The sequence below is a fragment of the Halichoerus grypus genome, chromosome 9 (assembly GCF_964656455.1).
Source record: "Halichoerus grypus chromosome 9, mHalGry1.hap1.1, whole genome shotgun sequence".
Taxonomy (NCBI): Eukaryota; Metazoa; Chordata; class Mammalia; order Carnivora; family Phocidae; genus Halichoerus; species Halichoerus grypus.
The window spans coordinates 88,363,642-88,435,730 of record NC_135720.1 but is presented as its reverse complement, the minus strand read 5'-3'; the positions used below and the strand labels follow the sequence as shown (position 1 = coordinate 88,435,730).

At 35.4% G+C, this 72,089-nt stretch overlaps 2 pseudogenes; both read left to right on the top strand.

The window, feature by feature from the left end:
- LOC118530230 (epithelial splicing regulatory protein 1 pseudogene) overlaps positions 1-879 on the top strand; it is a 2,941-nt pseudogene extending 2,062 nt beyond the window's left edge.
- Positions 880-51,032: 50,153 nt separating this feature from the next.
- Positions 51,033-51,677, top strand: LOC118534941 (small ribosomal subunit protein eS8-like; annotated as a pseudogene).
- Positions 51,678-72,089: the final 20,412 nt, after the last annotated feature.

The following is a 72,089-nucleotide window of genomic DNA, read 5'->3' as shown; positions in this document are numbered from 1 at the left end:
ACAGGTTTTCAGATCCAGAGATAGTAAGTTCCAAATTTCAAAGTGGCACTTGCAGCAAAATGGAACTTATTGATAACACTGTAGTCAGAACTCAAGGTTTACTATGGCAGTCCAGATCAAGATGTTGCATGATTCCTCAAATGACCTGATATTGCTGTGGGAAGTACAGCACTTTGAATGCCCAGGGGGAAGGAATAGAGAAGCCCCAGTTAGGTTTGTAAGTGAGGAGCACAGAGACCTAGCACTGCAGAGGCTCAAATATCACATGGAGACCCAGTACATTGAGCTTTACAAAGCAACAGGTGATGATTTTCTTTTAAACTTACTTGTGGTACATGCAAAGAAGTAGCCCAGTTCCTCTCTAACGTCATCATCTGCATGTGAGTTCTCACAACTGATGAAGTGGTGGTCTTTCATTACTGGAAGGAAGACATCTTCTTTGTTACTTCCCTGGACAGTAGGCCAACAGGAAATGCTTTTGTCTTCTTTGTTCATGAGGAATATGTACAGAATACATTGAGGAAGCATAAGGACTTGTTGGGTAAAAGATACATTGAACTCTTCAAGAGCAGAGCAGCTGAAGTTTAGCAGGTAATGAATCAATTCTCAGTCCCTCTCATTTCTCTTCTAACCATTATTCCAGTGCTGCCTTAGCAGTTTGTACTCTTATAAATGTTAAAGACCATATACACCTTTGAGATCTTTCCTATGCAGCCTCAATTGAGGGCATCCTGGACTTTCTTGGGGGAGTTTTCTACAGATACTCAAACTCACAGGATTCACATGGTATAGAATCATCAGGGCTACCCATAAGGAGATGCCATTATCCAGATGTAGTCTACAGACAAAGTATTTATGGCAGCACAGAAGTGTCCTTAAAAACAAAACAAAACAAACAACAACAACAACAACAACAACAACACACACACACAAACTGTGAAGGAAGAGATCAGAAGTCTTTTAGTATTCAGATGAGGAATTGAACTTTGTGTTCATGGGATGGGGTACATTTTGTTTTTTTGTTTTTTGTTTTTACATTTACCAGTTTATTATATAATAAAACCTATGATAAAGGATACAGATGAACAGCCAGGTGAAAATGTACATAGAGTGAGGTCCCAAGCACAGGAACTTCTGTCTCTGTGGAGTTGGGGTGTGCCACCCTCCTGGCGTGTGAATGTGCTCACCAACCCATAAGCTCTCTGAACCGCATTCTAATTGAGATTTTTTTTTTTTTTTTTTTTTATGGAGGCTTCATCACATAGGCATGGTTGATAATTAACTCCATTTATAGTCCCTCTCCTCTCTAGGGCGAATGAGAGGTAGGGCTGAAAGTCCCAAGATTCTAGTCATGGCTTGGTCTTTCTGTGACCAGCCCCCATTGAAGAACCCACCAAAAGTCACTTCATTAGAACAAAAGACACTTCAGGATATTCCAAAGGATTTAGAAATCCAACATTGGATGTTGCTATTACTCAGGAAATTGCAAAGGACTTAGGAGCTCTGTGTCAGCAATTGGGATCAAAGATGAAATGTTAGGAAAAAAGATTCACCTAACACCTCTATTACAAGAGGTTTTAGGAGCTCTGCATCAGGAATCAGGAGCAGATAGATATATACACACACACATTATTTCACACCAGGTAATCTGAGTTTCTTTTTTTCCTCCCACACCTCACCTTCACTCCCCCCACCAACTATACAATTAATCTGGTTAAGCCAAAATCCTGCTATTGAGATTTTCTTAGATTAAGCCACAGCCCTAGTGCCAAGAGGCAGTGATAGGATGTCTGTATTAGTTTTCAATTGTTGCCTAACGAATTTAACCCAACTTAGTGACTTAAAGAACACCCATTTATTCACAGTTCTGTAGGTCAGAAGTTAGTCATGCTTGACTGTGTAGGGTCTCACAAGGTCAAAAAGTATGGGCCAGGCTGAGCTCTTACCTAAAGGTCATTGTTTTTTGCCCTAGCCGAATAGCCAGAGGTGGGCCAGTGAGCCCCAGATAGACCACCTTACCATGATTGCTCCTCACCCTTGTTGGGAGAGATACATGCTGACTCTGCTCTGAAAGCTCCCAACTGCAAAGTTTTCTCCTTCAGCTGTTGTGGTTGAAGGAAGCTTGGGGACCCCACCTGCACAGGGGCTTTTTCTTTCTGAAATCCACCTGTGCTTTGCCAGGTGAGGGCCTGTGGTTGTAGAACTTTTTAATCTTCCCTAGCACAGAAGCTAGCTAGATGCTTGGACCAAAAGACAACAAGTAAACTAAGAAGATGTGGGTGGAGCCATTTCTGTTCTTCGTCTCAGAAAGCACATCACTCTGGATTCTGGTAGAAGGAGTTAGCATGGTCTGGCCAGAAGGTCATATTATGATTTCAGGTATGGAAGATGGCATGGTGACCCCAGGTGCCTATGAAAAGCCCTATGAGTCTGGAGCCTTGATAGCTCTGGTGCGAACAATTACAGAGAGTATGACATTCACATAGAGGGTCTGCCAACTCCAGAAAGCACATTCATGCCTAAGAAGAAAGAGTACTACAACCCTGCATGTGGCAACTATTTACTCCATGGAGAAAGAGGATGGAGGGACACAGACAACAATTGAGAAAGATGGCTTGGTGACAGTGATCTTGGTTGGAATCAGAGTTGAGGGTCTTATTAGCCATTGCATTCATTAGTGGGATCATCTTTGCAGTTGAGTAAAAAATGTTGGAAGGACACCCTGAAGAGCTAAAGAATTGTGCCATTCTACCCATATGTTTAAAAAAGAGAGTTTACTGGGGCACCTGGGTGGCTCAGTCATTAAGTGTCTGCCTTCGGTTCAGGTCATGATCCCAGGGTCCTGGGATGGAGCCCCGCATCGGGCTCCCTGCTTGGCGGGAAGCCTGCTTCTCCCTCTCCCACTCCCCCTGCTTGTGTTCCCTCTCTCGCCTGCATTGGGCTCCCTGCTCAGCGGGAAGCCGGCTTCTCCCTCTCCCACTCCCCCTGCTTGTGTTCCTGCTCTTGCTGTGTCTCTCTCTGTCAAATAAATAAATAAAATCTTTAAAAAAGAGCTAAGGAGGCAGACTTCTTTCTTGTCTATGGCACAGGTCCTTCAGATTGGCTACTTTGTTCAGGAATATGGGGATCTCTGTCCTGTATTCAGAGGAAGCTGCTAGACGCTCAATGTTGATGCAGGCTCAAGTGTTCTAGAAAGTAAGAACCACGATGGTTCCCAAACTGAAAGAAACCCTGTGTGTGCCCCTAGCATGAGAAATAGAACCTGTCCATTTTCTAACGCTTACTTCTGCTTCAGAGGACAAATGTGGGAAGCAAAAAATAATCTTGCAAATACTAATTTTAAATATGTAGCTTAAAAATAAAAGATACTCCCAGTCAGGGCACCTGGGTGGCTCAGTCGATTAAGCATCCGACTCTTGATTTCGGCTCAGGTTGTGATCTCAGGGTTGTGAGAGCAAGTCCCGCCCTGGGCTCTGTGCTAGGTGTGGAGTCTGTTTAACATTCTCTCTCTCCCTCTGCCCCTACCCTCCCTGCTCACACACACATACTCTTTCTCTCTCAATAAATAAATAAATACAGACATACATACATACAGAAAACAGATGAGTACATATTTTTTAAATGTAGATACCTTGCTTGAGCCAAGAAAATTGCTAACTAAAAGTAATTGTTAATGATTTAAATGCAAAGCCAAGAGTAGGTTAACCTTTAATTGGGAATATTGGTAAGTATAGGTTCTTGTTATTTTTTTCTAAGTATTTTTTAGCTATACTAAAAATTATTGTACCCAAAAATAGTGTTAATGTTAAAAACAAAAACATAACCCAGGTTACTCACTGTCAGAGAATGAAATTGCAAATAAGCAAAGGAAAAACACTAAAAGAAACCCTGTGGTATTGGAACAAGGTGGGAAGGATTAATGTGCACTTGTGGATTAAAAAATAAAACGAAACAAAACAAAAATGATAGATGAATAGAGATAGGAAAGGAGGGAACAAGTTATACATGGAAATAAAATATAGATGAATATGTGTACATGGGTTAGTATACATATATATATTTGTATATATACACACATATTTCTTGCCACTGTCTACTAAGTAGGAGGACTAGAAGTGTGGCATTCGGGTAGCAAGGAGCATACTTGATACCCAATCTTGGTTTCTAACTACCATCATTCAATAAAAGTTGCCAACACTCCTTGGAGAGCTCTATGACTCCAGCCCTGGTGTAGGAAAAAAATGCAAAATAAATCTTCCCTAGATTTCATGGTGTTATCATAGAAACCTTAGCCTCCTGAGCTATGGAAAATATTATGCTATAAAGACAGAATGTTTGCCTTCACTTCCTTTAAAATAGTTTTTATATTTCACATGCAATGAGGAACAGATGAATGGCCATTTGTTTTTTCATTTTGTTTGTTATTTTTTTGTTTTTTGGGGTTTTTTAGTGATGAAACTAATTGATTCCACCCATAACCCTTCTCTCTCATCTCCCAAAGACCCAGGTACTTGCATTCTATGATGGACATTTGGATTAGAGTATTATCTTCCTACATATTTATATTTCAAAAGGGATGGGATCCTGGACAGTGGTGACATCTTTAGATTGTGAAAAAGCTTATCTTCCCTTAGAAAGATAAATTTATATGCCAAAGTGTTAACCTAAAGATTCTTTCCTATCTGTTTCTAAGGCAACTCAGAAAAAAAGAGGTAGGAGTGAATAAGAGCAATGAATGGTCTTTTTCTCCTTTTTAAGTAGAGTAAATTCCTCTTTATCCCTTGCTTAGAGAGTGAGACTGCCACTTGCATAGGATAGTTTTCTACCTAGCTCTTCTTGGGTTGCTTTTGAGGAGACTGATGCTGCAATATTATTTTGGCTGTTGATTTTGCTATAAGGAAAATGAAGTTTTTTTTTTTCTTTTGTTGGATGTTCATGCCTCTTCATATTAAGAAAAATATATACATCTCAACAACTATATATGTTGGGGTGTGTGTGTGTATGTGTGTGTGTATATATAGCCCTTATATATATATATATATTGCCCTTAACATATGAATTCTGGAACATCTGTGGTACCAGAAACTGATAAGGTTCATAATAGAAAAAAAGGGTAAGTCTAAAGGTCAAAGCTATAACCATTTGTGGAGGAAGAGAAGGAAGAATGATGATGGTGATGATGAGTTATTATTGGATTATAACCTTATCCAAGTGATTAAGCTCTCCAGCAGTAAGAGTCATGATAGAGGATGATCCAAGATGGTGGCATAGGAAAATCCTGAACACACCTCTTCCCACAGCACACCAAATCTACAGCTGCACATGGAACAATTCCTTCTGAAAAAGACCTGAAAACTAGGTGAAAAGCTTCTTTATAACAAATGATAAAAGGCCCACATCAGGATGGGTAGAAGAGGCTGGAATCTGGTTTCACCAAAAACTCCATTCCTGGCAGAGTAACCCACAGTCGGGAAAGGTGTCACAAATGAGAATCTTCTCCCTGAGGAGTGAGAGGTTTGTGCCCCACATCAGGCACCCCAACCCTTGGGACTTAGACCAGAGACAAACCCCCCAAACATCTGGCTTTGTAGGGGACTGAGATACTGCTCTTAAAAGGCGTGCACACAGACTCACTCCAGGGGCCCAGTGCAAAAGCAGCAGTTTGAAAATTCCTAAACTGTATGTGAAGAGGATCATTTTGCCAATTTAAAATGTTTGCCAGAAGGGCAGTTGCTTGTTGGTACTCTCTCCAGGGACAAAGGTGCTGGTGGGCACCATTTTCATTTTCCTTCTACCTTGTGTCATTGGGTCCATGCAGTCCCTGCTCTTTCCCACTGCCCTACTAAAACCTGGTCCTGTACTCTTCCACTGCCCTGCTAAAGCTGGAGGATGTGCCCTGACTCTGTACTCTCCCTCTGCCTCACTAAATCCAGCAGGCATGCATGGTCTGCAGAGGGGGCCCTCCTTGATCACCTGGCTCTGATGGCCAGGGAGACTTAGGTTCCTAGATCCCATGGGACTGTAATGATTGGCGAGACAATTCTTGTCAGGCTACCACTCCCAGGGCACTGCACAGGCAGCAGACTGAAACACATCTTGACTCCTTCTGTGGAAAAGGGCTATTTACTTGTCTTAAGAGCTTCATCTTGAAGAGCAGGTTTCAGGCTTTCTATATATTTAGAGGCTATAGAGTTGGTCTCAGGGAAGGTAGGCCCAGTAATACCATCTTTGCACTCCACCTTTGCCTCACTAGCTCACTGGTACTTGCTGGAAAGGAGCTTATGTACTTGTCCAGAGTCCTGATTTTTGTAACTGCCACCCAGTGAACACCTTCAGATCACCTGGTGTGGAGGTCAGCAGGGTTTACAATTGAGGCCCCACAGGACTGTATATATTTATATACTTTAAAAACTCCTGCCTGAGGGTCTGGCTTTAAGTCACCCTGAAAATATGTGCTGACTGTGATCCCTCCCTTTGGAAGACTGACACACCCTAACAACTGAGACCTATCAAGGACAAGTCAGGCTGCTTAGACAAACACAAAGGTTTGAGAGACAACCAAGAGCTAGGTCAATGTTAAACAATAATGTTTATCTCCTCCACAAGGCCATTCTTAAAAGGCTGGAAGAGATAGCTGTTTCACCTAATAGATGAAAAGAAATAAAGAGTCAAGCAGAAAAAGGAAACAGAACAATATATCCCAAATGAAAGAACAAGATAAAATCTCAGGAAAAAAATAAATCATAATGAAACAGAGAAAACTGATTGACCTAATAAAGAGTTCATAGTAATGGTCATAAGGAGGCTCACCGAACTTGGGAGAATGGATAAACACAGAGAGAACTTCCACAGAGATAGAAAATATAAGAAAGTACCAAACAGAAGTCATAGAGCCAAATTCAATAACTGAACTGAAAAATACACTAGGATGTACAACTGCAGACTACATGAAGTAAAGAAAGGATCAGTCATCTCAAAAAAATGGGGCAGTGGAACTCATGCAAACAGAACAAAAAGGAAAAAAAATTAAGACGTGAAGACAGCTTAAGGGACTTATAGATCGACATCAAATAGAATAAATAACATTCACATTATAGGGGTCCCATAAGGACAACAGCTTGTGAAAGGGACAGAAAACTTTATTTGAAGGACAACAGCTGATAATTTACTTAACTTGTTGCAGGAAAGAGACACTCAGATTCAGAAAACATGGTAAGTTCTAAGTAAAATGAACCTTGAGCAAGTCACTTCCCTTCAGTTGCTTTTGCCATAAAATAATGGACATTAACTAGATGTTCTCTGGGTCCGTTTGACAGTCACAATGTTATAAATTTATTTCTGCATTTTGTCTCAGTGGATGCACACACTGGTTCAAGCCACGTGGCTGGTGGCCTGCAAGAAGGGTGTACTTTTGTTCTGCTTCTAGTCACTGTTGTTTTTGCTCTACTGTGCCCCATCAGCAGATTTTTCAGAAGAAACTGCAAGTCAGAAGGAATTGGCATGATATATTCAAAGTACTGAAAGGAAGAAACTTCCAACCAAGAATACCTAGCAAGTTTACTATTCAGAATTGAAGGAGAGATAAAGAGTTTTCCAAACAAGCAAAAGCTAAAGGAATTCATTGCTGGTTCTTGTTCCTGATCTTAGAAGAAAAGCTTCCAGGAACAAAATCGGGAACAAGACAAGAATAACCACTCTCCTCACATTATTCAACACAGTTTTGGAAGTCCTAGCAAGGGCAATTAGGCAAGAAAATGAAGTAAAAGACATCAAAATTGGGAAGGATGAAGTAGGACTGGTCACTCTTTGCAGATAACATGATTTTATATATAGAAAATCCTAAAGATGCCACCAAAAAAATGTTAGAACTAATAAAGAAATTCAGTAAAGTTTCAGGGTACAAAATCAATATACAAAAATCAGTTGGGTTTCTGTACACTAACAACAAATTATCAGAAAGAGAAATTAAGGAAATAATATTATTTACTATTACATGAAAATAATAAAATACCTAGGAATAAATTTAAGGAATGAGGTGAAAGACCTCTACACTGAACACTATAAGACATTGATGAAAGAAAATGAAGAATACACAAATAAATGTAAAGATACCATTGCTCATGGATTGAAAGAATTATTTTTTTTAAATGTTCATCTTACCCAAAACAATCTATAGATTCAATGCACTCCCTATGAAAATTGCAAAGACATTTTTCACAGAACAATTCTAAAATTTTATGGAAACACAAAAGACCCCAGGTAGCCAAAACAATCTTGAGAAAGAAGAACAGAGCTGGAGGCATCACACTTCCTTATTTCAAACTATAATACAAAGCTATAGTAATCTAAACAATATGATATTGGCATGAAAATAGACACGTGGATCAATGGAACAGAATAGACAGCCCAGAAATAAACCAACACATATACAATTAGTTTATGACAAAGGAGGCAAGAATATGGGGAAAAGACAGTCTCTTCAATAAATGGTGTTGGGAAAACTGGGCAGCTACATGCAAAAAACAAAACAAAGCACCTATCTTATATAATATATAAAAATTAACATAATGGATGAAAGATTCTAGTATAAGTCCTTAAATTATAGAATTCTTAGAAGAAAACATAGGCCATAAGGTCCTTGACATCAATTTTGTTGGTGATTTTTTTAGATCTGACTCCAAAAGCAAAGGCAACAAAAGCAAAAATGAACATGTGGTACTACATCAAACTAAAAAGCTTCTGCACAACAAAGAAATCATTAACATAATGAAAATGCAAACTACTGAATGGGAGAAAATATTTGTAAATTGTATATCTGATAAGGTGTTAACATTCAAAATATATAAAGAACTCATATAACTCAATAGCAAAGAAAAAAATCCCATTAAAAAATGGGTAGGGGCGCCTGGGTGGCTCAGTTGGTTGAGCAGCTGCCTTCGGCTCAGGCTCAGGTCATGATCCCAGGGTCCTGGGATCGAGCCCCGCATCGGGCTCCCTGCTCGCTGGGGAGCCTGCTTCTCCCTCTCCCTCCGCCTGCCTCTCTGCCTACTTGTTCTCTCTCTCTATCTCTCTGTCAAATAAATAAATAAAATATTTAAAAAAAAAATTTAAAAAATAAATAAAAAAATAAAAAATGGGTAGAAGAGGGGCGCCTAGGTGGCTCAGTTGGTTGAGGTCTGCCTTCAGCTCGGGTCATGATCCCGGGGTCCTGGGATCGAGCCCCACATCGGGCTCCCTGCTTGACAGGGAGTCAGCTTCTCCCTCTCCTCCTTGCTCATGCTCTCTCTCACTATCTCTGTCTCTTTTGAATAAATAATATCTTAAAAAAAAAATGGGTAGAAGATCTGAATAGATAATTTTCCAAAGACACACAGATGGCTAACAGGCACATGAAAATATGCTCAACATCAGTAATGATCAGGGAAATGAAAATCAAAACCACTGTGAGATATTACTTCACACCTGTGAAAATATTATCAAAAAGATAAGAAATAACAAGTGTTGGTGAGGATATGGAGAAAAGGGAATGCTTGTGCACTATTGGTGGGAATGTAAATTAGTGTAGCCACTATGGAAAACAGAAGGGAGGTCCCTCAAAAATAAAAAATAAGAACTACCATACAATCCACCAATTCTACTTCTGTGTATTTATCCCCAAAAAATGAAAAAAAAAATCCTAATTGAAAGAAACATATACACACACCTATGTTCATTGAGACATTATTTACAATAGCAAAGTATGGAAATGACCTAAGTTTGCATTGATGGGTGCATGCATAAAGATGATGTGGTATATATACAAAGGAATACTACTCAGACATAAATTACAACATGGATGGACCATATGGGTATTGTGCTAAGTGAAATAAGTCAGACAGAGAAAGACAAATGCTGTATTATTTTACTTATATGTGGAATCTAAAAACAGACAAAACCCCAAAAGGAAATGAGCAAACATATCTCATAGAGAACGGAATGGCAGTAGGCAGAAGGGAGAGGGCTTAGAGGTGGGTGAAAGGGGTAAAGGAGGTCAAGAGGTACAATTTTCCAGCTATAAAATATATAAGCCATGGGAATGTGATGTACAGCATGGTGACTGTAGTCAATAATATTGTAGTTCATATTTGAAAGTTTCCAAGAGAGTAAATTTTCCATGTTCTCATCACAAGAAGAGGAAGGAGAAAAGAAGAAGAAAGACTCATTGATATCTTGAACCCCCATTCAGTCACATCATCTCTGTGGTGTTTATGCCCCCAATTTAAAACTTCAATCTAATTTTATGGAAACGTTAAACAAGCACAAATTGAGGAACATCCTACAGAATCAATATATGACTAAATTTTTGCAAAAATATTAAGGTCTTGGAAGACATTGACTGACTGTCAAATATATTGGAGGAATCCAAGAGACATAGCAATTAATGCAATGTTGTATCCTTAATAGATCCAGAAATAGAGAAAAAGGACATTTGTGGAAAAACTGGTGAAATTAGAATAAAGTAATAATTTAATTAACATTATCATATGAATGTTAATTGCACTGTGGTTATATAAGATGTTAACATCAGGAGAATCTGGGCAAGGATGTATGAGAACACTATTTTTGCAAATCGTCTGTAATTCTAAAATTATTTAAAAATGAAAATTAAAAAAAATATGGCTAGGAAACACATTATGAGAAAATAAACTAAAAATGTGTTGTTCGAACCTGGTAGTATAACTAATATTTTACACTGCATTTTATATTTATTTACATTTCCATATCTCAAGAAGACATTTAAGATATAGAAATGTACATATAGTATTTATGACCACAAAACTATTTAAAATATAAGCAGGGAAAAAGCTGGAATGAGCACACAAAAGTATCAGCAGTTGTCATTTGTTCAACTATATGTTCAAAAGCCATTTAGTGAGAATCTATTATGCAATAGGTACTATGGTGGACTCTAGAGGAGCATGAATGAACAAGATAGAAATAATCTTTGCCTTCAGGGAACTTACATTCAATTTTGGGAATAGATTAAAATAATCCTATAACATAAGTATTTAGTAACTAAAATAAATGCTATAAAAGCAACAAAAAAGTGGGCAAGATGGAGGTTAACGGGTATTGACAGACCCACTGTAGAAAGAATGGTCAGGATGGTTCTGGGAACAAGTCAGGTAGGGCAAGTGCTGGACAATGAGGAAAAACTGGCCCAGCAGAGAAAGAGAGAGAAAAAATTCCAGGAGAAAAGAGGAAAAAAAAAAAAAAAAGAATAAAAAAGGTATGTATAGCAGTCTTCAAACAGCTAAGGCTGTGATGTCCTGGATGAATTAAATAATTGAACTTAGTATGTGATGAATGTAGAGAGACAAAAAGTATTCAGATATGCAGGACCTAAAAGACAGTGAAAATGTGTTCGGGTTGTTATTTTTTGAACAAAATGGGAAGTTACTGAATTGTTGTAAGTAGGGAAGTGGAAGTCGAATTGGAGGGGATAGGAAGGTGTGGTCTTTCAGGAAGTATTTCTTTTCAAAATTCAGATAATATAGAACGGTTCTTGGGCTGAGGGCTTACACTGGAATGTAGAAAAATAGCTTGAAAAAGCTTTGCAGATAGAATGTTATGGTGACCTGGATATGGAGTGAGGAAAAGGAAGAAATTGAGACTGACTTGGATTGTTGTATTGAGTAATACTGTGAGAAGAAGTAGAAGGAAAAGAAAAAGAAAAGAGGGTTTGTTTGCTTTCTTAGCAAGGGCATGCTAACCCTCCCAGAATTATTTTGTTGTTAGCCATGATGGGAAGGTTAGAGTCAAGAGTGAACAGGAGCTAGGAGAAGGTAGGGATTACCATACATTTATTTTTAAGAATGCTATTTGAAAGGTATGCTAGTAGCACAGAGGTAACAGTGTTTATCCAGTAGAATATTAGAGATGTACTGTTTTTTTTTTTTAAACTTTAACCTTCTAATTGCTGAAATACAATATTATTCCATTATAACAATGTTGATATCCCCTTAAGTAATTGTGTACATGTGGTAATATTTCTGACATGGATAAGAGGTAAAGGAAGAAAAGATTATTCCTGGGTAGCTCTGAAATGTATTTTTTACATCTTCTACTTTAAAATATTTCACAGAGTGAATATATATTACTTTACAACTTAAAGCAATGGTAGTTATAATGTATTAACTAAAGAAAGTGTTCCAAAATATGCTGGCTTGGTGGAAAAGTAAACTACCACCAAATAATTGTTATAGATGGATATCAATTGATTTCAGAATCAAATAGTGATATTTCACTTTGCAAGTGAATTAATATATTAAATATAAAAGCAAATGGATATTGGTACTCGCAAGTCTTGTAGACTGAAATTTTATTTTTATTAATGCACATGTGAGTCTTAGAAGTTTCCTAAATTTTACTTATTAAATCAGAATGTAGTTAGTATAAAGAGAAGTTGACCAATATGATTTTTCTTCCTACTCTAAGTGTAATGCACATAATTCACATGAGTGGTTGACCTTGACTTGGCTTAAGTAAGTTAAATGAAGCTTTCATGCTTAAAAATCTGTTAAGAAGAATTATATTATCCCATCCCATGCTCTTAAAGTGCTTTGAAGTAAGATAACTGATATCTAGATTTTAAAATCACATGATTTATTTTTTCAGTCACATCTTCCCCAAGTGTGAAAAACTAATATGTCCTACTGAATATATATATTTTACATTTCAGTGGCAAAGAAATTTCATACCTCTATTGAAACATAAGTACCTTTTACTTTTATATGGGTTTAGTTCATTTCAATAAATATAAAATTTTGTCTTTTTCATAGCATGTTTGGTAGCAAGGAAAAGGAAACCTACTCAAATTAGTTGATAGAAAAAATGATTTTAACAATGAATAAAACACCCATATGCAAGAAATGGCACCCACAAATAAGAAATGGAGTATAATATGTATAGTCAAGTCATAGAATGACTGGAACTGGTGGCTTGTCACTCACATTTGCATTTTTTTTTTAATATTTCCGCTTCCCTATAGAGACTTGTTTCTGCTCACAATACACTTAGTATCTCTTGCCTGTAACTGTTTTGCACATGATCCTGGATTTTCAAAGTCCTGACCCTGTTCTTAATTTTCTGTAAATCTGGACCTTCAGTGTCCAACACTGCCTATTCACAGACTCAGAGACTTGTTTTCAATTAAGAGTAAAGAGAATTTAGTTGATAACTGACTAGGGCTGTTTTAATTAGCTAAGGCTCAACATTTAGGCTAGGGGTAAATGTTCTTTTATTACCAAGAAAGAAAACACAAATTAGACCTTTACCCATTTTCTTCAGTTTGGAGACTATTAAGGAGTTTCAGACTTGCATCCTTGACCAAGTGTATGTAAGTACAGTAGTAATTCTATTAAACCAAAGTCTATCAATATTTATTGAAAATTAGCATCAAGTTGACAGGTGTCATGCCAGTTGATAAGTCTTGCTGAGTATAGAGTTGAGAAGGATCCTAAGGCTTAATCTGGGTTCAGTAGTCAAGGGCACCTTGTTAATAATTAGGGATATAGTCAACTGGCATGGGAGAGTGAGAAAGAGACTAAAATGCAACACATTTGCCATCATAAAAAGCAATGAACAAGAAATAGAAGAATGTCAGTCCTCAATACCAACATTTTTCAGTTGTTTGTGTACAAAGAATTGTCTTGTGAACTCATAAAAAGTTTCAGGTGTCCACTCTGGAGATTATTATTTAGTAGGTTTGAGATAGGGTTCCTTAATCAGCATTTCTTTCAAACACCCACGTAAGTTTGATTACACTGGAATGATATTCATACTTTGAAAGCAGTGTTCTCTTTAACAAACTTTCTGTTCTCCCTACAGCCCTCCAAATGCCAATCAACTAGATAGTTCATCGAAATGATAAAATATCTGAACTAGTGAAAATGTGAGAGGCTAGCCCAAATATCTAATCTTTCACATGAATTCTTGCTATAAACAAATAAGCAAACAAATAAATACAATATATTTTATTCAGATTGTTTATGCAGCCCCAGGATGGAGTATCCTTGATGTCCTAGAGTATCTATGATGATTTTATGGGTCAAGTCAATTTATTTGTAGATTCCAGCAACTAGACCTTGTTCTGACTTTTGGAATGTGCTCAAGTGATTCTAATCACTTTTTCCACAAGTAGTCCTCCTATATACTCTTTTCCAAGAAACCTCCTGCTTTTAATATTTCCCTGTATTTGTGGCTTAAGTCCCTTTTCCATCTGAGTTGCCTAGCAGTTTGCTAATGACAGTCATAGTGATTTTTGCCCAGGTTTAAATGTAGTTTCCCATGTGCTTTCATGCATGAATAAGTGCAGTTTGATCCCTGTTCATCATCCAGGCACTTTATATCCATTAAAATTGCAGTTCAGCAAAGTCCTAGAGAAATTACAGTATAGTGGTTAAATACTTGAAAGTTGGCCTGAGACAGAAGTAGGTTTGAATTCTGACTCTGTTTACTTAGATGTCTGAAATCATGCAAGATTGTTACATATGGATGGATGGTAAATAATTTTTGAGGAAATGTGTTTAATTCATTTTCTTCTCATAATGCTGAAAAAAATAATAGAAAATTTGTTAATTTGACTCTTGGATGAAAAACTCATTTTTAAAGTAATTTTCACTGGAGGAAAAATTTAAATGAAAAAAAAGTTAGATATATAATTGTGACTGGTAAGATCCTAGCTGTACAGAGAATTTGATTATATGACCAGATTCTTATCATTCGAAATTGAACTAAACCCAATTAGCACTGCAGACATGATCTTTTCTAGAGCCAATATTTCCATTGCCAAGATGTCTTGTTTGCTTGGATCATAACAACAAACTGGCAGACCTGCCCAGTCATGGCAATTGCCCGCCTGCATTCCTCCTGGCATTCAGAGACCTGAGCTCCATGCCAGGTGACCCATCTCCCTTACCCGATTCCACAGTTCCTTTTTTTTTTTTAAAACTCATCTACTCAGAACTATCTAATCACTGTCCTTAATCCTTGTGACAGAAACTGCTGTTTGCCTATTCTTTATCAATTCTCATCTTTTTCACCAACAGAAAGTTGATTTTGCTGGGAGTGGAATGTGCCTGGCAAAGAATGTACAAATAGGCTGTACAAATGGTGTGTACAAATAGGGCTAGCTTGTAACTAAGACCTGGTCGATGAGCTTTAACAGTAGTTTTTATTCATGAAAATCAGGAATTTAAAAAGCGGAGAGAGTTTAAGTCAAACTGACATATGTCATTTTATCTTTCTTCTTTCTTACTGCCTGAAAAGCAAATGCGATGGTGAGAATCCTAGGGATCATCTTGTAAGCATGAGGTTACTTTGAGTATGGAAACCCAAGGATGGCAAAGCACATATATGGAAGCAAGTAGGAAATCAATAACATCATTGAGGTGGCCTGAAAAAGCCAACTGTGCATTTCATTATTTGAGAGTAACTTCCTCTCTTATTTTAAGCATTATTTTCTAATTTCTGTTACTCACAGCCTAACACATTTATACATCACTCTGAGAGAGGTAACACAGGTAAAAATGATGCCAACAATGGTTGCATAGAATGCTGCAATTTTCCAATGGGACCTTTAAAGGTTTGTACACATATTTCTTTCTTTCAAGTACAGAGGAGTTATTAGGAAAGAAGGGATTGCCAATTCTTTGAGTTGTCAGAAGTTTAGAGGAAATTAAATTCTAAGCTAAATATTTCCTACTTGCTTGTGAAAAGTATTAGTGAATAATGCAGAACTATAAAGATTTTGAAGAACATAATAATTAAGCATGTATGGTAAAATACTTTCTATAAAATTCCTAATCCACAAAATATTCACATTCCTTAAATCTGTTAGAAAAAAAAAATGATCAATTTTGAAGAATTATTGGAACTTCGGGTGAGGCAATAATTTGTAGTTAAGAGTTGCCCTATTTATTGCAGAAAGCTTAACATTTCTGGATTCTACCCACTAAAACGATATTCTGCCCTCATTCAATATAAGGGTCAAAAAATGAGTCCTGAGGAGATATTAATTCTTTGTCCCTCCTTCCCTCAACTCTTCTTCCCTCACCTCCCTTGTTGAAAACTACTGCATCAGCTGGAATCTGAGACAATTTTGTTTTGAGAACCTATTTCATTTATTCCTTTATTTACTTCACTTGTTCCACAATTAAGTCTCCATCTCCATTAATTTAAAATATTGAAGTCAGGTAACCTTTATTTTTCTCTAATTAAATTTTGTCTATCCATGCCTCCCTCCTCTCTTGATTCCCATGCAAAATGTTGGAAGACTGTAATCAACATAATTTTAGGAAGTACATATTAATGAAATAGTTAAGGGTCTATAATGGAAACAATAGAGAATTTTAGTCTAGATCCACTCCTAATTTGCTACAACCTTTTAGAGTTTTTATTCATCAGTGAAATATGGTTAACAATATTTTCAATTTCAACCACCTGTTTGTGTTATTAAAATCATATGGAATAATGTGTAATCATTTTACATGAAACACTGGGATAGTGATATTTCTTTGAAATGTAGAAAAGTTAAAGTGACTATATATTTATATATTTATGAATTTATATTTTGAGGCTCAGAGAGTCAGATTATTAGATATATCAGTTTTAGGTTAGTTGTATCAGACATACAACTATATATATAAAAAATTGTGAATGTGCCATTGTCTCTTATTTATATTTAAATTTATGTTTATAGTGATAGTGGAAGAATCACAGATAATTATAACCATTCCCCATAACTCACATGTCCTTTATACTGATAGTACCGAAGTATGCTTGGTATGATATCTATTTTCCAAAAAAAAATTATACATATATATATTTAATAAACACTCATATAGCATATGCTTTGTGCCAAACTCTGTTTACAAGTATTATGTCATTTAATCCACCTTAAAAACTTAAAAACTACTCTATTTTAAAGATGACAAAACTAGGTCACAGAGAGCCTAAAGAACTTTTGAAAGGTCATATGGTTATTACTATTGGGATGCAGACTGCAATTCAGGTAGTCTGACTGAGGGGTTCACATTCTTAACCATTGACAATACAAAGAATTTATATATTTTATGTACAGATTATTTTGATACAATAGTCATTCCATTTTGAATTCTTTTTTTTTAAGATTTTATTTATTTGAGAGAGAGAGAGAGAGTGAGCACAAGAGCAGGGTGAGGGGCAGGGGGGAAGCAGACTCCCCACTGAGCAGGGAGCCCGATTTGGGGATCAATCCCAGGGCTCCATCCCAGGGCTTGATCCTAGGGCTCTATCTCAGGGTTCCAGGATCATGACCTGAGCTGAAGGCAGATGCTTAACCCTTGAACAATGCAGGGGGGTAGGGGTACTGACCCCTGCATAGTCAAAAATCCCCATATAACTTTTGACTCTCCAAAAACTACTTAATAGCTTACTGTTGACTGGAAACCTTATTGATAACATAAACAGTTGTTTAGCACACATTTTGTATATGTATTATCTACTGCAATATTACAATAAAATAAACTAGAGAAAAAATGTTAAAATCATAAGATAAAGTACATTTATAGTACTGTATTGTATTTATTGAAAAAAATCTGCATATAAGTGGAACCACATACTTCAAATTTGTGTTGTTCAAGGGTCAACTATATTTGTTTTCCTCTTGCTGTTTTTGGCAATAATGGAATTGAGCTTTTTGTGTATACTTGGCAGCATTGTGACAGGAGAGGGTATGGCAGAAAGAAAAGATGGGAAATATTAATCAACTATAAGGTATCAGTATACTTTTAAATAGAAACTATATAAAATGCTATAGATATTCTTAATCTTTCCTTAATGACTCATGACACAAAAATAGGGAGGGAAAAGATAATATTAAATTGTGAAAATATTCTGCTAACATTTTAAGTAACACATTATTCCATATTTTTATATATCACATATTTAAATGAAATTTTATATAAAAAACCATCTCATAAAGTAGAATCATTAATAAATTTGATAAACTCTCAAAAATGACTTAAAATCCCTCCCTCATGCACAGAGTGGAAATAAAATATTATATCATAATATTTCAAACTATTTCCTAGTAAAAAGAACTGTAAGAATCCTAAAAGATATTTAATTTATTTATTTTTCATGATGTTAAATATATTTCATGATTATGAATTATTAATGAATATAATGAAATATAGATGATGTCAGAAAAGGAAATTTTCAGGCTTTTTTGTTGCATTTTAAAGATAATGAAATTGTTCTTATAGTCATCTTGGTTTACTTCCTGAGAAAATTCTATTATCAATAGGAATATATTTTCTTTTCAAACTGTCATATTTGGCAAACATTTTAAAAAATGAAGCCTATAAATAATTACTATTTTATGTCTGTGAATTAGGTGATATATAAATGGAAATAAGTATGAAATATAGAATTTGTTACTGAATTTATAATTTCCAGATTTACAAACTCATGACCTACAGTTCCATGTTTTCCATTTGGTAGTAGGTTTTGGTAATGTCTGACGATTTAATAACTTGTATGGCACAGGCACAGAACAGACACTAAGAGCTTTAAGAAAAGACAACCATATTGCACAAACGAAATGTCAGCCCTCGTATGTCACACTGCAGTTCAACAATTAACAGATTTATTTGTACATGTTCTTTGCCCTCTGGGCCATTTTTTTGGATATCCAGGTGACTTACTCTCTTACCTTTTTAAAATTTGCTCAAATATTACCTTCAAAGTGAAGATCATTTGACTACCTTATTTATTCATTTTTATTTAATTAATTAATTTATTTATTTGAGAGAGAGACAGAGAGAGCACAAGCAGGGGCAGAGGCAGAGGGAGAAGCAGACTTCCTGCTAAGCAAGGTGCCAGATGTGGGACTTGATCCCAGGACCCTGGGATCATGACCTGAGCCGAAGGCAGACACTTAACTGACTGAGCCACTCAGGTGCCCCTTGACTACCTTATTTAAAACTGCACACACACTCACTATCACCCTTATCCTACTTAGTTTTTCTCCATAGCACTTTTTTGTAAATAAGATTTTATTGGCATGCAACTATGCCTACTAATCTGTGTATTGTCTATGGTTGCTTTGCCCCTACAGTGACAGATTAGTGTAGTTATGAGAAAGACAATATGGACAAAAAAAGCTAAAGCATTTACTATTTGGCTCTTTACAGAAAAAAAAAAAAAAAGTTTGCCTGTCTGTACCCTAAATAATTGGCTTATTTATTATGTTTGTCATCTGTGTCACTTCACAAGATTATAAATTCCTTGGAAGCAGAGATTTTTCTATGTTCTTTTTTTCTTTTTTTTTTTCTCTTTATCACTTTGGTATCCCCAATGCCTATAATAGCAGCTAACACATAGTAGGAAGTTAACAAATATTGATGTATAAAGGGTAAATAAAAAATAAAGGAATGAAATGTTGATCACTTTTTCTATAAATTTGCTCTGTTCATTCAATAATCCATTAATATATTTTAAGACAGTTTTGCATTTCTTAAAAAATAGCAGTCATATATAAACTTAAAAGAAATGAAGCAGTATATAAGATTGTTTACAGCAAACATTATAATTGTGGCAAACTGACCACAATAAAAATAAAATAATAAATTATTAAATGATTTATAACATGGCTTTTTTAATATTATAAATATGTCATGTATTCTGATTTTTATATCGAATAGATATAAACCACTGGCAGAGAGAAATGTCAAGGTGCTTTCATCTCTTTGAAAGTAGAATTGACAATAGATATTGCTACTTTGCTTTTAATGTGACCAGAAATAAAAAATGAATTTATGATGTGGAAAGAACCTAAAAAGAAGAGGCTGCTTCATTTTAGTGTTCATAATAGGCAAGGAAAGTAATGTGAAGAATTGTCAGACTTGAACAAAAGATATTAGGAAAGTAGATTTCAAAAAGGTCATGGAAAATATAACATACAATTCCAACAGCCTTTAGGTGTGACCATAGCTTAAAATGAATGGAAAATATGTTAAGGAAATTCTGATAAAACAGTATGAGGCACTATCAGTGAGGAAGAAAAGAATAAAAACCTAAGAAATCTGAGTAATTGCTCAAGGTACTGGTTATGCTAAAAGCTTATATACATGAAAATGTTGAACATTTTCAGTCAGGAAAACCTGAGACAAACTGAGACTTGAAAAGTGATGAAGGCCAAAAAATGCATGCTCCCCCTTCTAAGAACCAAAGATGAAATGGAAAGTACTTGTGCCTACCGATGGGAGAAGATGGTGTACAGATCTACACTGAAAATGAGAAAAAAGAATCGCTCACCTTACTATAGCAGGTTGGGTTCCCAGGTGCTAGGAAACAGATTCTGAGACAGAGATTACCCTGCAGGATGTTTATTGGGGGGTTCTCTTGAGATTAACACATGTGGAAGGGAGCAAAATAAAGAACTGGGCAAAGGGAGAAGATGAGTCCCACTCCCCAAAAATAGGGCACACTTGGGGTGCTCTGGAGCGCTGATGGCCCATCAGAATTGCTCCCAGTTGGGAAGAGATAACCAGGGCATTTTATGCCCATGTTGATCAGTCATTGAGTGAGGCTGCCACTGGAAGAAATACTAATATTTGTCAACATAGTTTTCTTTAACAAAGCAATCGCAAATAGGGCTTAAAACTGAAAATGTCTTTTGGCAGCACTCAGAATTGTGTCAGTGAAGGGCCAGGTGCAGGGGAGTTCATTCTTGAAAGGAGATCTGGGCAGTGCATTATAATGTAAACTACAGTCCACTTATTTGGATAGGATCTGGGAGTAGTTCCTTATGGATCCCAAAGGAATCTCCTTAGCTAAGATACTTAGAAGATGAAGGTTAGTGGATTAAGTATGAGCCATTGCAACTGTAGCTAATGTCAGGACCATAATAAGACAACTCCATCTAATGCTATACATTCTTAATTCTTGTGACTTGATGCTTTATTTTGTGTCGTGGAACCTAATCCCTGAGGGTTCTAAAACATTGGTTACCATGCCCTTCTTAGCCTGAGGTTGCTTCATTCTTCCATTTATTCTTATTTACCATGTCTTCTATATCTTTGCTGATTTTTGGTCCAGTAAATTTATACATCATTGAGAGTGAGGTATTAAAGTTTCCAACTCTTACTGGTCATTTGCCTGTTTCTCCCTTCAGTTCTCTCACTGTTTGCTTCTTATATTCCTATATTGTTTTTATGTGTGTATATTTTTACAAAATTGTATCTTCATAACAATGAACACTTCTATCATTATGAAATATTTGTCTCTAGTAGCATAATTTGTTTTAAAACTCATTTGATAGTCTTTTCAGCTCTTCCATGTTTTATTCTTATGCATTGTATTTTATTTTACCTTCATTATCAGCCTATTTTTGTCTTGATCGGGGATAGAATTTCGAGTTGTGATTGACAGCCCTCTCTCCATCAGTTTATTGATATCATTCTATTGTCTTCTAACTTTCATAATTTTACACTAGGAGTTTTCTGTATGTCTTTTTTTTTTTTCCCCCTCTAAGTATAATGTCTCTTTTCTCTGGTTTCTTTCAAGATTTTTTCTTTATCTTTTCCTTGAAGGATTTGAATGTGATCTATCTTATCGGTGATTTTGCTGGGGAAGCATTTATCCCGCTTAGTTTTCTCTGAGATTCTTGGATCTGTGGCTTGTTCTTTGTTATTAATTTTGGAAAATTTTCATCCATTATGTCTTGACATATTTTTTTTTTCTCTTTTTGGGATTCAATTGCATGTATATTACAGTATTTGATGTTGATTTATAGCTCTTGGTGATCTTTTTCTAGTTTTGCTTCTTCTTTTTCCTCATGGTGTTTCAGTATGGATAATTTTTAATGAATGCTCTGTAAATTCATTAATCCTTTCCTTGAATGTGTTGAATATACTGAAGTACCTTCTTTCATAGCTTTTTCATAGCTTTAAAGACATTTTTCATAGCTTTAAAAGTATTTTATATCATTTCCATTTAACTTTCCTTTTAGTTTTCATCTCCTCTCTGAAATTTCCCATCTGATTTTACACCTTTTCCACTATAATCATTAACATATTAACTATAGGTATTTAAATTCTGTCAGTTTAATGTCAGTGTCACATAATGCCTGTGTGTGGTTCTGATGATTGCTTTGTTATCGTCTGAGTGACCTTTTTCTTGCCTTTTATTATCTCTTTTTGTTGTTGTTATTAAAAGCCAGACATCTGTGTAGGTATAGACTGAGATAGTTTTATGTCTGGAAATATGCACTCCTTTCCTTCTATTAAGTTAGTATAATTAGAGTATGAATAGGTTTGATTTTTTTTTTTTTTTTTGGTTGCTATGACTACTCTCAGGGAGTCACTGATTTCAAATTTCTGTAGATGTATCTTATGTTTAGTGTATAGGTTGATTTTTCAGAGTAATCCTGTTGAAGTGTGAAATTTAAGTTTTTCTTTGTGCTATGCCCCACGGAAAGTTGTTTGCATTCTCAGGTTCCATTCCTGTGCTTCATCCAGGAGTAATCTGCTATTGCTTATTATTCAAAGTTAGTTGGCTTAACAGTTAGAAGGATAGTTGGAGGAGTTAATTCTCTGTTGTTCTAATTAAACCTCACCCTTAGGGATGTACTATATTCCTGAGTCTCAAGACTGTGCCCTTATTTTTTCTCACACTTTAATGATTGTAGTTGTGGGCAAATGTGTATTCTTGTCCTTTCCTTAGGAAAAGTTTTCTTTGTACTTTTTTCCTTCCCCCAGATGCACTGAGTCTTCACTGATGACTTAAAGGCAGCAATACTTTGTGTCCTTAAACCCATATACTAAGGCTTTGTTTCATAGTGGAGGTAGGAAAGAAAGATCCTGGTGAAATTTCTTGTACTTTCTGCACAGCTACTATTTCCCTACCCCAGTTTTGTACCTCAATGAATACTTCTTAGAGCTTTTTCTGATCTTTTCTGTGAGTGCTCAGTGAAGTTTGTGATTGTGGTTATTTCTTCAAGAGGATGTAGATTTCCTCAATTTTTATAGTCCCAGGTCTCAGATTTATACTGCCTGTAAATATTTAAAGGTCATTTTCGGGTGCCTGGGTGCCTCAGTCATTAAGTGTCTGCCTCCAGTTCAGGTCATGATCCCAGGGTGCTGGGATCGAGCCCTGCATTGGGCTCCCTGCTCAGTGGGAAGCCTGCTTCTCCCTCTCCCACTCCCCCTGCTTGTGTTCCCTCTCTCTCTGTGTCTCTCTCTGTCAAATACATAAATCTATTAAAAAAAAATTAAAGATCATTTTCAACCTTTACTAATTTGTCAACTATCCTATTGGAACTCTTTTTACTCATGCCCACTTGTATCTACCCAGTTGAGCAAGTACTCACATCGACTGTCTTTCAGCAGAAATCATCTATCCTTGTATTTGCCCAATTTGTTGTCCTACAACCTCAGCTATGCAGTGAGTTTGAAAAAAAAAAATGCTCTTTTCAGTTATTTATATCCAGGTATAAAATTATACTTAATTTTTAATTGGTAAGTAATTATTCTCAGCTTTTTCTTTTCCAGATTATATTAGCAATACAAGCCTAGGGGGCGGGCGCCTAGGTGGCTCAGTTGATTAAGCGTCTGCTCTGGCTCAGGGCATGATCCAGGCGTCCTGGGATTGAGCCCTACATTGGACTCCCGGCTCAGGGGAGCCTTCTCCCTCTCCGGCTCCCCCTGCCTGTGCTCTTTCTCTGTCAAATAAATAAATAAAATCTTAAAAAAAAAAAAAAATACAAGAATAGAAAAAAACATCCAATTCCATTTTTTTTTTTTAAGATTTTATTTATTTTTTTGACAGAGAGAGACACAGCGAGAGAGGTAACACAAGCAGGGGGAGTGGGGGAGGGAGAAGCAGACTCCCCACTGAGCAAGGAGCCGAATGTGGGGCTCAATCCCAGGATGCTGGGATCATGACCTGAGTCAAAGGCAGAAGCTTAATGACTGAGCCACCCAGGCACCCCCAATTCCATGTCTTAATAGCTACTATTTCTCCTTCATTATATTTCTCATCTAAACATTGCATAATTTGTGTCAGTGAATGTATGCATTTCATAATATACTATATTGATTGACCACCAATGAAAATTTTATAAATTACATACCTACATTTTAGGTAATATCTATGCTTTATCCACCTCCAAAGGATTCTTGTTGTTTTCAAGGTAGAAAGTGTTACAACTCCAAAATTTCATCTTAAATTTGTTTTTTGACTATTCCTGTCCCCCACACATTCAAATTTGGTTCTATAAGAAACAGAATACAATCCACAGCTAACCATGAAGAACATTTATGGAAGAGTGCTCTTAGAATGAACATTTTTGGGAGACAAGGAAAGGAAGGAAGATTGGACATATGGAGAATTTTAGCCAATGCAGTCCCAATAAAGACTTCAGCTGACCTCCACAGGGACATCTGGAATTAGGATGGTATGTGAGAGAGCCCTGAGTTGGGATAAGGGGTTTTATACTCCTGTATGATAGATCACTGGAGGAAGCTTTTCACAGAAGGAACATGACATTGAGAAAAGTAGTTTTCTTGGGCTGGGGCTTATAACTAAGACTTGCCAATTGGCAACACTGTCAGTAGGTAGGGGGATAACATCTTTATTCTAGAGGAGAGATTTGGGTGGCATATTACAGTAGCCACCATGGTTACTTTTACTTACCTTTTTTTTCCTATCAAATAAAAATACCTTAAAAGTAATAGCCATAATTATTACAGATCTGGAAATTAAAATATTCACATTTTCAGTTCCACAGAATCCACTGACTAGTTGGGGATAGAGAAGTAAGCAGGCAATAATTACTATAGGGTGAGCATCTAGATCATTTGGTCGGCACTTTTTCTGTTCTGAAAAGTATTCCTGTATCCTTCTACCTTACGAATAGGAGCATCTGTGTCAATATAACTTAAATATTTGTTCCAAGAAATCCTCACCCAGGAAGTTAAGACTGGAAACCAATAAATAACTTTACTGTTTGCTTCAGGAGATTGTTGTAACAAAAGTATCTGAGAAAACAGTTTGCTCATCTGAGCAAAGAGCTGTCAGACAGTATTTTTCATACCTGGAGAAACGGCTCATTTATCATGACAATAGTTCCATCAAAACTTACCTTAAAATCCTCACCCTACTTTGTCTACTGACCCTATACTATTATGTAAACTAATGAACAAAAAAACACTTTTAATTCTAAAAGGTTGCCCACCTCAAAAGACCCAATTTAAAAGCACTTGAAGTGAGACTTATAATCCTATAAATATTCTTCACTAAATTATTCTGAGACTTTACTAAGACTGTATCAAGGTACTGTTCTCTGTTGTTGCAGCATATTTAATCAATTCAGATTGATTTAGTCAACAGGTTTTTTTGTTTTGTTTTGTTTTTGGTCTTTGTGGGAGACTATAACTGTCAGTTCTGAAGATCACACTAAGGGCCTTCCACTATCTTCTTTCTGGCACAGTTTACTATATTCTACTTAGAAGCAGTGCCTTCCTCTAAGGCCTTATATCCCATCTAAGGATCTCTCTGACCACAGTAGTAAATTAAGCCCCACATTTAGTCTGAATTCTGATTTGTGTTTGTCTTGATCAAGGATTATCAAAGTATGGCCTCCAGGCTATATTTTTTCATTTATGTCTATGGCTTCTTCCCTGCTGCAATAGCAGAATTGTATAGCTGGGACTGAGACAATATGGTTTCCATAGCTGAAAATATTTGCTATCTACTTTTTTAAAGAACAAGATTATTGATTTATTGTCTAGATCCTAAATGCTAAGTTTATCTCCTGAGAATGAGGATCTCTCTTTTTAAGTCATTTAATTATATGCTCATGAATTGATACCATATATACATATATATATAGTATACAGTTATATATACATTGTGTGTGTGTGTATATATATATATATATATACACACACTTTTTTTTCTCTAGCTGTTCTTTTCATCTTTGTTTTGAATCTGTAAAAAGAGTGCGTAAGACAGAGTGGGCATCGGTCCAAGAAATCTGTTCTTCAAGGTAGTTCCAAGGGCTGCAAAGATCAGAAAGTCTTATCATATCTATATTGTTATAGGATAAACTTTCCCATGGTCAACTTTTCAAAACATTGTAAGAAGCTCCCTATGTCTTGTCTTTGTCTGTCTGTTTTCTGTTTGTCTAGATCCATTATCACTAAATGATGTTCTGTTGGCCACACTCTATTTTTGTGAATAGCTAGGAATTGCTTTATTTGGTTGCTTCTATCTAACACTGGATGTTTTTTGCACTACAATTGGCAGTAGTCTTCGGCCAGATTATGGAGACATTTGGTTTTATAAACACCACTCTTACCAAACCATTGACATTCTTTTAAGGCCTTATCATTTCCATTGGACCTCTGAGTCAAATACAACTTTATTTATGTTTTAATTCATATGTGTATCTGACTGGCATAATTTCACCAAGAACAATTTGAAAATTCACTAGCATTTTTAGGAATCTTTTGACCTGAAGACAGTTGTTCAATTTAGAACACAAAGGAGAGAACCTCCTTGAGGAAATTCTCTTTCTTGTCTGTCTAAAGGGAGATTCCGGGACGCCTGGGTGGCTCAGTCAGTTAAGCGGCTGCCTTCAGCTCAGGTCATGATCCCAGTGCTCTGGGATCGAGTCCCGCATCGGGCTCCTTGCTCAGCAGGGAGCCTGCTTCTCCCTCTGCCTGCAGCTACCCCTGCTTGTACTCTCGCTCACTCTCTCTCGCCCACGCTCTCTCTCTCTAACAAATAAATAAAATCTTTAAAAAAAAAAAAAAAAAAAAAAAATAAAGGGAGATTCCTTGGAGTAACATAGGAAACACCCTTCTTTGTTTCCATGCTTCAGAGATTAATAATCTCTCACAGTTTAATCTGTATGTCTTTATTTATTATTTTTCCATCTATTTTATTTCCTCTTTGTTGGATTAAGTTTCTAGTCTGTGGACAGATATCTATTAACTATGATACCCATAAGGTCCCTATCATTAATACTTTGCATCCATAGTCACTTCTTGGTAACAATATAATACTTGACTAAATTAACTTTTGATTTTGCTAAAATATGGAATGAAAATGACTGTTAGGTTTGTTCTCACTTTGTTCTGGGTGAATCCAGCTCCCTCTGATACCACTTCAATGGATCATTTGATTTGTGGGGTAATTGCCTTCAATCACTAAACAACTTCTATAATGTAAAATCCATTACAGGCCAGAAATCTCTAATCCACTATAATGTTCTATCTACAATGAGATATTTCTGTCCCCATCTTCCCCCCCCAAAAAAAAATACCCAGGAAATCTTACATAGGAACTAGGCTTGTAATTAAGAGTTTATAGAATTAGATCATGAAAAAGATCATGGAAGACATGTTAAATATATAGAAGAAGTATCTTTTATAGAGCTTATAGGAAAGAGTCATTATAAGTTAACATTCTATTCACTTATATTCCTATCTCTAATAATCTCTTTCCTATATAAATATAACTATTTAGTATTTGATTATTCTCAATAAATAGCACTGAAACAGAAAATATTGTTCGACAAACCAAAAGGATATTTGGGCCCCAAAAGACCCCTGGATGGTCCATAATGACTGCATTGATGAGTGGATTATATGGGAGAGAGCCAGTATTTGGAAAATTAGTTTGAAAACTTTTAATTGAAACAGAAAGTTATGAAGTTTTGAACTAAATATTAAAAGAGTAGGGATATAAGAAGATGGATGAATCACCAGGACTTAGAAATTTATTGATTTTTAGATTCCTAACTAAAAATATGGAAAATACCTAAGTAATTTATCTGTGATGATATTTTCAAACTAATTTGTTCATGAACCAACACTGGATGATTGAAAATATTGTCAGAATGGTTATCCTTCACATCATAATTCAGGGCCATGGGCTTACAGAGATTCTTCCATCTTCAAAACCATGTTTCTAAAGTAACTCACTGAAAAGAGGAGAGTGGCAATTATCATTCTAGTGGTGACAAGACATGGGGAAATAGGTATAGGAAGATTTTATGGGTTAACTTTATATATGTCACATATCATTTTTATTAACTTTGCATTGGCTATAAGTCAGTCCCAGAAAAGGAAAATATATTTTGGTGAGTAGATAGTAGCCACTTCCAAAGTTATTAACAAAATTTAATCTTAGAAATCTTTGGAATCATAGAGAATAGACAAGCACTATATATAGTATTATAAATCTAAATCTAGATATAGAAAATATTACACTGATCACTAAAATGAGGAAATATTAATATCAAAAAAAAAGAGTTTGAACCTGAAGCTAATTTCTAAATATATTGTAGGATAGATTCTTAAAAAGGTAGTTTGTGAATTTTATAAAGAAATTAATGACCACTAAGTGCGATTTGCATTCTTCAACAAAAAATCAGGCCAAACTAAAATAATAATATTATAAAATGTTGATACTTTTTTTTTTTTTTTTTACCATGGCATTACCTTCAGCACTATGTACCTAGAATTCAGCTTACATTTAACATGAGAAAAAAATTTGGATAAACAATGGACTAAGACATATGCCAGAGAACTTGAAACTAGACACACACTATGAAAGGGCAGATCTCAGCAACAGACACAATGAAGTTCCCTCAGAGATAAATAACTGTAAATAAAAATGGGGTACATCTTAAAAGGTATATAATATGATGTATAAGGCTGAGGTCCAGGCAAACAGAAGTCAGTGAAGAGTCTGGAATCAGGCTGTAAGTACCTAAGAATGGGGGCTGGGTTAGAATGTACCAAATCTCTGGATTTCAATATTCCTGGTAAGAGTTGGAGAGAATAATAATCCTGTTGTATCTGAGGTATTGGAAATGTCTTTCTCATGGCAAGCCAAAGGTTACTTCTCAGGCTAAGAATGGCACGCTCTCTCTCTCTCTTTTTCCCCCCTTGCTGCAGGTTCTTTACTCATTGGATAGGTGGCATTATTCACATGATTTCTTGAAGTTCTGCTACCATGAAGATGGGATGCAGATCAAGAGACAAACCCCCAATTTATCTTGTATTTAGTGGCTGCTATAGTTTACCACTTAGACCCCTCATCATGACTGAGGGCACTCATTCCACACATGCTAAGATCATTGGCAGCTGATGGCTCAAAGCTGGGCCTGTTTTTGGGAATTGTTCTCAGCCAAGGAGAGATGCTACACCCAAACTCATAAGCTTCCCCTAAGGTCAGGCCATATCCAATAAAGTCTAAAAACTTGGGTTTCTTGCATCAAAGACAGAACATCTCTAAAGGGTCATTCAAAGCTTAGCATTCCAGTGAGATTAACTGAGTCATTTGTTGCCACTGAACATTCTGAAAATAATTTAGAAAAATAATTTAACAATTGAAAAATTTATGAATTACACTATCACAGTGCTAAGTCTGGGTCTCTTTAAGAGAAAAGGACTGTGTGTCTTAAATGCCTCCTGTTTAGCTACGTTCCTAAATTTACTTAGACAATAGTCTTTACAGAATTCATTGACAGGACAGCCTGATTATCAGGTCTGTTTTGTATTCTACTAATTTCAAAAGATATATAGCTCAAGTGCAAACATTCTATTGCAGATGAAAGTGTCCAGTTAAGTACAGAGATATTTAATAAGCTCAATAAACTTACATTACAATTTATTAATAACTGTAAAAATGGAAAAGAATATTCTGTTTGTCTACCGTTTTCATTCTGCAATTTTCCAACCATCTAAAACTATTAAAAATGAAGAAATTTCTCTGAAAGAAATTTCTAAAGTTTTGCATTTTATTGAGCATCTTACTTTAGTGCTTCATTAAATTGTGAGGAGGCCATTTTAGCTGATATTTTGGCATAGTTGGAAGATGAATTTGTGATACTCCACTTTTCCTATTTCACTTACTGGCCATATTGTCATGTATAGATCAGTTAATCTCTCCTCGAAAATAAAAGTTTTAAGTAATTTTTAATGCAGCAAGTTGATGCATTTTGCTTCATTGTCTTAAAAAGAACACTACATTATTTCAAGAGTGGTGGTAGATAACTTTATTTTTTTTAGGATTTATTTATTTTAGGATTTTTAAATATTTTTAAATTATTTACTAAGATAAAATGAAAATTCAGCCTGGTTATGCAAAAATCATATGAATTTTATCATGCTTTACTTCCACAAAAAGTTATATATATATATTTTAAATAAATGATATGTGGAGATGCTACACAACTCTTTCTCCATAAATTCTAGTGAAATGTGCCTTTTTGAAAACAATTTACAAATATTTAAAAACTGGTCTTTTGTGTTGTTGGAATATAAATAAAACATGGGAAGACAGGGGCTTCAGTAATGTGGTGATTGAGTTAAATCTTTATCTTCAAAATCAAATTCAAGGCTGCTAAAGAGTATGGGAAGCTATGAATAAGTTATAAATAAATAAGAGAAATTAAGAGATACAGTATCTGCCCTCAGGAACAAAGTACATTGGCCTTTGAACAACATGGGTTTGAACTATGTGGGTCCACTTATATGTGGGTTTTTTCAATACATACAATAATGTAATGTATTTTCCTTATGATTTTTTAGCATTTTATTTCTTCTAGCTTACTTTATTGTAAGAATATAGTATATAATTCATAGAACATGAAAAATATGTGACAATTGACTATTTATGTTATCAGTATGGTTTCTGGTCAGCAGTCGCCAATTAGTAGTTAAGTTTTGGGGGAGTCAAAAATTATACACAGATTTTCAATTGCATGGAATTTGGCATACCTAACCTACCACTTTATTCAAATGTCAGCTATATAATGACATAGTCAAGAATATGTAAAATATAACAAAAATTAAAAGACTATCTGAGCCATTATGCAATTAGTTAACAAATAAAAATTTCAAGTAATAGTTCCCGGAGTTCAGTGGATATAGATGGCTCAAGTCACTGAACAGTTTTGGGATGACTTCATGGAAAGTGGCAGGACTTGAATTAAGCCTTGAAAAGATGTATAGGATTTGAAGGATGAAAATGAATGGTGGCAATATGACATGCAAAAGTGATTAAAAGAGCAGAAGTGAAAAGTCAAAAGGGTGGGAAATACTTTGGGGGTTCAAAAAAAAAGACATCGATTAAATCAGGTGTTTTATGGGGGAGTAGTAGAGGATATAGCTTAAAAATAAGTTGGGGCAAAATTCCAGTGTTTTTTTTTTTTTTTTAAGATTTTATTTGACAGTTTGAGAGAGAGAGCATAAGCAGGGGGAGCAGCAGAGGGAGAGGGAGGGGCAGGCTCCCCACTGAGCAAAGGAGCCCGATGCATGGCTCAATTCCAGAACCCCAGGGTCATGACCTGAGCTGAAGGCAGATACTTAACTGACTGAGCCACCCAGGTACCCCAATTCCAGTGTTTTGAATAATTAACTCATTTGGGCATGCCATTAGATGTAAATAGTAATTTAAAATATTTGAGTAGGTGAATGGCATGATAAAGAAACATACTTCTTTAGGAGAATTGGAAAACAATCAGTTGCATAGGAAGAACTGAGTGTTGCAATCATCATATATTGTTTTTCTGTGCTGTGAATCCTATCTCATTGATTGTTATTCTCTAGAGACATGGCAAAACTATTTTATTTTTGAACATCTACCATTTAGAAGTTGGTATTTTTATATTCTGGAAGTCTAGCCTAAGAATATTCAACTGTTGGCCAAAACCCAGCACAAGTATGGCATAATTAATTAACTTCATAATTTTTATCCCACCTTATTCTAGATATTTTTAAACAGCTATAAAAAATGAAATTTTATTTTATTTTATTTTTTTACTCTCCAACTTTTGTTTTTATAAAAAATGAATTTTAAATAAGATTCTCAGTCCATTGGTTGGGTGGGGAGCAAAGTAATATTGGTTAGAAGACTGTGGAGGCAACTCCAAAGAGATAGGCAAGATCAGTGAGAGTGTTCATTAAATCAGTGGTACACTAGGATGGGGAGCAAAGAACTAAAATTGTGGAGACAAAGAGGGCAGGATTTTGTATTCAATGTATGCAAGAAAGGAAGAAGGATAAGTTAAAGGTGAACTGAAGTATTTCAGCTTGAGTAGCAGACTGAATGACCTGACACCAAATGAGAGGTCAATCACTAAAAGAAGTTTAGTTTTAGGAAAAATGATGATACTTCCTGCATATTCCATGCTTGGAAAGAATTATGGTGAGGAGAAAATTATGGGGGCCCTGAGTAAAGAAGTGGCTAAGGAAAAAGCCATGAGGAAGACTGAGGAGGAAAGTTTAGAAAGTTTTGAGGAGAAAAAGAAGAGCAAAGATGTCATGAAAGCCAAAAGGAGGAGTGTTTCAAAATGCAGTGAGTGATCAATGATGTCAAATGTGGCAGAGATGTCCCATAACATAAAGTCTGCCAAGATAATGAAGCATTCTAGTAAAGTATTAATCTAATGAGGCCCTAGGTACAGTTTATAAAGAATTGGTGAGTGTTTTTCTTTGTGGAAAAAAAAAAATCCTTGATTTATATTCATTACAATGCACTGCAAGGATAAGATGCTCTATTTATTGTAATAAATTGTCTCTAGAGCACATTGAACTTCCCAGTTAATTAAATAAGGCCATAATTTATTTCTATTTATGTTTTATTATTTTTCCCTGGTGGAATCTAAAGCATTCTTAACATCTTGGGTCAGAATGTACAGTGCATTTTTGGAGCTACATTAACTCTTTCCTCTTCATTCAATGCATTGAAGACAATAATATATCGGTATACCCATACAAATGTAGGCAAATTGGCTTCATTCATCTGTGTGATCAGGGACAGTTTCACATTAATCCTAGAAATGATCTCTTAATGTAGGCAGTCCTCTTAATGTATAAATTACTTTCTGTGAGAAGTGAATCATTTTTGAGTCAACACTAATGTTTGCAGATCATGATTAGTTACTGACATAGTAAGTTTACATAACAGTTTATATAACAGCTACAAAAGCAATGTTGAGAAGGAGATTGTGGACCTTTAATTTATACGGACACATAAGTATGTATAAATGCACATACACACAGACAGACAGATATAATCAGAATATAAGATAACAGCCTTCTAATTTATCCTGGTTTTTTTTCTGAACAAGTTCCTTGCTCATTTGCTGATTGAATGGTAGATAAATTGATTTAACAAATATTCACTGATTGTGTACTAGGAGCCAACACTGATATCTAGGGACATAGCAGGGAACATAGCATATATTTTCCTTCTTGTCATGAGGCTTACAATTATTTATTTTATGATAAATAAAATAAGTAAGTGAATAAAAGTATTAGTAAGTGGTATGAAGAACCTAAAATGAAGGAATTCAATAGAAAGTGATAGGTTAGGAATGTCCAACATAAATTGAATGATGTCATTTTTGGTTTTCCATGGAACATCCATTCTTCTCTTACTCCATTTCACCATAACCACAGTCATTATGTATCCAACCTCCTAACACCATGCAAAAAACTGGTCTTAAGATAAGATGATTCCATTCAGAGCTCCAGTATGAGTCTTAATTAACCATACTCAGTCAGAGCATGCATACCTTGCTAACTGCAGGTGTCCCATGGTGGCCACATGACCTAAATTTCTCCAATCAGGTGGAAAGAAAGGACTTTATTTCATGGATGACTGAAAGGTTGAAAGATTCTTTGTCTTACAGGTAATGATGTGACGGGAAAACATTTCCCTTAAAGCCATTCTATAACCACAAGGGTTAAAGCTAGTTTGTTGATGGTGGAGTGGAAAGACTGAATATAGATTTCTGCTAATATCATTAAGCCACTCAACCAACCAATTCTGAAACCTATCTGTATCTGAAGATTTGCTTTTATGTAAAATACATTTCTTTGTTAGTTAGGCCAGTCTGATTTTAAGTGAATGTTACTTGCATCTCATACATGTTAGTACTAACTAATACATCTAGCATACTAACTAATACAGAGATATCTTCTCTGAGAAACACATTTATTTATTTATTTTTAAAGATTTTATTTATGTATTTATTTATTTGACAGAGAGAGAGATAGCAAGAGCAGGAACACAAGCAGGGGGAGTGGGAGAGGGAGAAGCAGGCCTCCTGCGGAGCGGGGAGCCCGATGTGGGGCTCAATCCCAGGACCCTGGGACCATGACCTGAGCCAAAGGCAGACGCTTAACGACTGAGCCACCCAGGTGCCCCTGAGAAACACCTTCAATTTGAACAGTAAATTCAGGAAGGAGACAACTATGCAAACATCAGCAGAAGAAACATTCCATATAGTAGGAGCAGTGCAAAAACATATGGAATAAATAAATCCAAAGTATTAGAGCACAATAGAAAGAATCCTAATATGGATGCAGTTTATTGAATGAGGGGAACAGATCTTTGAAGATGTTGTAAAAGTAAGTGGGGCAGATCATTTATAGCCTTGTAATGATAGTTCATCATATATAGAAGTCATGGATATATACACAGTGTGTGTTAAGTATTCTATATCTTATATACAACTCAAGGAAGAAGGATAATGCATCAAACATTCTGTGAGACTTGCTGTATTTCCTTTTTAAATAGGGAAGCATTACATAAGGAATTGATGCCATTTTTTGCCATTTTTTTAAAAAATTGAATCATTAATGAAACATCAAACTACTTGCATAGCTAAAATGATATAAGGTCCTTGAAAGAGAGAAAGAATCCAGAGTATGTCAGTTTGACTATTCACTGCAGATATAGTTTCATAAATAGGTGGTAGGAAATTATAAGAACTTAACCAGTTTATTGCATATCTCTCTGAGAATAAGCTCTATAAGACCTTATTTCTACAAGAAATAAATGAACTTTCTTTTGTCCTTTCTTCCTTTATTCACAGTCTCAAAATCAAAATCTTCATATTATTGGTAATAATGATGCTATTAATTTTGACTATCATTTAATTCTTATAATTCATCAAGTACCTTGTGTTAGGCCTTCATTAATATTTTAAGAATATTCTTTCTACATTTTTTACACATTTTATTGAGAAAATATGTATTGGCTATCTACTATTTGTCATTCATAGAAATAATGAGGTCACAGTTGATTAAAATTCATTCTACTGTATTGTCAGAGCTTCCATCCAGTAAGAAAGGCTAAAACTAACAATGATTGAGAGATGACACTTTATTTCCCCATTTTTGTGAGAAGGCAGCTTTCCATCTGTTCTATTTTGTTCGTGTGTGTTTTTCTGCAAGCCCTGTAGTGGAGTGTTTATACTACTCCTTTTTTTAGTGAGAAAGGTAATTTCCACTTGTTAGCTGGATAGATATATTAACCTTATGGCACTTTCTGGGGAATATTTTCCAATATTCTCTCTGACTGCAGTGAGTTGTGAATTTGCTATTTATTCATTTCTAATACCACAGAGAATACTAAGCTCTAGAATAAAGTACAGGTAACTTGAGAATGAGGCAGCTATGAACCGCTGTACACATCAACAGAGAAAGTGCCGGTCTTTACAGATTTCATATAAATGCTTTTAAATCTGTCTGTAAAACTAACAGAGGTGTGTGTGTGTGTGTGTGTGTGTGTGTGTGTGTGTGTGTGTTAGTGTGTGTGTGTGTGTGTATGCATGTTTGTGTGTATGTGTGTCTTTATATCTGTGATTTGGCATGTGGTCCTGGCAGTATTAACTCTACAAGCTCTCCTTGATTCTGTCTTGTTAGTAGATTCTACTCCCAAGACCACAGGGGTGAGCATGAATCTCAGTGAAGACATTTATTGTTCCCTTCCGTAGATGGCTTTACTGGCTTCAATGTTTTTAGTCCTTTCTGATCTGTACTCTTTGCCTTGTGATCTGTCTTACAGAGGGGACTTGAAGAAGTATGTGATTTTTACATCTTTGTTTCTTAACTTTGGGCTTGGCCATGTGAACTGCTTTGATCAATAAAAATAAGACAGAAGGCATAGTGTACTATATCTAAACTTAGGCCCAAAGAAGGCTTGCAGGTGTCTTCTTGCCATCTTGTGCTTCTGCCGTCCCCATAAAAAGAACACGTTTAGGCTAAGAGGATGAGAGACATGGAGCAGAGTTGATCTGACCAGACCTGATGAGCTGGCCTTCAGAATTGCAAGCTAAATAAAAGGTTATTGTTTATTGGGATCTTATGGGGCTTTTGTTTTATGCAGCATTAGTTGGGCTACTGTTAAATTATATATGTCTCCAATATACCAGGTCTCAATGATAAATAAAGGTGTAAGCAACAGACCTGAACTAAGTAAATCTGAGTCCTTCCCAGACATTTGATATTCTAACACATGGGAAAATAATCCTTTATCATCTAGGATCACCACGATGTATGGATAAATTCCAAAACTGCACATTTTCTTGTTTTTTGGCAAAAAGAGAGAGACCCACAGTAAAAGAAAATGAGGTTGACACAAAGGGATAAGCAGACATTAGAGATCGGAAAAAAGAGAGCACTAACAGTGCTTTAGTCCCTGGAGTCTGTTATTCTTAACATCATCATCTCCACTCTTTGATTTCAGTTGTGTTAAAGCTTGAGTAATATTACAAGAGGCAGACTTTAAAATGTGAGACTGGTTGGGTTGAGGCCCTGAGAGGGGCAAGATCCTGCGGTAGGAAGATGGACTCCTTGCTATAGGCACTGGCAAGTGTTCTGTTTTTTTTGTTTTTGTTTTTTTTGTTTTTTATTTCCCCTAAGGGGATCCAAGCAGGGACTACACAGGCTTAAACTCTGCCCCCTTCCTTTATATATTTTAATAATATATTATTTCTAGCTCTTTAGAGCAACTAGAATTATATCTAGGTTTTATTTATATTCATATTATATTTTCATATATAAGATAAAATTTTACTTTTATTAGTAGATAGACAATTGTCCTAACATCATTTGTTAGTCTGTCCTGTCTTTGAAATGTCAACTTTGTTATGTATATATATATATTTTTTTTTTAAAGATTTTTTATTTATTTATTTGAGAGAGAGAATGAGAGACAGAGAGCACGAGAGGGAAGAGGGTCAGAGGGAGAAGCAGACCCCCCGCTGAGTGGGGAGCCCGATGCGGGACTCGATCCGGGACTCCAGGATCATGACCTGAGCCGAAGGCAGTTGCTTAACCAACTGAGCCACCCAGGCGCCCGACTTTGTTATATATTATGTATCACATATGCTTGGATCTGTTTTGATTTTCAGTCTTCTGGTTTATTTATCCCTTTACCTTTCCTTCAATTGATACCAATTGTTTTAATTACTGTGTACTTTAAATTGATATTATATAAATATTTATACCCAGTATGATTATTCCACCACCATTCTTCTTTTCCATGATTTTTTTTTAAAGATTTCATTTATTTGACAGAGAGAGATACAGCAAGAGAGAGAACACAAGCAGGGGAAGTGGGAGAGGGAGAAGCAGACTTCCCAGCAAGCAGGGGGCCCAATGCAGGACTCGATCCCAGGACCTTGGGATCATGACCTGAGCCGAAGGCAGATGCTTAATGACTGAGGCACCCAGGCGCTCCTCCATGATTTTTTAAATATTCTTAAAACATTTTTTTCAGCGAAATTTTAGAGTCAGCTTGAAAATTTATTTAAAATGCATTTTGGGTTGAATTTATAAATTAATATGGGGAAAACAGATGCCTTATAACATTCAATCTTCTCATCCAGGAATATGGTTTTTCTCTCCATTTCTTCAGTTCCTCTTTATTTACTTTGGTAGAGCTTTACAGATTTATTTTTGTCATTATTACACATCTTTTTTTAAAAGAATGTATGTTTACAAGATTTAGTAGAAAAGTGTCTGGTTATCGAATCTTGTTTGCTATTCTTTGTGAACTGCAGTAATGTACTATAGAAATGTAACAGACTTCAACTTAAGGAGGCCATCTGAAAGCAAAAAATAAGAGAGTTACATAGTTTTTTCTAATAAAGATTCTTTATGCCTCTGGTTAATGCTTCTAGACAGCTGACAAGTGGGCAGACCAGAAATGGTGATATTTGAGAAAGCCAGAGGGACGGATGGAAACTATTCTTACAGACTTATTTTTAAACCTTCCTCTTGTGAATTTCTCTCCCAATAAAGAAAATCAACTTTGATGGGTTTTGGGGATCAGAAAGCCAATTAGCCCTGCTGCTCAAAGGAGTATGTCTTTTCATGTTGTCTAAGGTAGAGAGACCAAGGCAGAAAGAAGTCTTTGATCTGAGGGCTGGATGGTTGACTGGAAAGAAGGAGACCACAAGTTCAGTGTGCAGACTCCAATATCACTGCCTTAACAAGTCTAATACTGACTATGTGGCAGTGAAGTTGTTGGAGGAGGTAGAGAGTACATGACAGTTGTTTGACCCCTGAGCTGGACCCAGGCAATCAGAGGCTACTCACCCCCCACTTTCTTTAGAATGTGCATTCCTCTTCCCTTCCCTGATTCCAGAAGGTGCCCCAAGGATACAGCCTTAAGATAGAAAGGTGGTGTTAAGACTGTTTGGACAGTATATGTGGCTGAACCCAGTTAAAGCCTTTATATAAACTTTTAAGATTTGGTGGGCAAGGGGCGCCTGGGTGGCTCAGTCGGTTAAGATTTGGTGGGCAGGTATGGAAATCTACTCATCTTGTGGCAGCCCAAAACAAGCCACTGCCTTCAGTGTATGGGAAAGGTGTGTGTGTGTTTGTTTGTGTGTGTGTGTTTGCGGGGGGGAAGGGGGACTGCTTTCAGGTTAAACAGAAGCTCCTAAGGAGGTTGTAAACCAGTAAGAGTCCTTCAAATTGAAAATGATAGATGGCCACCGAGAGTGTTAAGAAACTGGTATTGAGAAACCCTAATTTTGGCAAAAAGGAGCCCAATATTTCTCAACATTTACAGTATCCCCTAGGTGCTTATAACTAGTCCAATAGGAAACATGCATCTAAATGGAACCACCTTCAAAATAAAAATCTGCTGTTATATTTACTGTCATTTGGACAGTGCATAAAAGAACACCATAGCTAGTAGGGAAAACTGGAATCATCAGCATAGGTGTTTTCTCCACTTCCAGGAACATAACAGATGCAACATAATTGATTAAAAAATTGATGCACTTCGTCATATCTCTGTCAGTGTATGAAATATGCTTCTTGCTGGTGACCACTATGCATTGCTTCCTATTTTTTCATCTTATATATAGAATTTTTATTGTCTTTATGATTGCATTTGTCATTTATGGATAGTTTGTCATGTCTAAAGAAATTGTGGGTCCAAAAATAGAATGCTGAGAAAAAGTTTTACTATTAAGGGGAAAATCCGGGTTAGACCCTGTATCAAAGAATGAAGGATGGAAAAGTAAATATTTGGTTTTTAAGCAGAAAATAACAATCTTTGTTTCATATTTAGAAATAAAGTCTCTGAGTGATGCTAATTGGTGGATAATATCTAGACCAAATGGTGAGCATTAGATAAGTTTTTACTTGATTGTGATTTTCCAGAAAATGAGCTTTGCTGCTTACATGAAGTAACCAATCCAAGTTTATGTAACTCTCCTTGCCATTTTAGTAGAAGTCAGGTTTGTACTCTTTACCAGTAGATTAGGCAGCCATGTGAAGATTTGTTGGATATATAACAAGGTAACACATCTAAATCTTATTGAATAGAAGGTTCTTCATCTAGAGGTTCTCTACTCTGAGCTATACACATTAGTTAGGCATGGGTATATCCTTTAGGGAGAATAAGGCATTATTTGCAGTTTTATGTGGGGCTGTTATTTTATGTGAGATGTTGGGATTTTTTTGGGGAAATGTATAAGAATTCTATCATGAAATTCAATTCCAAAGAGACAACTAGAGAGCTAATTTTTTTGGGGGGGGGGCTGCTATTTTTTGTTTGTTGCTTCTTGCTTGCTTGTATATATATATATATATATATATATTTATTTATTTATTATTTATTTATTATTATGTTATGTTAATCACCATACATTACATCATTAGTTTTTGATACAGTGTTCCATGATTCATTGTTTGCATATAACCCCCAGTGCTCCATGAAGAACGTGCCCTCCTTAACACCCATCACAGGCTAACACATCCCCCCAACCCCCTCCCCTCTAGAACCCTCTTGGGACTTCATCAAGATAAAAAACTTTTGCACAGCAAAAGAAACAGTCAACAAAACCAAAAGACAACCGACAGAATGGGAGAAGATATTTGAAAATGACATATCAGATAAAGGGCTAGTATCCAAAATCTATAAAGAACTTATCAAACTCAACACCCAAAGAACAAATGATCCAATCAAGAAATGGGCAGAAGTCATGAACAGACATTTTTCCAAAGAAGACATCCAAATGGCCAACAGACACATGAAAACGTGCTCAACATCGCTCGGCATCAGGGAAATCCAGATCAAAACCTCAATGAGATATCACCTCACACTGATCAGAATGGCTAAAATTAATAAGTCAGGAAACGATAGATGTTGGCGGGGATGCGGAGAAAGGAGAACCCTCCTACACTGTTGGTGGGAATGGAAGCTGGCACAGCCACTCTGGAAAACAGTATGGAGGTTCGTCAAAAAGTCGAAAATAGAGCTACCATATGATCCAGCAATTGCACTAGTGGGTATTTACCCCAAAGATACAAATGTAGGAATCTGAAGGGGTACGTGCACCCCGATGTTTATAGCAGCAATGTCCACAATAGCCAAACTGTGGAAAGAGCCAAGATGTCCATCGACAGATGAATGGATAAAGAAGATGTGGTATATATACACAATGGAATATTATGCAGCCATCAAAAGGAATGAAATCGTGCCATTTGCAATGACGTGGATAGAACTGGAGAGTGTTATGCTGAGCGAAATAAGTCAATCGGACAAGGACATGTATCATATGACCTCACTGATATGAGGAATTCTTAATCTCAGGAAACAAACTGAGGGTTGCTGGAATGGTGGGAGGTGGGAGGGATGGGGTGGCTGGGTGATAGACATTGGGGAGGGTATGTGCTATGGTGAGCACTGTGAATTGTGCAAGACTGTTGAATCACAGATCTTTACCTCTGAAACAAATAATACATTATATGTTAAAAAAAAAAAAAAAGAAGAAGATAGCAGGAGGGGAAGAATGAAGGGGGGAAACGGAGGGGGAGATGAACCATGAGAGACGATGGACTCTGAAAAACAAACTGAGGGTTCTAGAGGGGAGGGAGGTGGGAGGATGGGTTAGCCTGGTGATGGGTATTAAAGAGGGCACGTTCTGCATGGAGCACTGGGTGTTATATGCAAACAATGAATTGTGGAACACTACATCAAAAACTAATGATGTAATGTATGGTGATTAACATAACATAATTAAAAAAATAATAAAAAATAAATAAAATGAGTCTCTTGCAGACAGCATATTGATGGGTCTTGTTTTTTTATCCAATCTGATAGCCTGTGTCTTTTGATTGGGGCATTTAGCCCATTTACATTTAGGGTAACTATTGAAAGATACGAATTTAGTGCCATTGTATTGCCTGTAAGGTGACTGTTACTGTATATTGTCTGTGTTCCTTTCTGGTCTATGTTGCTTTTAGGCTCTCTCTTTGCTTAGAGGACCTCTTTCAATATTTCTTGTAGGGCTGGTTTCGTGTTTGCAAATTCCTTTAGGTTTTGTTTGTCCTGGAAGCTTTTTATCTCTCCTATTTTCAATGATAGGCTAGCTGGATATAGTATTCCCTGGCTGCATATTTTTCTCATTTAGTGCTCTGAATATATCATGCCAGTCCTTTCTGGCCTGCCAGGTCTCTGTGGATAGGTCTGTTGCCAATCTAATGTTTCTACCATTGTAGGTTACATATCTCTTCTCCCGAGCTGCTTTCAGGATTTTCTCTTTGTCTCTGAGACTTGTAAGTTTTACTATTAGATGTCAGGGTGTTCACCTATTTTTATTGATTTTGAGGAGGGGTTCTCTGTGCCTCCTGGATTTTGATGCCTGTTCCCTTCCCCCAATTAGGGAAGTTTTCTGCTATAATTTGCTCCAATATACCTTCTGCCCTTCTCTCTCTTTCTTCTTCTGGGATCCCAATTCTAATGTTGTTTTGTCTTATGGTATCACTTATCTCTCGAATTCTGCCCTCATGATACAGTAGTTGTTTATCTCTCTTTTTCTCAGCTCCTTTATTTTCCATCATTTGGTCTTCTATATCGCTAATTCTCTCTTCTGCCTCATTTATCCTAGCAGTTAGAGCCTCCATTTTTGATTGCACCTCATTAATAGCCTTTTTGATTTCGATTTGATTAGGTTTTTGTTCTTTTATTTCTCCAGAAAGGGATTCTCTAATATCTTCCATGCTTTTTACAAGCCCAGGTAGTATCTTTAAAATTGTCATTCTGAACTCTAGTTCTGACATCTTACTAATGTCCGTATTGATTAGGTCCCTGGCAGTTGGTACTGCCTCTTGTTCTTTTTTTTGAGGTGATTTTTTCCATCTTGTCATTTTGTCCAGAGGAGAATAGATGAATGAGAGAACAAAATGCTAACAGGGTAACAACGACCCCAGAAAAATATACACTAAACAAATTAGAAGAGACCTGAAACCGGAGGAAAAGAAAGGGAAAGAAAGAAAAAGAAAAGAAAAAGATAAAAACAAACAAACAAAGAAAAAACAGAATATGATCATATATGATCAGGCTGGTGCATAGATCAGTGCGACACACTAGATTTTGGGCATATTTTGGTCTGTTAGAAGAAAGTGCCTCCCAAAATTTTAAAGAAAGAAAAACTTATATATGTACAAAATTAAGGGTAAATACGATGAAGGGATGGAATATGACTGTAAAGATGAAGATTATAAAAGATTTTATAAGAGGAATTGATAAGTTGGTTGAAAAACGAAAGAAAAGAAAATAAAAAAGAAAAGGGAAGGAATGTGATCAGGCAGTAGACTAGAACAAAGCCATACACTAGAGATTTAGGGTATATTTTGGTCTGTTAGAAGAAACTGTATCCCAAAATTTTAAAGAGAGAACAACTTATATATACATATATATACCAAAAATAAGGTTAACTACTATGAAGGGATAGAATATGACTCTAAAAATGAAAAATAAAGATTTTTAAAAAAGGGATTTATAAGATGTTGGTTGAAAAAGGGAAAAAGAAAAATTCAAAAAAAAAAAAAAGAAAGTTAAAAAAAATTAACTTTGAAAGACTAAAGAATCATGGGAAAAAAGCCATGAATTCTATGTGCAGTATTCCCTGAGCGCTGGGGTTCTGCCATTCTCATTGATCGGTAAACTTGGTCTTGGGGGGGCTGTTCTTGCTGACCTTCTGGGGGAGTGGCCTGTTGCCGTGGTTCTCAAATGTCTTTGCCAGAGGCGGAATTGCCCCACCCTTGCCCTGTCCAGGCTACGTAATCTGCCCAGGTTTGCTCTCGGGAGGTTTTGTTCCCTGCAAGCTTTCCATACAGCTTTGGAGGATGAGAGTGAAAATGGCGGCCTCCCAATCTCTGCCCCGGAGGAGCTGAGAACTCGGGGCCCCACTCCTCAGTGTGCCCCCAGAGAGAAGCAGTCAATTACTCCTGTCTCCTCGGTCTCGGCTGCACTCCGTGCTCCCCCGGCCTGTGACTGAGCGTTTCTATCTCTGGCACACGACCCCGTTTGGAGTCTCCAAACTCAGCAGATGCCTGTGTTGTGCTCCTGTGCTGCTCCTCCTGGGGGAGGAAGGAGAGTCTCCCTGGATCTGCCACTTGTTGGGTCCCTGCTGGAAGAGCAGTGGCCCAACTATGCCGTGGATCACAGTTTATGGCAACCCCATGCTGAGATCCCTCTCGTCGGCTCCGTCTCTGCAGCCGGCTTCCCCGCTCCAATACCTGGGAGCTCTGCCACACTCAGGCACCCCCAGTCTTTCTGTGACCCCAAGGTTCCTGAGACCACACTGTCCCAGCGAGGGTTCCACCCCCCGCTTACCCACTGGAGCGACGTCCCTGAGCAGAGCAGACTTCTAAAAGTTCTGATTTTGTGCTCCGCTGCTCTATCACTTGCCAGTAGCGGCTGACAGAGGCTCCCTCCCCCCACTGTCTATCTTCCTGAATATCTCCTCGGATTCACTTCTCCGCACATCCTACCTTCCAGAAAGTGGTCGCTTTTCTGTTCAGAGAGTTGCTGCTATTCTTTTCTTAGATCTCCTGTTGAGTTCGTAGGTATTCGGAATGGTTTGATCCCTATCTAGCTGAATTCCTGGGACCAGAAGAAATTTAGGTCTCCTACACCTCTGCCATCTTGCTCCTCCTCAATAAATGTTTTTGAGTTTCAACTCTATTAGTGTTTTTGATACACTAGGAACACTATATGTCTTATGAAAAATTAATCAGGAAATAGGGATAGGGATTTTGAAGAGGAATAGAAAGTTACAAATTTAAAGGGAGTGTCTGCCATATTGAGAAGGTGAAATATGAGCAAAACTTTGAAGAGAAAGAAGGGCAAGAAACTTTTTGGATATTTGAATCTGGGTGAAGTAAATCAATCTTCTTTAGTATTCAATGCCAAGAAATGTGACAGGTCTGCGATTTTACCCTATTTGTAAGCTAATGCAGTAGCCTCCCATGACTTTATGAACACTGGTTCAAGATACAGGATTTCTGAGTCAGAGATGAAGGACAATTTGTTACTCCTAGCACTAGCAATAGGCAGAGAATCATCATTTTTGCACCCTTTCTTAAAGCCCCAGCCCCCATATGGTGACAGAAGAGGGCCAGATTACATGTGTATACAAGTAGGCTGTGTTACATGAGTGGAACTCTGACTTAAGGGAAACCAATCATTTTATGATATTGGGAAGCATGCTTGACCCTTGTTATGGAGGAAGATATTATTTCCATCTCCCAAGGCTGTCAACTATGAAAATATCCTTGAAAAGATTGTCCAAAACAAAGAGTAGTTAGTACTTCACTTTGCAAGACATACAGAAACAAAAGGCCAGATTCATACCTGACTTTACATGATTTTAAGATATGAAAGAATAAAGTCTCCTCCTTTACTCAAACTAGCTGAAGCAATTTGCCTTACACTTTCAAACAAATTAGCCTTGACTAATATATACGTGCATATATATTTACATATGTGTCTTGAGTAGATGTGTTGAGAGGCTCTTTTTTAGTGTAAACTTGTGATATTCCCTCATTTCCTATGGCGTATCACTGGACATCTTTCTATCATCCTAAAAATATCCAATTGGATTATTATGTGAATTGTTTTAGTGTTTATTAAAACTTCCCTGATTCATATTTTGTATCATACATCCTAACATTAGGCTTTTTAGAAAAATATTAGTAACTGTGAAATGTAAGCTTTAGTTATTGCTTTTATCACATTTTAAGTGACTCAAATCCTATAAAGCTAGTAACTTCACATTATAGTCAACTTTTTTTAGATACATGAAGTTGAGATTGATCATAAAATTTTAATAAATTGCGTTTCTCTTGTATTTTCCAAATAACAACATTGAGAAATACCTTTTATTTGTTTTGCATACTTTAAGATATTAATGAATACTTAAAATGTCAAATTGGTGGAAAGTGGTTATATAGGTTTTTCAAGGTTATTTATGTACTGGTCTTCATATAGAAAGTTCATAGGCATCATTATTAGGGAATATGCTAAATACATATTTTGCACTATCTTAGCCAAACTGCCTGGGTTAAAATCCCAGTTGTGCAACTTACTAACCATGTGGCCTAAGACAGTTTATTTAACTTCTCTGTTTCTCTGGGTTTTTTTAAAGATTTATTTATTTATTTATTTATTTGAGAGAGAGAGAGAGAGAGAGAGAGAGGAGGGTCAGAAGGAGAGGGAGAGGAGAGAGAAAATCTCAAGTAGACTCCCCACAGAGTGCAGAGCCCACAGCAGGGCTCAGTACCACAGCCTTGAGGTCATGACCTGAGCTGAAATCAAGAGTGGGTCGCTCAACTGACTGAGCCACCCAGGCGCCCCTCTCTCCATTTCTGTATATATATAAAAGGGATAATTATATTACCTGCCTCCAATGGCTTCAGTAAGGACTACATGAGCTTTTTTGTGTGTGTGTGTGTGTGTAAATCAGAACAGAGCTTGGCACATAGCAGTAATGTGGTGTTTCAGTTGCAATTCTCGTATTTTATCTCATTTCCTTGCGACCATATGCATGTATCTATAAGATGGTTGGCTGCTGTTATAGTACAACTTACGGGTGTGGAAGGCTTTCTCTGGGCATAGCTAAGTAGCCCACATGGAAATCAAACCTGCCATTCACTTTATTTGAACCAAGCTAAAACCAGATGAGCAAATTAGCCTGGATACAGAGTTGGCTGCAGTGGGTAAGTCATAAAATAAGAGAATTGATTTGGAACAACAGTCTCATCTGTTCCTGAACTCAAAGTAAACACATGCATACTACTCTGTGTCACTGTTTTACATCAGATATTTCTATGTGGAATTATTGGTATTCTAGGGAGTCCTTTTCTGTGAAAGAACAGATTTATTTATGTTGCAAAGATAATAGGCCTATAATGGGAAGGGTAATGGAGATCTGTACTGAGGGCATAATGCTGTGATTCTTGTGGCTTGTTAAGATCAGTGGGTGCACACAGAGACAATAGCACTAAGGAAATGATGAGATGAGCATTATGTGTTTTAAACCACAGTTAATTACACAAATTACACATATTAAGTGAAAGAGAATTAACCACTCACTTTGTACGTGCCTATTTGTAACAATAGGTGGCCTTATGAATATAAGAAAACAAGAAGTTAAAAGAATACCCATTCTCTCAAAAACCATCACAAGAACCAGAACAATATTGTTTGGTTCCTGCTAGTGTTAGGTTATACTCAATGTCTAAGTTCACTGTAAAAAAAAAAAAAAAAAAAAATGGGAAAACTAGTGGGTGTCTATAAAATACAGCAACACACACCTTTAAGTCTTCAAAGTCCCAGAATTTAATACTGATTGGATCATTCTCCCACATTTATAAATGCTGCTAAAACATCTCTAGAATTAAGTTCTGGACTCTACAGCCTATGTAATAACATGGATTAAAGAGAAGTATTGCAAAAATAATCAAAAATTTCAAAGTTTGAGTAAGAATTTATAGGGAGAAGGGTATGGAGAATTTTTGCTTCTTAGGGGAAGAAAAAGGAGGATTAAATAACAGATTTCAACTATGCAAACTATTACTTTCTACACATATTTCCTATACTTTATGGACTGTGAGAATTTTGAGATATTAGGTTAACTACCATTTTGAGTAATTTTTTTTTTTTTTGTAACCTGGAACCAGAATGTAGAAATCTTCAGATACCATATATATGTGCAAAATAGGCAATCTTACCACAAATATTGTGCCACTATTCTTAAAATTTCAACTTTTCTGTATTTTGGGAGTCAGCAAACTTTATGGATTCCATAAGTAAAAGATGCTGAACTCAAGAAAGCTGGAAATTTTAGACAAATGAGTGCTATGGAAGAATAATCACAGGATTTTAAAGAGGGTAAACCTACATTAACTAATTTCCTCATATTTTAAGTCTAATTTTATCTGTGTCTTGGGTGTGATAGCATATAATATTTTCCCTGAGTGGCTTGAGGCTTTTTTCCCTTTTGGTTACTCAAGGCTTTATGCCTTCCCCATAGCTGTGCCACTCCTCTTTTCCAAGTGCACCATTAAAGAAAGAGTTATCCTTTCAAAGCATAAATTAAGTCTCATTTCTACTGTACTCAGAATTTTCTCACTTAAATCAGTGAAAAGTTTGGGGCACCTGGTGGCTCAGTCGGTTGAGCCTCAGGCTCTTGGTTTTGGCTCAGATCATGATATCATGGGCCCTGGGATTGAGCCCTCAGTTCAGGTTCTGTGTTCTGTGTTCAGTCGGGAGTCTGCTTGAAGATTCTCTTCCTCTGCCCCTCCCCTGACTCGGGCATGCTCTCTCACTCTCTCTCTCAAATAAATAAATAAATCTTTGAAAAAATCAGTGAAAAAGTCAAATTTTTATGTGTCTATTACTGTCTGTATATTCAGTCAGGCCCCATTACCTTTCTGAAGTTTTCTATTAGTCACCCCAACTCCTGTTCTCTAGCCAGAGGTCTTCTTGATACTAAACAAGCCAAATGTGTTCTCACCTTTGCACATGCTTTCTCAATACCTACAATGTTCTTCCTTCTCAAATCCAAAAATTTCATTCCCTTTATTCTCTAAGCTCCTGATCAATGTTCCCCATCAATTAAGACTTTTGCATATCAGCCTACGTGAAATAGGAAAATATCAACTCTGTGTGTTCGATACCTTGACCTTCTATACATATATCTATAGAGCTTGTCATCATTTGAGTTGTGTATTTATTTATGTTCTGTTTCTTTCTGCTATACATTATATGAATGCTGGCATTTTGTATGTTTTTTTTTTAATTCTATGTATCTATCTATCTAATCTATCTATCTGCCTCTGTATCCCTAGCACTTAAAACAATGATGGGCACAGTATGTCTTCAATATTTATCTGTTAAATGAATGAAAAGGTGGAAGCATGAATGAATGGCATTGTCACTATTGATGTACTTGCCCCATTTTCCTTACTAAAATTTAACTCTGAGGGCAGTTCCTTCTGTAGTTATTTAAAAGATAATCACTGAATTAGCAGTGACTGATTAATATGTGTTTGTTGACATTTAAATAGCTAACAGAAAATGGTGGTAATTCATTAAGGAACAGCATGAAAGAAGAAATGGTTTGATTGCCTTTTAAGATGTTTCAGATGAGAATAACTCTGGTCCTAATAAATAGAATGAAGAGCACATTAAAATTGTTGTGGGTCAATGTTTGCATCATAGTATAATCATTCAACAATTAACAAATGGTTATTGAGTGCCTTTGTTATGCTAGATATTGTGCCAGGACTTAAGGATATAACAGGAAGAATGCTCTCCAAGGATATAACAGGAAGAATGCTCTCCAAGGACTTGCATTCAACTGGGGAAACAGAAAAGTAAGCAGATGGTGAATAGAGTCTGATAAAATATTATGTACGATGACACCTAACTCAGTCATGGGATAAAAGGAATATTACTGAAGCACGTTATACAACTTACCACACAATTTAAGAATGAATAGCATGGCTTTAGTTAAGCATAACCTTAGTTAAGCATGGAAGATTAATATATATATATATCACTTTACTAAGATGAAGTTTAAAATAAACCAATGTGGTGGGAGAATACAGTGAAAAAAATATTGAAAAACCATAAAACTAGAAAAGGGGTAATAGACGAAGGAGACCAGATAAAGCTAAAAATTAAGCCAGGAGTTGGGAGAAATTCTCAAGCAGTCTAACTTGAACAATAGAAGTCCAGAAAGACAGGAATTAGAAGTAATAGGAATTAGAAGTACAGTTAAAATGGAAAATAGGAGACTTGGCTAAAATTCTCTATATAAAAAAATTAGACTTCCTTATTCTCTCCCTAGCCTGAAAGGTTGGGAAACTTCCCCTCTTCCAACCCAAAAGGACAAGATAGAATTGAAACTCAGGAAAACTAGGCTTAGCTGAAGAAAGTATGGGTACTCTACTATAAAGAAAAGATGGATTGAATTAAAGTCTATTTAGAAAGTGGTGAAACTATTAGTCCTTTCCCCTAGTTGACTCTGAGAACATTAGCAACTAGACCTATACATTTTATGAGGGATTTGATGGCTTTCTCTTTGGGAAACTGTCTATGACAAAATTAAAACAAACAAACAAACAAAAAACCTTAGATATAATAAATTGGCCCAGTCATAATAACCAAGAGTAAAGCATTGACTCAGAAAGGCTTTCTCAACAGCAATCAGAAGACAACCATGAAAATGTCTTCAAAATTCAAAATAGGGGTGCCTGGGTGGCTCAGATGGTTAAGTGTCTGCCTTCGGCTCAGGTCATGATCCCAGGGTCCTGGGATCGAGCCCCACATTGGGCTCCTGGCTCAGCAGGGAGCCTGCTTCTCCTTCTCCCTCTGCCTCTCTCCCTGCTCATACTCTCTCTCTCTCTCTCTGTATCTGTGTCTCAAATGAATAAATAAAATCTTTAAAAGAAAATTCAAAATAAAAGCTATTTCTACATAAAATTATACCAAGACAAACTATTATTCATGGGTGAGATTAGAAGGACATTCTCAGGCATGCAGGTTGTGAGAAACTAACATTCCATTGTATGACTGGCACCTGTGGGATGTGTTCCACCAAACTGAGGAAGACATCTAATAAAGAAGAAGATCTGGGATCCATGAAATAGTGGATTCAACTCAGAAAATAGATAAAGTCCTCAGGAGTATTGAGAATAAAGAAAAGTCTGAGAATAAGATCTTTGTAGCAGGCTGGTGGAGAACATAGCGAAGACTGGAGCAGGAAGACAGAACTTCAGAAGGGGCATTTTTGAAGAAGATAAGACTGAGATTATCTTATAGGCTTGGGTGTATTTCAAGGAGATGCATGTTTCTGGGGGAGAATTAGTTCATAGGGACAATGAAAATACGCAAATGAATAAATATAACATCTATGTTAACATAATCTTTATCAGTTTACTTTCCTTCCTTTCTTTGTTCTACAATCCCCTACATTTGTTTTTTTGTTTTGTTTTGTTTTGGTAAAACCTCCCCAGTAAGCTACTTGCATGTAAATTCTTATTTTAGGTTCTGTTTTGGGAGAATCCGAAGTAAGCAAAAATATATATACATAGTGAAATATTACATTAAGACAGAGTGGCAATTTGATATTGTATAAAAATCACTCCTTAATTCGGCAAAAGTTTTGAAAGAGATGCATGGAGAAGACCAAGTACAAAACTGTTGTAGTAATCCAGATTAGAAAGGAAGATGTATTAAAACAAAATAATGAGATTGTAGAAGGAGACAAGTAGATGAATATGAAAGCTAAGTCAAAGGTAGAATCAAAAGGAATTAGCATTTGAGACAAACCGGACCGCGAGGCTTCGCGTTTTCTCTTTTGCAGCCAGCGTCGGAGAGCGATGGGCATCTCTCGGGACAACTGGCACAAGCACCGCCAAGACCGGGGGCAAGAGAAAGCCCTACCACAAGCAGGGGAAGTATGAGCTGGGACCCCCCTGCCGCATACACACAGTCTGAGTCCTGGGAGGCAATAAGAAGTACCATGCCTTGAGGCTAGACGTGGGGAACTTCTCCTCGGGCCCTGAGTGTTGTACGCGAAAAACAAGGATTATTGGTGTTGTCTACAAAGCATCCAACAACGAACTGGTCTGCACCAAGACCCTGGTGAAGAACTGTATTGTGCTCATTGACAGCACACCGTACCAGCAGTGGTATGAGTCCCACTATGCACTACCCCTGGGCCGCAAGAAGGGGGCCAAGCTGATGCCCGAGGAGGAAGAGATTTTAAACAAACAAACCAAAAAAACAAAAAAAAAAACAAAAAAAAAAAACAAAAACGATCAAAGAAAATTCAGAAGAAATATGATGAAAGGAAAAAGAATGCCCAAATCAGCAGTCTTCTGGAGGAGCAATTCCAGCAGGGCAAGCTTCTTGCGTGCATCGCTTCAAGACCAGGCCATTGTGGCCAAGCAGATGGCTACGTGCTAGAGGGCAAGGAGCTAGAGTTCTGTCTGAGGAAAATCAAAGCCTGGAAAGGCAAATAATCTTCCTCCCATCTTTGGTCATGCAATAAAGGTGTTTATTGTCCTGGAAAAAAAAAGGAATTAGCATTTGTTTTGGATATTGGTGGTAAGTGAAAGTAAAAAGTCAAGGGAATCATCCTTCCTTAGGCAACTGAATAAATGGGTAGGGAATACAGGAGGAAAGTCAGATTTAGTGAGTAGTTTCATAAATTGAATTTTTTCAAATTTGAATATATTCAGTTGAACTACCTGTGTGATGCCCAGGTAGGCGCTTGTACATATGTGATTAAAATTTAGGATTGGGGTTGCAGAGTGTGATACACTGGAAATAATCAATTAGAGATTATGATAATTTAAATGATAATTGGGTACTGATTTAGTATAAAATATCTCAGTATAATAATAATAATGTTGTGTAGTAACATAACTTACCTAATATTTTCCCATATCAATTTTAGTTATAAATTGCTGAATATAATGCATAAAAATGTCATTAGAACTCCTTTTAGATTGTGTAGTAGGATGTCAACAGATAATACTTTTAAGCTATTGAGACTCCCTAAGCTAAATCTGAATTATCTCAATAATCCTGCTACGTTTGGTTTGTTCAAAGTGACTGTTCTTTTTAGTATTGCTAAATAAGCAAAACCTATATTAGTATATAGAAAAACATACAAATTAAAAACTCATAAAAACAGGTAACAAAAGGTAATTTCAACTATACTTGCAACATACCATGATTATGAATTTGAAGACCAAAGCTTTTAATCTTATAGCAGTTTGATGATTTGGCTTAGGAGTGCTATTTCAGCTTGGAGGTGAACTAGAACTACCTAAGGAAATTCACTTTCTTTTGGAAGAATGATTAGGGTCCATATTATGCTACTTTCAACTACAAATTTCTCTGAAAGAAGCCTCTACTGAGGATGAAAGTCACCAATGGAAACAAAGATTCCTGAACTGCCATCTCCCATTCCTGTCTTTCAAATCAGGAAATCAAGACACTTATCTAGAGCCGGTCTAGCTAGCTCAAATCAGTTCGGACATAGACTGATTCTATAGATCATGACCCTAATTTTGTGTAGTCACTTTGAAAAGAATGGACTCTCCCTGAATTTGACTGAGCAACTTCTTTTCATTGAATTGCTTTGAAAGCTACTTCTGTGTGTAGCACATTTTCCACAATAGAAATTCAAGGATTTTTCTATCTCAATACTGTCAGCCCAAATGACTTCAAGCAGTTTCAGTTCTGCCATCTGTAAGAGATGAATTTGCTCAATCAAGTTAAATCACTGTACCAGCTCAGTCACTGCACCAGAAAACATTCTAGTTTTGTCTAACTGTTCTTATTCCAAGGTTAAATTAATGTCTAAAGTTTCACAATTTGCCCCTAACCAGTCACTTATATATTAGTAAAAATATATTTATAAAAAATCATTTAGGTAATTTAAGGAGTCTCATGGAATGAAATATATATTTGGGTTTCTAATAAAAACTTTAAGATTTGTTTTAAAAAAATATTTCTCTATTAGCTGAATTTTAACCTACATACTTTATAACTTTATATATAGTGTATTCTGCCTTCTTAATACATGTACACACACACATGAACACATACAGGCTCATAGGCAGAAGTCTCAAGTTCAGCTTACCTTTAAAATTTCTTGCTCTTCTTTGCCCTATTCAGGTTATATCAAATCTTTTTACACATCCAACTTTCATCATCTTCATTTTTTTTTTTCCACCTACAACTACCTTCACCTGTCTTGAGTCCCTATCTAAACATAGGAGCTCATTTCTTTTTCTTTGTTTTATTATTTTCCCAGGGGCTGTACTAAAATTATTTAACAAAGCTCTGATAATACAATAAGAAGACATGTTTTAAAATTGCAGAACAGACTGTTTAATGTAGCTATGGGGAGTAATTGGCACCTCGAGTATGCAGTGTACAAAAGCAGCCATCTTACTTTTCCAAGGTCCCAACTTATGGTCCTGCTAATTCTAGCACTCTCAATTGCCTTCAGTCCTTTCTTTACACATGCTCTTCCCACCAGCTGTTATAAATCTTTCTTCTCCCTCCATTCCCTTGATTTATTCCTAAATAGGTTTCTGTTCTCAGTTTAGAAATTGTTTCTTCTGCTTAGATTCCCCAAACTGGGTAAGTGTCAATAATATGTGATCTCAGAGCATATTTCGTACAGAACTAAGAATAAGCAAGAGTCTTTGTTTTTGTTTTCTCATTCTTCTGGCTTATTTTGCCATTTATTCTTAAAACTTTCTTTCATTGTTTTTGAAATATTGCATTTTTCAAAGGAAGTTTTTCTTTCTTGTAATTATAATATACATCCCCCCTGCAAACTTTGGAAAATTACACAAAATAAAATAACTCACTTCTATGAATTTTTTTTAGGCTCAAAAGTGACTCGTCATCAGCATGCACAGGGATAGACACAAAGTGACATAATTAAATATGTTTATCATTTTGAAATTACAAAATACATTCCTATGTATTACCTGATTTAGACTTCAGGACCTTCCAATGAGGTGACCAGGATAGATAGTGTAATCTAAACTTAGAAATGAGGGTTTTGTGATTTCCATCAGTGATTACATTGCTTTTTAGGAATCATTGCTAATCCCTATAAGTGTCCCTTGCATTTCCTACCCAGAGCTGCTCACTCAAGGGTAACATGAGTTTGATCAGTGTGTGTATAACGGTTTTATTCCCATTTTACATATGAGGCATTATGTTGCAGAGAAATTCAATTGCACAGCTAATGAAAAAGTCAATAATACAACTCTAGTTTTCACATTCAGATTCCTGAATTATTTACATTAATTGCTGAGTAACATAATAAATGGAAAACATTTAGTACCCTGCCTGGAAAATAGCAAACGTTCATTTACTATAAGCAATTATCATTAGTTTCCTTATTTTAAAAAGTTTAAGAGACTTTGTACTATTCTTACAACTTCTCTTTAAATTTGGAATTATATTAAAATAAAAAGTTACCCAAAATGTCCTTATTTTTGTAGACACCAACCAAAATATTTATAAACATAAAGGTAAGTAAAATATTATGATGACTGGATTTGCTTTAAAATGCTCTGCTAAAAATGAACTATTGGGACTTCATCAAGATAAAAAGCTTTTGCACAGCAAAGGAAACAGTCAACAAAACCAAAAGACAACCAACAGAATGGGAGAAGATATTTGCAAATGATATATCAGATAAAGGGCTAGTATCCAAAATCTATAAAGAACTTATCAAACTCAACACCCAAAGAACAAATAATCCAATCAAGAAATGGGCAGAAGATATGAACAGACATTTCTGCAAAGAAGACATCCAAATGGCCAATAGACATATGAAAAAGTGCTCAACATCAGGGGTGCCTGGGTGGCTCAGTTGTTAAGTGTCTGCCTTCGCTCAGGTCATGATCCCAGGGTCCTGGGATTGAGCCCTGCATCAATCTCCCTGCTCAGCAGGAAGCCTGCTTCTCCCTCTCCCACTCCCCTGCTTGTGTTCCCTCTCTTGCTGTGTCTCTCTCTGTCAAATAAATGAATAAATCTAAAAAAAAAAAAAAAAGTGCTCAACATCACTTGGCATCAGGGAAATACAAATCAAACCCTCAATGAGATACCACCTCACACCAGTTGGAATGGCTAAAATTAACAAGTCAGGAAATGACAGATGTTGCTGGGGATGCGGAGAAAAGGGGACCCTCCTACACTGTTGGTGGGAATGCAAGCTGGTGCAGCCGCTCTGGAAAACAGTGTGAAGGTTCCTCAAAAAGTTGAAAATAGAGCTACCCTATGACCCAGCAATTGCACTAGTGGGTATTTACCCCAAAGATACAAATGTAAGGATCTGAAGGGGCACGTGCACCCCAATGTTTATAGCAGCAATGTCCACAATAGCCAAACTATGGAAAGAGCCTAGATGTCCATTAACAGATGAATGGATAAAGATGTAGTATATATATACAATGGAATATTATGCAGCCATCAAAAATTGAAATCTTGCCATTTGCAACAACATGGATGGAACTAGAGGGTATTATGCTAAGCAAAGTAAGTCAATCCGAAAAAGACAGTTATCATATGATCTCACTGATATGTGGAATTTGAGAAACAAGGCAGAGGATCACAGGGGAAGGGAGGGAAAAATGAAACAAGATGAAACCAGAGAGGGAGACAAACCATAAGACACTCTTAATCTCAGGAAAGAAACTGAGGGTTGCTGGAGTGGAGTGGGGTGGGAGGGATGTGGTGGCTGGGTGATGGACACTGGGGAGGGTATGTGCTATGGTGAGTACTGTGAATTGTGTAAGACTGATAAATCACAGAGCTTTATCCCTGAAACAAATAATACATTATATGTTAATAAAAAAATAATAATAATAAAATAAAAATACTCTGCTAAACACAACAACAAGTGAAGGGGTTTAGATAAGACAACAGTAATAAAAGGCACAATATGAATACGTGTTGATCTGGGAAATGATGACTTGGAAGTCCATTATACTTTCTCTCTACTATGTATATGTTTGTACTTTAGCAAAATAAAAAGTTAAAATGAAATATACATGTATATGCTAGAACCACCTACATAATTGTCAAGGTACAGAGTAAAAATATATGTGCTAACAATAAAAAGGAAGAAGAGCTATTTTAAAAATATTTGCATGTAAATGCATTGAATATCTGTGATACAACTACCAGAAATCAGTAAGATAAATTGTCTCCTGAGAGGAAAACTGAGTGTCTGGGTACCTGGCATGAGTGAGGGGCTATTCATTGCACCAAATAAAATATTAGGAACCATGTAAATGTGTTCCCTATTCAAAAACACATTAAAAATTTAGTTTCTGATAAAACAAGCATAGGGATGGGGTGCCTGGGTGGCTCAGTCGTTAAGCATCTGCCTTCAGCTCAGGTCATGGGATCAAGCCCAGCATCAGGCTCCCTGCTCTGCGGGAAGCCTGCTTTTCCCTCTCACACTCCCCCTGCTTGTGTTCCCTCTCTCACTGTGTCTCTCTCTGTCAAATAAATAAATAAAATCTTAAAAAAAAAAAAAAAAGCATAGGGAATTCTTTGAAATGCCCACGGAAGTCTGCTCTTTAATGTAATAGGGATTTTGAACTTAAAATAGAAAACTTAGGTATAAAGTCATTGATTGGACTGACAGCCTTCTTTATCTTAAGCAGTTATATAATGCAAATACAAAGCAAAACACTTGATAATTGTTGCTAATTTAGTCAAATTTTTTGTTGTTTCGAGAATATTATTATGTTTAATTAAATATCGTCTCTGACCACATATGTCATATAAACTAGTGGGGAAAAATATATTTATTTAAAAAACAAAATCAAATTCATAATTATATTATAATGATACATTAAAATGAAATTCTAAGAGAAAATTATAATAAAGGGAGGGAGCTTAGTGAAGATCTGATGAAATTACATTGGGTTTCATAAAATTAGGCAAGAAAGGGGGAAAAGAGTGTTCAATACCAATCAAAGGGGCAAACTTAGAAATGCAGATTGAAAGCCAATGATGCTGGACCTTGTAAATCAAGCTATAGATTATCTGTTTTCTTAAATGCAGAAGAAATTCCTAAAAGAATTTTTGAAGCCAGTTGATTTTGACAGATGCACATTAAAACTATGCTTCCAAGTGATAAGAAGTCCAGCTCTGTTTAATATATATTAAGGCAATAATTGAAGTGATATATTAGATTGCAGGGAGTGAAGATAACTAAATTTGAAATATATTCGTAGGTAAAATCAGTAGGATCTAGTGATGATTGACACAGTGTTAAAATAAAATACAGTTCGGTGGCTATGACAATGACTGTTTTGTGGCTTGGGCAATTACCCAATTGCCTGAAGGTAGCCTACCCAAAAGAAGTAGGCTGTTATTAGAGATAGGGAAGACTAGAAGAAACAGGTTGGTGGAAATTATAACTAACTTTTGAAACTTTTGTCATCAATTTGGGTGTTTTGGTATCAAAATTTGGGTGTTTTGGTATCAAAACTTCACACTAAGAACAAATCCAACAGCAAAGAATGTTCCTACTCTTTTTTTTTCTCTCCTGCAGGAGCAGTAGATCTTGGTTTCATTTCTGTCTGGCATGGACCTATCTCTTCATTTAGAATTATCTGATATGAAAATGAGCTCAGTGCACAGAAGGAGAGATTCAGACTAGGAAAATTGCCTCCCATATGGCAGGGTAGTGAATACTGTTAAGGAAAAAATGAGGAATATTATCACCTTTATCAGAAAATGACACACAAAATGTCTCAAATTCCCAACATCAATTAACCTGTTTGTTCAATGTCATTAGCAATTATAATTTACTAAGCAATTCTCATTGTTCATTTGGAACATTTCTTTATTTAGACCTTTAGAAGTCAATTTTGAATTGGCATGTCACTTTGCCCCAGTAGATACCATGGAAACTGGGATAGGCGGGCTAAAAGAAGATTATTTTAAAATTACCTCTAAACATAATTCTCTTTTATAAAAGTGTATATATTTCTCCTTTAAACTGACACAAAACTGCTGACTGTTTTCTAAATTATTTTGTAAAAATGGCATTTTCATTTCAAATGACTTTAACACTTAAGTAAGGTCACCTAAGAAATTTGATTTAATGATTTAATATTAATATTTAAATTGATTCTAGCCTCAGATCAAGTTTTGACTTACGTTTAACTTTTTAAATGATAAAAACTTTAATTTATTATCATACTTCTTGCTGCAGTTTATTGTCAGATACTCTGTGCTAAAAACCACTCAGAGACAAAAAAGAGAAGTTCCAGTGTCACTGAGTCCTGAGCTAAACTGCAGGACTTTATTGTTAGGTTTCATTTCTCAGACCTCCAGAAAAGGGGTGTCTCAGGACTATGTTGGAAATTTTATGTTCAGAGACAATCCCTTTTGTCCATTCTAGGCAGCTATGGTTAGAACCCTACAGATATGGTCTGCTTTCATAAATGCTGGATTTAGCTGTACAGTTAAGCTTGTTATTAATAATTACTGGCATAAATTCTGAAAGGAAATTGTTCTTCAGACTTGGGAAAAGGATATTTTAGGAATAATGACAAATGAGCTGTTGTGGATCAAAACTATGCCAGCCAATTTGAAAATACTCATTCTGTGATTTTCATGTATTTCTAAGTGTGTTGTGTGTGTGTGTGTGTGTGTGTGTATTACAAATGAAAACTTTTAATCTGAGATTCATATTGTATAATATGAATGTATTCTTTTCTATTAGAGGATGGTAATAGTGCATATCAAGGTCAAATATTCCTGGCCAATTGCATGAGGTACTAGAACAATGAAATAAATTATTAATGTTGGTTAATCTTCTACTCTCTGCTTCTCTTGGCTAGTATCTGGTAATCATGTGTGTCTTATCTTAGATATCTTTTATTTTAAGAAGATATCCCTAAACGCACATATATATACACTAAAAGTTACACACTTTTAGTGAGTACAGCTATTACAGAACTCTATATTATAATGGCCTATTTTATTTTTTGGTTCTTTCTTTCTCATTAAGACTATTATAATATTGAAGGCAAGAAACATATCTTCTTTCCACTCAAAATATGGTACAATGCTATGGGTACACCAAAGCTTATTCTATATTTTCTTCCTGGACACACAAAAAATTATAGCTCTCATGTTGTAGAATGCATCCATGTGAATGATTCTGGGCAAGGATAGCTCAGTGACATTTTTCACTTCTGGTCTGGATCAGCGAATACCCTCCACATTTCCTGAAACAGCCACCATGAGAGATGTGTTGAGAAAACAGAACATTCATTAATCTAGGTTACTAAGTAAACATGTAGAATGAGGGATTATATTACTTTTGTTTGCTAGTCACTGATATTTGGGGTTAATTTGGTTACCACAGCTCATTTTTACCTATCTTGAGTAATAGTGGCCTAAAAGCCTAGAAAAATGCTTGGCTTACAATATGTTAAAAAAAATGAATTGTCTGAATAAATGAACATATTTCTTCTTCTCAGCTGAAATTCCAAATATCACTAACTTTGAAAATAGATATTCACGTTGCATTGTTCCTATGGATCAAAGAAGCACCCTTTTCATTCATATTCTTCATGATTTACTACACACAGTGCATACTGATGTCAAGGACATTGAAGGATCTGAAATGTTAGCCTACTAAAAAGCTAACAACTTAGGCTGCTACAGTTTCATAAATGCTAGGAGAAGACATGAGACTTCTGGGTCAGAGACAGATGACTTATTAATCACAACAGCGAGCAACATGTGTTTCAGGTTTGCCTTGGTTCTACTTAACCTCAGTTCCCACAGAGTGATGCAGAGTGACACAGGGGTTGCTGTAAAAGCAGTCAAATTGCATTACTTAGAGCTAAGAATAACCTAACCCTTTAAAATGGCTGCAAGCAAATCTGCTCGGATGTTGTTCCTGTCAACAAACAAATCTATCCTCTGCTTTTGAAGGAGACGCTGCATCTGTCTTCTAAGAATGCGCAATATGCAAGCATCCTTGAAAATGTAACTTGGAACAAGAGTTATCAAAATGCCTCTGCATGGAAGAAACATAGAAAGAAACACAAGAGAGTTATAGAAATTTGTCTGCCAGTAATTGAGAATACACATAATTAAGGAGTTAATCTTTTCAAGGGATTGGTGGACTATGTATTCCCATCAAAACATATTTCACATTCTCATTTAGTTGTTCAATAGTTATTTCTTGAGACACTTTTATATTAACAAGTACAGGGTTTGGTGGTTAATATACTTATAACTACTCAAAATATGTAATGCTTTCATAGATGATATTCTTAGAAGAAAGATTAAGAATTCCAAATATGTCAGATTGAGGACAGGCAAAGATAGGCAGGATTGAGAAAGTTATAAAAAGAAAAACAAAAATAACAATACCTAATGTTATTGACACTTTCTGGGTTCCAAGTGGACTTTAATAGATTATGCCTTTCATAAACAACAGTTTAGTGATGAATACACTGTCATTCTCTATATTTTATTTGTGATGGATTTAGTAGTTTGACTTAGGGCTGGAATTAGGCTGATACAAGTGAGGCAAGGTCAGCAAGCAGAGGTTGGATTCTGCCTTTAATTAAAAATTTGATATTTTGTCCATATTGGATTCTTATTGGCACTATTATGTCAGATGTCAAAGAACGCTAACATATTTTGGTTGAGACTTACTTATTTGGATTCTGATAAAGGAGGTATTTGATGAACATTTTTATCCATTTTATCCTAAGCTTGGATATATATAGTAATCTTCATAATTGGATTTTGTAGATGGCCCGTGAAGTAAAACATGTATTTGAGAATACTTACTGTATTTAAATTTTTGCTAAATAGTAAATTTTCAATGATCCTTATGTTGACCTACACATTTAAACATTTTTTTCTACACAATCATAGCTAAGGATACTCTTCTTGCTGAATAAGAAATTACTGCAGAAAGAAAACAGCCAGGTGGCTTAGAAAGGCTACCTAGCAGGCAATATGATCCTGCTGGTGCTCAGGATTAATTGGATGTTTCATTCTATTCCTTTATTAAGGCCATGCCCTAGAAAGTTTTCTTAAATATTCAAGAGGCTTAATATCCCCACTGCTTCCAAAGTAGTTTAACAATGGACCTCTCTCCCCAAGATGTAGGGGGACATTTCTTTCTAATAGCAATTGATGCCTACATTTGGGGAGTTAAAGTCATATTAATGCAGCCTCTGATTCTATAAGGAAAAGAAATGAAAGAGCCTTGTAGAAAGGTTCATACCACTTAAAATTTTTCTACTTTGAAAGGCTACTCACTTTCTTAATAACTTTTTCTACTCTAATCCAGTACTTGGTCATTCTGTTAAAGCTTGGGGGCAGGATCAGAATGATGGAGCACGAGAAAGTTTGGGACTGGGAAGATGCTGGAAAACAAGGAGGAACCTATACAAGGGCAGGCATAAGAGCAGAGGACAGGAGAGCAGAAACGATTGTAATGTCTTCTCTTTCATTTATAATTTTATTTGAGTATTCTCTTTTTTTATTAAGTCTTTTTTTCATTGATCTTTTTCATTGCTTTTCTATTGCCTATTTATTTATCTGTGCCCTTGCCTTTGTTATTTCCTTCTTTCTGCTAACTTTGGGCTGAGTTATTTATCTTTTTCTAGTTTCTTGAGATGTAGTGTTAGATTGTTTATTTAAGATCTTTTTTTTTTTTAACATAGCCATTTAGTGCTATAATCTTTCTTTTTAGAATTGCTTTGCTGCATCCTGTAAGTTTTCATATGTTCTATTTCCATTTTCATTTGTTTCAAGATATTTTTTGATGTCCACTTTGATTTTTTCTTTAACTCATTGGTTGGTCATGGATGTGTTACTTAATTTCCACACATTTGGGAACTTTCCAGTTTCCCTCCTATTATTGATTTCTAGTTTCATATTATTGTGGTCAGAAAATGTATTTGGTATGATTTCAATATTTTCAAAGTCACTAAGATTTGTTTTGTGACCTGAAAAGGTTCTATTCTGGAGAATATTTCCTGTGTGTTTGAGAAGAATATGTATTCTGCTGCTGTTTGATGGAATGTTCTATATATGTCTGTTAAATCTATTAGGCCCATTTGGGCTAAACTATAGTTCAAGTCCAATGTTATACAACTGATACCACAGAAACATAAAGGATTATAAGAGACAACTATGAATAAATATATGCAAACAAACTGGACAACCTAGAAGTGAATATATTCCTAGAAACATACAATTTACTAAGGCTGAATCATGAAGAAGTAGAAAATATGAATAGGTTAATAACAATTAAGATTGAAGCAGTAATCAAAAACCTCCCAACTAAGAAAAGCCTAGGACCAGGTGGCTTCATAAGTGAGTTCTACCATTTAAAGAAAAATTAATGCCAATATTTCTCAATTCTTCCAAAAAATTAACTCATTTCATGAGTCCAGCATTACTCCGATACCAAAACCAGATAAGGACATTACAAGAAAAGAATATTATAGGCCAAAATCTCTGATGAATATAGATGAAAAATTCTTAACAAAATGCTAGCAAACTAAATTTAGAAGCACATTAGTATGAATTATACACCATAATCAAGTGTATCTGTTCCTGGGATGCAAGGATTAACAGAAGGAAATTAATAAAAGTGATATACCATAGTAATAGAATAAAATTAAAAAATCATATAATCATATGAATAGATAGAGGAAAAAAAACATAAGACTCGACATCCTTTGGTGCCAAAAATATTCAACAGAGTCAGTATAGAAGGAACATACCTCAATATAACAAAGGGCATATATGTTAAGCCCATAGCTAACATCATACTCAATGGTGAAAGATTGAAAGTTTTCCCTCTAAGATCAGGAACAAGAAAGACAAATGTGCCCACTATCACCACTAATATTCAATAGAGTACCGTAAGTTCTAGTCACAGCAATAGGCAAGACAAAGAAATAAAATGCATCCATCTTGGAAAGAAAGAAGTAAAATTGTCTCTGCTTTCTGACAACATTACTTTGTATTTGGAAAATTCTAAAGACCACCAAAAACTGTTAGATTTAGTCAATGAGTTCAGTAAATTTGCATTATACAAAATCAATATGCAAAAATCAGTTGTGTTTCTACACATTAACACTAAACTATCTGAAAAAGAAATAAAACAATCCCATTTATAAGCACATCAAAAACAATAAAATACTAAGAAATAAATTTAATCAAGTAAGTGAAAACTTTATACACCAAAAATTATACGTCATTGATAAAAAAAAAAATGAAGAAGATGCAAATAAATGGATATCTAATTGTCATGGAACATAAGAGTTAATATTGTTAAAACATCCATACTACCCAAAGTTACTTACAGATTCAATGTAATCCCTATCAAAATCCCAATGACATTTTTCACAGAAATAGAAAAAAAATTCTAATATTTGTATGAAACCACAACTCTAAATAGGCAAAGCAATTTTGAGAAAAAGCAAAGTACAGGAGGCATCACACTTCCTGATTTCAAATTATACTTACAAAGCTGTAGTAATCAGATCTGTATGGTATTGGCATAAAAACAGACACATAGACCAATAGGACAGAATAGAGACCCCATAAATAACCCCAAAATCTGTCAACTAATATTTGACAAAGGAGTCAAGAATACTTAATGGAGAAAGGATAGTCTATTCAATAAGTGGTACTGGGAAAACTAGATATTTGCATGCAAAAGAGTGAAAAAGAATGAAATTCTTAAACCATTAATGATTCTGCACCCAATTCTAATCACCAGCATATTTTTTTTCTTCCTCAAACCACCAAGGAATTCTAACACACTAGGTGGGTGTCTTACAATTCAACTCAATTCTGACCTTATTTAACTGGATATAGCATCACATTGCACAAGTTAAGGTCTCAGTGCCACAAGACTGCTCTGACTTCAGGTGACAATTTCAGGTCCAGGTTGTTATCTATGCTTCTGACTGATGAACTATTAATCAGAGGTTCCTATGACCCCCCTCCTTGGGTTTGATTAATTTGCTAGAGTGTCTCATAGAACTCAGGAAATGAGTTTACTCACTATATTGCCAGTTTATTACAAAGGATATTAAAGGATATGAGTCATAGTCAGATTAAGAGATCCATAGGATGAGGTCCCTTGACCTGGCACAGTAGCATGTGGAGGCATATTGGTTGACCTGGAAGCTCTCCAAATCTCATCCTTTTGGTTCTTTCTGGAGGCTTCATTATATAAGCATGATTGATTAAATCATTGACCATTTGTGATTGATTCAAACTCCAACCTCTTTCATCTGGAAATCAGGGGATGGGACTGAAATTTCCAACCCTCTATAAATGGGTTCCCACTGGCAACCAGACCCCACTCCTTTCAAGGATTTCCAAAAGCTACCTCACTAGCATAAACTCATTTGTGGTTGAAAGGCACTTGTTATAAATACTAAGATATCCCTCTCACCTTATAGTTCTGAAGTGATTTCAGTAGCTGAGGACAGGAGACAAAATATTTTAATGAAAGATATTCTCATTGCTCTTATCACTTAGGAAATTCCAAGGGTTTAGTGAGCTGTGAGCTAGGAACTATGAACAAAGACCAAAACATATAATTATTGTAAATCACTATATCATATAATTAAAAAACAAACAAACAAACTTGAAATGGATTAAGCATTTAAATGTAAGACCAGAAAATGTAAAACTCCTAGAAGAAAACAGAGGAAAAAGCTCCTTGACATTGGTCATGGCATGGATTTTTTTGGTTATGACACCAAAAGCACAAACAACAAAAGCAAAAATCAATAAGCAAGACCACATCAAACTAAAAAAGCTTCTGTACAGCAAAGGAAACAATCAATTAACTGAAAAACAGTCTATGGAATGGGATAAAATATTTGAAAACCATGTCTCTGATAAAGGGTTAATTTCCAAAAAATATAAAGAACTACTACAACTCAATAGCAAATATATATTTATATATATATATATGTATATATGTATTTATATATATATATATATATGATATAAAAAAATGGTCAAAATACCTGAATTGACTTTTTTCCCCCAAAGGAGATGAACAAATGACCAACAAGTACATGAAAAAGTGCTCAACATCACTAATCATCAGGAAAATGCAAATCAAAGCCACCATGATATAACATCTCACATTTGTTAGAATGGATATTATCAAAAAGGCAAGAAATAACAAATGCTGGTGAGGATGTAGAGAAAAAGACGTACTCATACATTGTTGGTAAGAATGTAAATTGGTATCACCCCTAGGGAAAACAGTGTAGAGATCCCTCAAAAAGTTCAAAATGGAACTACCATATGATCTAGTAATTCCACTTCTGGATATATAGCCAAAGGAAATGAAATCAGGATATTTTAGTAGAAGAATTTCCCATTTAATTAGATAAATAAGTGATCAAGACTATTACATTATAAGATATTACTTAATTTAAATTTCTGTTACTGAAATTTTGAAAAAAGAAGGAAACTGAAGATTTTTGATGAAGTAACATGACTGATATTTGATTATTTGGTTAAGGATGTTTTGTAAATATTTTTATTATATGTATTAGCCATAATTAATGTAATAAACAGTGGAAATTTTATATTCATGGTAGATTTGAAAAAATTAATTACAACTTTGTTTCAGTATCTATTACTAACTAGATAATAGCAGAAATAAGCTGATATAAAGTATATACAGAAAGTATCTTAAAAAATACTAGTGGATTATAACCAATTCTTGTTGCCAAGTGAATAATAGAAATGAAATTATAGAAAAGTATGTAAAAATTTATTCAAAGAATACTAGTCATTATAACCCCCCAAATAAAATAAATATCCATGAGTCCATACTGATAGTCATTAGGAATGATTAAATGTATAAATAAATTGTGTGGAAAGACCAACTTTTCCTTACAGAAAGTTTCCAATAAAGAATTGTCCAAGTAAGGAGAGAAATAGATCAATATTATAAAATTAATGTAATAATTACTATAGGCAAGATCCACTGATGAATATTAAAATTAGTGGGTAAAAATTTAAAGATGATATTTGCATAACCTAAAGTGTCCCCCCAAATATTTATACATTACTATGATGGTTTTAACATATGTCGAAATATTCTTTTATTTTCCTTGCTCCAGGAAGTTGAGCTGACTTTTCCTCTTCTTGAGTATAGTTTAGATGTAGCCACTTGCCTCTAATGAATAGAGGGGTATAGAAAGGGGAAAGTTGTAAATTTCCACTGAAATAGCTTGGTGGACACTATCTTAATTAGATGATCAAGCTGAACATCACCTGTAATGAGACATATTAGTATCATGTATCCCCAGATATGATGTCATGAGAAAGGTGTATCTCATTACTGGTATTTTCCCCAAAATTCATAATTTCAGTGTATTCATGAAAAGTATCAAAGAAAAAACCCAAGTTGAGAGACATTCTAAAAAATACCTGATCAGTATTCTTCAAAAGTGTCCTGGTCATGAAATGCAAGAAAAGACTGAGTAACTTTCACAGACAGAAGGACACTAAGGAGAAATGAAGACTAAATGCAATGTGGGATCCTAGATTGAATACTCAAAAAGAAATAAGTTATGTAAAATAAATAGGTTCTAGTGTTCTAGTATACAGCACAGTGTCTATAGTATACTTAGAATTTGCTAAGAAGGCAGATCTTATGTTAAATGTCCTACCACACATTTAAAAAATACATACATACATACTTAAAAACAATAACAATAACAATAATAAAGGGGATGGGAGGTAACTTTGGGAGATGGTAGATATATATATGACCTTGATGGTGGTGATGGTTTTATGGGTGTATATTATGCCCAAACTCATTAAATTGTATATATTATAATTATGTACAATTTTTTACATGTCAATCATACATCAGTAAAGTGGTCTATTAAAAAAATGGGAAAATCTTAATAAAGTATGTAGTTTGGTTGATAGTATTGTGCCAATAATAATTATTTATTTATTTTTGCTTATTATACCATGGTTATGTAAGATTTTACCACGAGGGGAAACTCAGTGAAGAATATTTGAAACTCTGTGCTAGCTTTGCTAGTCTTCTGGAAGATTAACATTATTTCAAAATAAATCCTATTCAGAATTAATGTTATATTAAATATGAAATGACCTCTTTTGCTTCACTGATACCATTATCTCACCTCATACCACAGAAAGATACTCTTGCTATATGTTCCTATATCTTATCTGCTTTCTCCCATCATAATGCTTATAATAATAATCTGTTATGTTTTCTTCAAAGTGGTATACAATATCTTGGGCAATTACTGAATCCTGAAAGCACCCAGTATATAAAGAATTTATATATATGCATATCTGAAATCCATTTTTAAGTATTTAAAAAAGAGCTCAGATTAGGTTTATCACACTTAATGTTATACTCAATACCAAATCTGTTTTATTTGGTTCCAGTGTATGAAAGAACTATATCAAAATCAAAATGATTCCATTAGATTACTAATTGACTTGAATTAATTTTCCATATATTATTTCATATACAAAACAATTTGAGAAAGTTTTTCTTTGTAATTTAGTAAAGTAGGATCTTTGATTTCACAATCTCAAAAAATTTTATTGAAGATATATAATATGTCCTCTATCTTAAAAATTTGCCTCTTAAACTTACTACTATTTCAAGAGCATAATAAACTTTTACACATATACCTTTTTTTCTCAATTCCAGGAAAACTAATCAAAGTCTTTCAATATAAATCCCTAACCCTCTAGGCACTTCTAACAACTCATTTTATTGTAACATGGAAATAATACAGCAATTTCAATTATTTCTAAACCTACTGAGTACTATTACAATTATTTTTAAGTAAGCCACATGACAGTGTACCAATTGTCCTGAGAAATGCAGGTTCATTAATTTTAGTGAATGAAGTTGTTTAACAATAGACTCATTTTTGCCTCACAGGGAATCTCAGGAAATAGATATAGAAATTACTCATAGATTCTAGAAATATTCATAAAATTACATATAATTATGCAAAAATACTGAAGTTTGGCTTTATAAATATTAAATTATAAACTTCATTATTAGCTATACCCTCTGGAAACTTGATTTGTATGTTTTTTAAGTGCAAATAATTTTTCCATCATTTCTTTCAGATTTTTCTATGTTCAGGAACTATACTTCTCACATGTATTAAGTTGTGCTATTTAGATACATTATTTATAGTATATGTCTTGTTTATTTATAATAGAAACAAACTTCTACATAATGTAAAGAATCAAGTTTATGAAAAGGAAATGTTTTATTTTAATTTGTAGGAAATATAGAGAAGATAATTTATTAGAAGGAAAGTGATACTGATTTCCCAGTACTTCTGAAGCATGCTATAAAGTTGTTCATGATGCTGATACTGATGCTGATGGTCTTGAAAAACATGATAATAACATGTGCACTTTGCCCAATACCCCATTTTTGGACAATAATTTGTACCCTAGATAATGTTGATGCTCTATGTCTACACAGAGTATGTATTCAATATTTGCTATAGAATCATTAATTTAGTGACTAGTGGACAGAGAAAAACCTTATTATTATTTATTTAAATGTATTTAAATTTGAGGTTTATTATTGGTTTTATGGTATTTTCAATTATGCTAATTGTAGCAAATCTAAGGTAAGATTATGAAAAAGTGATTTTTGATGAATAATACAAATCTGAATGCTGGAATTTGTTGTTAAGGCTGCAGAAATGAGTTGTAACTGACTTATATCATCCAATGGCAGGGACATTCATTCAATGATATCTGCATGCTGGAGAGAATTATCTGTATGACAAAGACCCTAAAGATTATAAAAACAGGAGAGTGTCATGAACTTAAGCTTTTTCATTATCAGAACTAGTTACTATCTTAGTATGTTTAGGAATTTACTTTCTTCTTAATGAAAGAAAATGTTAAGTACCTATTTTGTATGAGGAACTGCATAAGAACTTTTGCATATTTTATCAATAGTTTGGGAAAGATCTTTTATTTTATTTGAAATACTCATGACCTAGTAAAACTATAATGTTAACACTGTGCCCCATCCAGGGTTAACTACCCTGATATTTTCTAAAGATATCAAGACTTTTTTTGCACCTTTGGAAACACATTCTTGGTCATATATCCTTAAAAACTATATCCAGTAAACTTAACAGATGCTACTATGATCATGGAATTTAACACATTATTCCCTTAGTAAGCTTCCCTGATCATTTTCTGCTTAGACTTTCACAGAATGTAGCAACTTAAAAAGAAGAAAAGAAAAGAAAAAGAAAAAGAATATATGTAACTTTCAAGCATAAGAATACTAATAAACTTTAATAAATGTGATGAAGGATCTCTGTAAAGAGAGAACCAAAGTGAAGAGTACGAAAGTTAAAAAAAAATTAGGTAGTAAAAAACCTTGTAAGAGCAAGATCATAAATTCTGATCCATCATTTCCTTATCCTATGTTATGATCAATTTCTCTGCTACAGCAGTCTTCTATAATTCTGTTTTCATCTCTCCTTCTCAGGAGAAAAGCCAGGAGAAATGCAGAGGAGAAGAGAGTAAGTTTAATAACCCTTTATCTGATTAGTGTGCTGAAGCAGCATGATTCAGTGGGAAGAGCACAGCATTGGAATCAGATATACCTGTCTGTGAATCCTAACTAAAGTCCCTTCCTTAAACAAAATTCTTAATTGTAAGCTTCTAAATGGTATTGCAAACCAGTCTCATCATGCAAACATAGTGCATGCATACACTGAGGTCAAACTTATGGAAAGGACACTAGAGTATGTCAAAGGTCTTAGAAAATATTGATCGGTAAAGATTCACGAAGTAAGGCAGATGGAATTTGTTAACCTTTATTTATCCACTTGACATTGATCTAACTTGGGTCTTCTTTCAGTGTCTCTCAAATTGTTGAACAAGAGAACATATTTGATTCTACTTATATGTACACTTATCTATTCATGTGTAGTTAGATGTGTGTAATGCAGAAGTGGTTTTCATTGCCATAGCAAAGGGTTTTTTTTTTTTTTTTTTTTGTAAAACAGATTAGTATTTTATTAAAGCCAGTGAATACAGAAAATGGTCTAAAGAATCATAAAACAAACATACACCTGAGAGAGAAAGAGAGGGAGAGAGAAAAGAAAAGTTAGCATCTTCAAGTTCTGGATACACTGCACTGTTTCAGGAAATTGTGATAATCAAAGAGTGGACTGCACTGGCCTGCAAAAAGCTTTCTTTTACAAAGAAGTACATACCCCGCAAATTCTCTAAAAGAAATCTGCTCATTTGACTTATTAGCTGCTTGGCAAACAAGTCTCTTTTCATGTGTATAAAGCTCAAAGAGGACCATTTAACATGTTCTATTTCAACTGTGTTAGATTATTTCAGGAATGACTACCAATTTGTCCCTGCCTCTTTGTATCCATATCCCTATACAACATGACTTTGATTTTCTTTTCGTTAAAAGATAGAGTCTGATTCTCCACCACTTGAATAGAAATTGGCTTTTGATTTGATTTTTCCAACTGCAAATAGCAAGTATGATACGTACCAGGACTTGAAACGTTGTTTTGCACTGGTATGTGCCTCCCCTTGATGATGGAATCTCTTCTCAAGTCTGAGCTAGGAGGGAGAGAGAGAGGTCTTCAGTCTTCTCAGATATCCCAGCCTCCAACTCCCACAGACATGACTGAGGTACCTGAGTCATTCAGCCTCAGCTGACTTTGTATCAGGGTTGAAGAACCACCACAATCTACAGATCATGAGAAAATAATAAATGTTTGTGTTTTAACTTTCTTGGTATTAGGGTATTTTTTTTTTATGTAGCATATGTTGACTGATACAGAATTGGAAGTGGGGTGTTACATAATAAATTTCTAAAAACATTTGGAAAAGGTAGCTGGAATCTTGAAAAACAATGAGGAAACATTAAAAGGCTGGAAAATGGTACAAAATCTGTTAATAGATGGAAAATTAGTGAGGAAACTGCCATAGCAGGCTAAAAATAGTGTCTCATATTGTGTAATGGTGAAACAATTAGAAAATCATCTCTGTTAATAAAATGGAAGATGGAAAATTACATCTAATGGACTTAACGGATTTGGCTATGGCTATTTCTAGGTATAAAATTGAAATTTTCAATTGTCTTCTGTTTGACATTCATAGTAAGGTATATGAAGAGAGAGATGAACTAAAGAATACAGTTTGCAAGCTGCCTTTAGAGAAAATAGAGAGGATCCAGAATTTACATGATCAGAGAGTAATACCCTTTTACATTTTGTTCTTTTGAAAACAAAATATTCTCACAGTAAGGAAATGTAAGATAAAGATCAAATCAAAAGAATGGCTCTAGGACCTTTTTCAAGTATCTTTGAAAGATTTAAAGGAGTAAGTTCTAGACCTTTTAAGTTCGACAAAAAAGAGTTTTCAAGAATGTTAATTAGGGGTTGTCTCATAGCAACCTGACATATGAATGGATATGTATATTAATAATATCTATATATATAATATATGTATATATACATGTATAAATCATTTGGAGGAAACAAAGGAAAAAAGATGAGAGACAAAAGAGATGAAAGTTAGACAATAGATAGAGCTATAAAAATTTTTACTTTAAAAGGGAGAAAAGTAAAATAGAAAAAGGATGATCACCAAATCTTAGGATAATTCTAGAGCAAGTTATTAAATACAGGCTATATTGCAGCTATCTTTTGAAACATAAAAAAATTACCCTAAACCTTAAAAGTTTAAAGTAACCATTTCAGTTAGTTCACCATTTTGTGGGATATCAATTTAGGAAGGGTTTGACTGGAAGTTCTCACTTAGAG